Source organism: Polypterus senegalus, chromosome 9 (genome assembly GCF_016835505.1).
Source record: "Polypterus senegalus isolate Bchr_013 chromosome 9, ASM1683550v1, whole genome shotgun sequence".
NCBI lineage: Eukaryota > Metazoa > Chordata > Cladistia > Polypteriformes > Polypteridae > Polypterus > Polypterus senegalus.
In genome coordinates, this window is record NC_053162.1 from 106,137,602 (window position 1) to 106,209,690 (window position 72,089).

The window sequence follows — 72,089 nt, forward strand, 5'->3', positions numbered from 1 at the left end:
TACTGTCAATTTTTGTCATAGGAGAATACATGACTTTGTGCTTGATTTTATGCACTTATTAGTAATCACAATAGTTGAAACATCTGAAATCAATAATTTTGAGGGGTGGCCATACATACATTTTTGGAGCAGCACACTGCCACTTTAATATCTTTACACTTTTGGAACAAAATGTTCTTTTACTGAGACTCAACACTTCCCCACAGTATTGTGCAACTAAGAAGAGATGATTGGAGAAATATGATTGATATGAATTTCCCTATGAACAAGCAAAAAGTTAAGGATGGCAAAGTACAAATCAGTATATAGGAGATGGAATGTTTTTTTTAATTCTAGAAGGAGATATTTTTCTCATATATATAAAAAACTTGAAATTAATGCTTTCAGACTAGAAGGAAAATAGGTCAGTTTTCTGTGTGAAAGATTCTGATGGATGAAACATTAGATACAAATAAACCATATACTGTATTTAATGGTGCTCAGATTTCAGTTTGGTTTAGACCCATCTTTACAGTTCTAGAAATGTAGCTATCCACAGTCAGAATATCAAAGTCTATGTTGCAGTTACATGTTCTGCCTTTATCAGTGTGAACTTGATCTGGGCCTTGTAGGCTGGTTCTTGCCCCATGTAGTCATGATATGCACAGATTCAGAATTCACAAAATGGATGACAGAAAGATGTATGTGATACTGATCACAATAATGCATCCAAGTATCATATGTACCAGTATAGTAAAATCAGTTAAAAAAGTCAGTACTTTCACTGTCAAATTAATGATGTGAGCAACCAAAAAATAATTTTAGTTTTGATTCACTGGAAAACCTTTTTAGTTTGTTGTGATGCTTATACATACTATTAATATGTCTTGGATAATCAGTAAACTAAGCTACTTGTAGGTAAATCTTTTTTAATGTATTGCCTAAGATAAAACAGTTGTCACTAGATATCTTAAAGTAAGGTAACTTTTAAAACCATTATTTTCATTATTGTTAAATGTGCAACAGCTCTACAAATACAAAAATACTCATTCTAATTACACATATGAAACATTGTGAGTCTGTAATTTCATCCTGCTCCATCTCACCTGCTGACTCTAAGCTGAGAAAACTTTTGGTTTGTGGCCACTTTTAATTCCCCGATTGGGGTCACTTCTAACCAAGCCAGGAATCATTTTTTGGGTTGGGGTAGATACTGCAACCATGTCAGTGACCTCTGATGGACCCTGATAATACATCTTTTAAAGGGCTAGCTGTATTACATTGTTGTATACTGTCTTTTCTAAAAGATCTACAGTATATGGTGCATTGCCTCCACTCAGGCATTACCACCTAAAGTCCTGGACAATAATGCCCAGTTGCTGCCAGGTATGCTGGACCCCACTTTTAAAAAGGCAGCACAATCTACCTCCTGACACGTGATAACATGTTGTATTATATGAGCCAAAGATTTCTTTAATCTTCTGTCAGCCATCTTTACTCTACATCTTCTGTTTTGGTGTCTGTGTCTAAAGCCCCTCACAAAAATCCAGCGCAACCTCAGGGCTTTATGGCATGATAAATTGTGCCACCTGGGACAATCATGGTTTTCTCTTTCTCGTAGGGCTATTCTAGGCCTTCTCTTTTCAGTGCTGCCCCTTTTAACCTAGCAACATTCTTCTCATCTATCAATGTAGCAAATACTTTTTCTCCTCATATATATCACATGCTTATTTATTTGTTTCTTATGTCATACAGTATTTTGAGATTCATTTCACCAAGGAGTTTTATATTCAGTATGTGAAAAGCCAATGTCCATGAGAATGTTTTAATGACAGTTCTAAACTGACCTGACTCTCCCGTGCTTCACTGCTAAATAGTAACAATGGCTATGTACATATCATATGCACATTATTCATAGTCATGCACCTACAAAAAGGTGAAGAATAAGGGGCTGCATGTATACTTTACAGAAAAGTCCACAGCTCCGTGACAAGGAGAACATTAGTGTATGTGTTTCAGCTTTTAGATGATAAGACAACTTATGCACATCATACATAACCTTCTAACTCTTCATTACTGTTTCTCATCCCATAAATGTTTAATGAAGTCCGTTTCCATTCTGTAATCACATACATTGATGAGCCTAATAGCTAGTCCTATTATATAATCCAAACATCATGATGTCTACAGTCAAGCATCTGCTTTTACTTACTTGTTACTCAAAAAATAAGGTTTTAGATATATTTTAACAACTCTTTGTACACTGTGCTCTTTTAAGTTTAGAAACCCTACTTTCATCCTTTGATAGTTTGCACTGAAAGTAAACACTGTATAACAAGCAATATGTAAAATGTCCTGACTCTGATTAGGGTGCATTTAATTTGTGCTTCTTCAGTGATGATTAAAATACTAAATCTGATGTGTCATTACAGAATAGATGATGCATGGAATCCCACTCTTGTAAACAGGACACCTACTGAGAGAGTATCAATTCAGAACAAAAGAGACAACTCTGATAATATATCAGTCATGAATAAAAGGAAAAATGTACAAAGATAACACATGTGTATTACACAAAAAAAAGTCTGATTACAGTAAAACCTCCCACAGGGCTATGCTATCTGTATGTCCGACCTCAAAGAACTCAAGTTCAAAAATGTAAAGAAAGTTTTTTTCAAAGCTGTTCTGTTTTCTCATTGATATTTAAAAGTAATGTTAGTAGCATACTGAGAATATAAGTTTCCAGATTTTATGTTGCTAGTACCTTTCCTTAATGGGAAACAAACATAATGGTAGGACATGGCAGTGAGCACCAATTCTTGCAATGTGCATTGTATTCTCTGCCAGGCCACAAGATGGCAGCACCTTTCTCCAGTATCTGTGCTCTGGATTCCTGTAAAGTTACTTGGGGACTGTAGCTGAGGCGAACAGCTCTGTCACACACCTATAGGATGGCTAGAAGGAGCCATGGGAAAGCAGCGTTACTATTCTTCAGAGGCTTTGCTTGACCAAGAAGTGCCTCTAGGGTACAATCCTGGTGTGTCAAAACTTCTCTCAGGATGGGTTTTAAACTAAGCTTCTGTGTTACTCAGCTAGAGGAATTCAGAATTTCAAGATTAGTGTTGGCAATAGCTAACCTGCCCATAGGAGAAAGTGGTCCACAGCAAATTATTGAAAGAAAGGAATCTGTAATTGATGAGTTTGTCTAATAAAGCAAGTATTTATCCATTTGCATTCTAGACTTCGTGGTGTGCAAACCACCCAGAATATATTATACATGCTAACATCTTAACTAACAAACTCGTAATAATAATGTTTCTTGATTATTCTGACCAACAGATATTTATTCAAGAAGCCACCATAATCCCTTATCTGTCTATTTAAGGGCCAGCATACTCATCTATAACCTGACTTCAACACAACAATGGGTCAGTCTTGTGAGGCAATGTACCTAGTTATGAAAAAGGCTTGTTAAATGGTATTGCTAATTTTCTTTTATACCTGGCTTATTTCAAACTAACTCATTCTTCAGGAAACATGATTATGGTTTATTTAGGCAGGCATTGGTGTGGCGTAGTGGTTAAGGCTTTGGACTTTGCTAATTACACCGTAATTACAGCCATGAACACATAACTTGATCTGCCCATACTTCAATTGGAAAACCAAAAAGAAATGTAACCAATTGTTTCTCTGTCTTATCTCTCCACTTCAAGGTTGATTTTACAGATTTACTCAGTTCCAGTAAAACTCCTTTCTACTTCAGTTTACTATCACTACAAAATACTGGGGTGTTGTAGCACAACCTCTTAGCCAAGGAATGTTCACAACGGTATTCAGGTTTCTTTTCCAAAGTGCCTCCAAATCAACAGTTCAAGAGTTAGATGCTCTGATGCTTTAACTCTCCTTCTGCACCATTTCTAATGCTAATCATGTCCTGTGATTTGAAAATAAGTTCTGCCTTGATGCCTTTTCTTCCTCCTCCTAGTTCTGTTAAGTACAGCATGATCAGTCTAATATGGAGAAGCCTGTACTTCAAAGTAAGAGGCTCTAGCATTAATAATGCCTGCTAGTCTTGCAACCTATTGATGAAAGGATTGCCCCTTATGCAGTTATACCAGTTGTTCGTTTCTTATCATATCAACATAACTAAATTTTAATTTCAAAGATTCTAAGCATATTGTATTTTGGTGTATACTGGTTTTGTTCATGAACTATTAAATAAATTCCCCATGTCCATCATCATGGCATTCTGCACTCTACTCACTCACCGTGCAGATTTGTTTCTTATTTAAATTTGGTCCACTTATAAGAATACCCTCTCCCCAAACACAAACATCACAAATAATCTATGCATTTGTATTTGTTTTAAACAACAAATCAGCACAGTTTTATTAACCATTACTTACATGCCATGCCACTGACAGAAGTTCAAGACTAATTCTGCTGATCTAGATAGATTTATTGCTATTAACACTAACTCTGTAGATGATCTCTTTCATTTGGATGGCAATCAAAGGAGATATATGCAGATTTTTGATAGGGTTTGCCAGAAGTCTGTCCCAGTCCAGACAGCAGGAGATTTCTGAAGTTGAATTACAATTTCCATCTTTAGAGAGCATGCACCCTATATTAATTACTAATTACTCAAACTAGATTGTAATTAAACTCTTTGTTACTTCAAAGTGCAGAGGTTGAGGTTCACTACACGTGGACTCGTTGTAATTGTTCCCAGTGCTAAACCTACCAGACTATTGGCACATGTGACACCAAGCTGCTAACAATGTTGCTTACTCGATGCTTGGAACAAGTCATTCACAAATTATATTACCTTAACCAAACTTGATTAATTTGTTTTCACCATTCAGCAGACCCCAGTGACCCTGTGTTAGGATATAGCGGGTTCGAAAATGACTGACTGACATTCAGGATGTAATGATCATTTTAATGTAGTTGGGTTAATTTCACATTTTCCAGTAAAGTCTTTTTTCTTGCAGTTACTTATCCCTTTGCTATGAGAGGACAATTAGATTAGATTATAAAGATTAGCATCATGAACTTCCTTGTTGTCTGCAATTGTAGATAAAATAAAACTTTCTATTGTTTTATCTTTGTACAACTTATTGTTATCTATTTGATAACAAAGTTCAGGCTATTGATTTCTTGCTTTTGTTCTCTAGAATGGAGTTTTTTTCCCTTCACGTTACTTATTCTAGTTACAATTGTGAACAATTATAGACAATACTTCATCTACTGATCTTTTATTCCTAAATACTGTCATGTTTCCTATATGTGGCAGAACAGTTGTACATACTAATTTGGACATTTCTCAACATTTTTGCATTTGTAGAGGAGCCAGGCAGGGTTGACCCTTTCGGCGTTACTTTTTAATGTAATGTCATGTAAATTAAACCTGATTACCCCAACATTATGCACAATATCCCTCTGAACATCTCACTATATGTTAATGATATTTTGCTTTTTCCATACCCCTCAAAATCTCATTCACATTCTTGACCTATTTAATTCCTATAAGGCAGTGTCTCACAACAAAATTAATTGGTTCAAATCTATTTTTCTTCCCTTAAAAATTATATGTCAAGTTATGTTTTCTACCATTTATCACATAATAAGTGATAGGTATTTAGATATCTCACCATCAACATTTTATAATCAGTGTAGGACATTTCCATTTCTATTATTACAGCATTATGGAGGGTTTAAAGGATTTCATCTACTCTTGGCTCTCTCTTCCATTGCCATTTTATTAGTTGTTATCAAAATTAACATTGTCCATTTTAATTTTGTAAGCTCCATGCTCTGCTTATTACCGCAAGTCAAATAATAGTTCAACGTAAAATCCATTACTTGCTGTTTTTTGTGTGAAATAAAAAAGTGTCTATCTGCTTTAATCCATGAAAAGCAAAATGGAGAGTGCCTCTGTCTGATGTACATTATAACATTGAGCATTACCCTCTGCAGATTTGAAGTTGGATATTTCTTTCTGTTAACTCTACTTTCTGGCTTAACATTTTCTCTTCCTTACCTGCTCATTTTCCTCCCTGGAGTGGAAACCACATCTCAACAACATTAGTCCTCTTACTTTGTATGCTATCAGCACATGGCACTGTGTTTAAAGACACCTGAACTCCTGTCCAGTCTGGAACACCTGCACCCCAGTCTTTCACAATGCGGCATATTGAACTGGTAGGTACTTTTTTCCTGTCTTGGGCCTGTCGTGACATTAACACACTCTGAGACTTATTCTGATGACTCAGAGTTCAGGATGTTCCAGTGGCTGCAGTCTAAGTTCTTTATGTCATCCTCCTCTGTTTTTCTTTTACCTACTTTTAAGTTCTGTCCTTATGATGTGTGGTGATTTATTTACTTCTCCTCTTCTCTCCCACCTTATTTCTGATTTCTGTTGTTCCCAATTCCCCCTTTTAAACCCTGTCTCCATTTTGCATTAAGGTGCTTACAAACCTGTGCCACTAAGGTCAGAGAGTAGTGATATGTTGTCTCTCTGCAAGCAAAAAATTGATATTACTCTATGACCTCCCTTGCTCTTCTACATTATCATGGAACACTATTTTTAAAAGAGCATTTATCTCTCTCTCAATCCAAATCGCCAACATACTCAATTTAAAGTTATACAACTGCTGTTGCCATTTCAGCTCTTTAAATGCTCAAGTCTGCTAATATTGGTCCTTCATCTCTGATTTCACCTGTCCTTTATATGGCTATTTGTTTCTCACCCATATCTTTCTCCTTCTGGACCCCCAACACCACTCTCATTGCATCTCTACATAGTAGATGCTTTTCTGTGTAGGCATCATTGCACCCAAGTTGACTCTGACCTCTCACTGGAAATCCCTGGTGTCTCACTCTCTCAGCCTCTGGAAGCCCTCTTTTTATAACCTTTCTTCTTCTGAAACTATCTGCAATGCAACTCAACTGGTCATTATTATTTTTATCATTACCTTTAAAAGAAGTTGTAATTGTTTTTGATCTTTTTTCTGCATTTTAATGGATTCAATAAAAATTGTATCACAAAAAGAGGAAGCTGATGCCTATTCTGGGTATAAGGCAGGAACCAATACTTGACAACACACACACACTGACAGCAGGAAAATATGCAAACTCCATACAGTGACTGCAGTGAGGTACAGAATTAATTAATGACTTTGGAGTTTTTCCAATGCACTACTATGTCTCCCAAAGTGCTGGATTACTCTTTTAACTAAAATAATTATTTAACACCATTGAGTCTGTCTTCTTCAAAATATCACTATAAATAATCTTGTTTATAATGTTAAAAAGTGATTACCTTCTTTCTAGAACACAACATGTTAAAAAATGTATACATTTTAGGATATGTAAATTGCCATGATAATACAGCAAATTATTAAACATTCTTCATCGTTAAAATAGTTAATAAAAAGAAACACTGTTACATAATTCTTTTTTTGTCGCACAAACAGATTAGGAACATGCAAATCACTACCCTGAAGGTTATAACATTGCCATGGTTGTTCTTTATTGTACATTGCTTTTGCATTCCAAAGGTTGCATTTTAGACAGGGAACATCACAAAAATGTTACATAAACTGTATTCATTAGATTAAAAAAAGCAGCAGTTCTTTTCCTAATCCAATATTAGATGCACAACTACTTATTTTTTGCGCTTTAAAAAAGGCTATATACCTTTTGGCAATTTACCAAAATGTATTTCTTTGGTTCATTTAATGACAAAATCAAAAAGAGCTTAACCTCAAAGTTATGTATGCATTCTTCTCCTAGTAAAGTCTCTTATTCTAACAAACAGTGGTTGGACCTTACCAAAGGTGAACTTCAGGCACTGCACATGCTGTGCCATTTAAATGATGTTGCTATCAAATCTGCAGTGGGGAAGTGTTAATAGTCTGGAAGAAGGGCCTTTTTATTGGTGAATGTCTAAAACAACTTTTTATTGTGGCTGCATGTCTTCCCTTCACGCAGGACCCAACAGATGTTTATCAGTACGAGAACATTTGTACCATTTTTCTTCTCATTAGTAGATAGGAACTGCCTCCCATTACTAACTCTCTCATTGTTGTAAAACCAGTTATCTAGGTTTAATCTACTACCCAAAATCTACAAACAGGACAATGCTGTATGCCCTCTTGTTTCTGCATGCATATGTTCCACTACTCATATTTCAGCTTTCCTCAACAGTCTTATGAGACCACTGGTTGAAGGTTTCACTTCATACTTAAAAGATACTATACATGCTCTTCAGTAGTCTGCCAGCTTCAGGTTTCACACTCCTGACTGCCTTATATTTTCCTTGGATATCACTTCTCTGTACACAGTGATTCCTCATAATGAAGGTCTCATTGCTCTCAGACAGACATTTAACAGACTTCCGGATCTGGATCCTGGATCTTCCCACAAACACACTAGTCAGACTGGCAGGACTAGTTCTTATCATCAGTGCCTTTTCTTTTAATAACTTTTTTCACAAGGTCTGGGAGTTGCAGTGGGTACTAGAATGGGACCTAGCTATGTCATCATGTTCATCAAATTTGTGGAAGAGTGGGGCTTAGCTATGCCATCATCTTCAACTTTGTGGAAGAATGTTTCTTTTCTTCATACCTAGTCTTTATACTGGACCTGTCGAAAAGATATATTGTCTCGGTGTAACCTCTTGCCCCTTAAGCCAGCTACAGGATTTTTTTATTAATGATTTTAATAGTTTCCACCACTAATCTAAAAATTTCAGATTTCAGTTGTGACTACCAGGGAGAGATGCAGCTCCCCAAATTCCCTACACAGCAGCAGACACAAGCCCCAATTAAAACAGGGGATTTTATACTTTTAAGTACCTTCACACAGGCTCTTTCTTTTTCTTCCTCTCCTCCAGCCAAGCTTCATCTGCTTCCTCCTGACTCTGGCTTCCCTGTGTGATGGAGGCTACTCCTTTTATTTAAAAAAAAAAAAAAAAAAAAACAAAAGCACTTCCAAGTGTCCCAAAAGTGTAGCTTGGGAGTGCTTCCAGAGTAAGGCTCATAAATTTCTTCAGCACATCCTGGCGGGACCCAACAGGGCTGCCCATAAGAACTACACTTCCCGATATGCCCTATGGGTCTCCAAAACAGTATTGAAGCCCAAAAGGGCTGCAACCTAGGGTATTGGGGGAGATAATGTCTTGAATAAATCAGCTTTCTGTTTACTTCCATGCTATTGGCATCCCTGTCAGGTAAGGATTTCAGTTCTTTTTTTTTTTTTTCCTTTACTCATTTTATTGCAATCCATACAAAGCAATCAAGTTTTTACAAAAAGAAAAATTGAGTTAAGAACAGATCGATCCCCACTCCTGAGAGAGAGAGCAAGTCAAACGGTGTTAAATTTAAGGCTTGTAAACATACTTAAATTAATAAATTCTCTGTGCTTTATGAGCTTATTTTAAAATATTACTGATTAGATCTTGCCATGTTTTGAAAAAAGTCAGTACAGATCCTCTAACTGAGTATTTGATTTTTTCCAATTTCAAATAGTATAACACATCAGTTTCCCACTGACTTAAAAGAGGAGAGTTTGGGTTCTTCCAGTTTATCAGAACAAGTCTGCGTGCCGAAGGTGTAGTGAATGCAATCACAATTTGTTTATCTTTCTCCATTTTAAACCCTCTGGAAGAACCCCAAACACAGCTGTTAATGGGTTAGGAGGGATTGTGAGTCCAAGGCTGTGTGAAAGGTAATTAAATATTTTTGTCCAGAATACAGTAATGTTAATTTGGTGCAAGCCCAGAACATGTGACCCAGTGAGGCTAGGACTTGGTTGCAATGTTCACATGTTTGATCATGCCCTTGAAACATTTTGGAGAGTTTTAGTTGAGACAGATGTGCTCAATATATAATTTTGAGTTGTATAATTGTATGCTTTGCGCATATGGAGCTCGAGTGAATTCTCTGCATTGCTACTTTCCACTCCTTTTCTGATATATTAATTGAGAGATCTTTTTCCCTGTGTCCTCTTGGATCCTTGAAAGGGAGGGATTGTAAAATGATTTTATATATTGTAGAGATGGAGTCTAAGTCCTTGAGATTGAGCAATATTTTTTCCAGCATGGATGAGGGTGCAAGATGAGGAAAATCTGGAAGGTTCTGTTTAACAAAGTTCCTGATTTGAAGATAGTAAAAGAAATGTGCAGCTGGAATGTTAAATTTGGAATGTAATTGTTCATAGGATGCAAAGACGTTGTCTATATAAAGATCTCTAAGCAAGTTAATTCCAAATTTTTTCCAGATATTAAAAACTGCGTATGTTTGTGAAGGTTGAAAGAGGTGGTTCTCTTGCAGAGGGGCCACAGATAGAAGCTTCTCTGTCTTAAAATGCTTTCTACATTGGTTCCAGATTCTAAGTGAGTGGAACACAATTGGGTTACTGTATTTGTATATTGCCGATAACGCGTGTTTATTGGAGCACAGAGCAAGGAATACAAAGAAGTACTGCAGGATTTTACTTCTATTGCGGTCCAAGCCAAGGATTCCAGTTCTGCTCTTCCAGGATGCCAATCTTACTGTGCCATCTCTCACACAGTCTTTCTATTAGCTTTCCAGGGCTTAAAACCTCTGTCTACAAACCAAACGGACTCACATAATTACCTTCTCTCTGGCTCCTTCTATATCCCTGTGTGGACGCTGGCCCGGACACACACAGACGGACATCATATTACACCCAAAACACGTTTATTTACAAATATATACAAGTTTTTGTGCACTCACAAACCCCAGTGCCTCCAGCACCGATTCCCCCAATGTCCAGGCCGCACAGTTCCACTGCCTTTCTCCTGGCCGCCTCTAGTCCTCCCTCCAGCTTCGTCCTCTTCCACCTGACTTCTGCCAATGACTGGAGGGAGGCGGCCCCTTAAATGGGAACCTGGATGGGCTCCATCTGCTTTCCGGCATTCGTCCATAGCCACACCCTAGTGTGGCAGAATTGCCGGAGGCACCCGGAAGCTGTCCGGGTGTCTCCTGTCATCTTCCCCCCAGCACTTCCTGGTGTGGCGGAAGTGCTGGGCTCCCGGGATATTCAGGCACTGGGGCGCCGCCTGGCGGTGGCCATGGGTCCCTACAGGGCTGGGCTTCCAAGCCCTTCACCCGAGGTCCCCAACATAACCAGGATGGACGCCTCCTCACAGTCTGGAGGAGGCACAAGCCCTCCTCCAGTCCTCCTGGGCGTCCGGCCGGGGACCACACCCTGCTATGCTAAAAACTCTCTAACTCTTTTACATTTCCTTGGAATATACTGCCTCTGCAGTGATGAAGTTGACTTATGTAATGAAGAACTCAAAATAAGAAGTTTTACATTGATATTGGATGCTTTTCACATATTGAGGGCAGGACCCTCAATCAAGTCAGGAGTAGACCTCATAACATTCATTCTAAGAGGTACCCCAATAATGAAACGCACATCCCACTGGTCCTTTCTTTCCACCCTAACAATCTATCTCACCCACAGTCAATAATCCCACAAGCAGTATTAAATGTAACTGACAAAATGTTTCAGGATGTTTTTGGCTCCGATGAACCGTTTGCAGGTAAAACCTTTATACTGGGAGGTGACTTTCTTCAAGTTCTACCAGTAGTTAAGAATGGAGGCTGAAAGCAGATTTACAATGCATGCCTAAAGAGTGGGCCTTTATGGTCTTTGTTCCAACAAGTCAAATTACAGAAGAATATGCGAGCAGATCAAGATTTGGTTGATTTCGCTATGTGGCTACTAGACATTGACAACTTTAAAATTCTAAATCTCCCAATAAAAGAAGACTTATTATGTCCAAATCTTAATGAAGAATTTTATCCTGAAGAGTTATCAACAGAAGAAATAAGTACAATCCTAGCAGCGAGAAACAATTAAGTCAATCAAATTAAAGCAAAAATCGTTTATTGGTTACAGGGCAAATTGATTAAATGGGTATCAATAAACTATGCTGAAGCAGTTGGTGGTGATAGCGCAGAAGATGAAAACATCAACTTACAATATCCTGTAGAATATCTACAAGTGTTAACACTATTTGGTCTTCCACTGGCTGAATTACTGTTGAAAGAAGGATGTATTGTAATGTTATTGTGTAATTTATGTATGAGTGATGGGGTTTGCAATGGGACAAGATTAGTTGTATTGAAAATTGGTCTAACAATTATAACATGTAAAATTTTAAAATCGACAAGAAAGGTAATGTAGTACATATTCTGGAGATAACATTAGATACCAAAGGAGATCTTGATAAGCCATTTGTATTAAAATGTTTACAGTTTCCCATTAGAATGGTTTTTGTGATAATTAACAAATCAAAGGGACAAACATTCCAAAAAGTCAGTTTATTTATTAGAGAGAAAGAAACGATATTCACTCACAGGCAGTTATACGTTGTGTTGTCTCGATGTAATTCCAAACATGGAATCAAAATTCAATTCAATTTTGAAGAAAACTTAATTCCAAATATTGTTTTTTACTGAAGTTTTACAGTAAAAGTATAAGTTTCAAAAGTATTTGTGTTTTAATTTCAAAGCCAAACAGAACAAAAACGTATAACTCAACAAATACCTCTAACACAACATGAAACATCATTTTCTTTCAATTTATTATATTTTACTATTATTAACTATGGTTAATTACTCACTGTAACATAAAATAGTTAGGTCTATTATGCATATGTAACAGTTCCCATGAAAATAGCAATCTGTTTAAATTGTACATCCGCTTACCCATACGTGAGCCGCAGAGCCACGAAGTGGCTGGCAGGCAAAGCAAGCAGGGTGCAGAGCCTCATAGCCTTAAATAAGTAAATTATTCTGTGCAGATTTAATTATGGGTTAGTTTACCCTGAGAGAGGTTACTTTTTACAAAGACTGACAGCAAATTGTAGCCACAATACAAGTTAGTCAAACTGAAGGACAGGCACACATACATACTTGTATACCAGTTCACTTCTTCTGCTGTTTGAGGTAAGTTAAAAAATGTTATACTCAAGAAATCTGAACTACAACTAACAGTACTACATCAATCAGTACATTTTATACATCACTTTAATTGAAATCAACTCTCTGTGAAAACTACTGAGCCACCACAAACCACATTGGGCTATGTTTTTAACTATATGACATTGTAAAGTATTATTTAAAAAGGTGTATTTAATTTAGTCTAATAATATATGTAATTGCATTCTATTATCACTGTTATTTTTATAAATGACTAACTTTTACAAAAATATTTAATAAACAAAACTTTGATAACTGACTCTGATGAACTGGCTAAATTAGTGTAAAATTCTCCAACTTTCAAATCAGCCAACTAAATTCCCATACTCACCTGAAAGCTATGCCATATATACATTTTCTAACCTGTTACCAACTGTTTTTGACTTTAGTTCTCTTCTCAGTATTCTTCTGTTGCATTTTCTGCAAGTGCTGCTTTGCTGAGCTACTTTTCCTATCTAAGCAATCACACGTCAGTGTGCTCGGCAACCTTTGTGTTCTGATCTTAAAAAAGACTGAAATAAAGCCAGGAGTCTGAATCGAGGCAAAACAGAAAGCCATACACTGAAATTTTCATTGAAGTACCTTTTAGCTTCATCTACAGTAAAAATCAAGAGAGTAAAGCACCTGCTGGCTGACACAAACATATGCAACTAAAGTAAAAACTCTAGGAAGGACATGCAGAATCAAGGTCAAATATACACACGAAGTCAGGCAGAAAGAATCTAGCGTAGGCAAAAAAGAAGCAGAGGCTGAAAAAAGGGAGGGGAAATGTAAAAATCCCTACCACTAATAAAAAAACAGTATTTCTTAATAATAAAATGATTTTTTTACTAATATTGAAAAAAAAAATGTTATTAAAATTTTAAAATAAGTGCTTTTGATTGGTGTTTTTGTTTCCCATCTCTTCCTTTGTTAAAAGGAAATTACATTTTGAAATTTTGGTTACTGCAGTGTCAAGGTTACTGCAGGTTACTCCATTGTGTCAAGGCTACAAACAAGGAAGAAGACTTCTGATAGGAAATCGAGAAAGCATGTGATATTTAGAGAAGGTGTTGCATGGAATGTGTGGATAATGCCTTGGGACTAGCAAACTAGAGTGGTACTTCTCTTCTTAAAAAAGGGGACAAGAGGGTGAGCTCCCATTATCATGTACTCACGCTCATTAGCCTCCATGGAAAAGCATTTGCTGGAGCAGTTGAACAGAATCTATAAATTTTAAATCCAATAGAACAGTAGAACCATTCATAGTCTTTACAAAGATATTTGAGATGTCACATACATTTGTTAGTCATGTCTACATGCACTTTGTACAGCTGGAAAAAGCTGATGACCATGCAACTTGTAGTAATTTGTGAAAGGTGCCTCAAGACAAATGGGTCCTTTATATCACTATACAATAGTTGTGTTCACATACTGGATATTAAAGGATATGTTAAGTATGTGTCATGTTGAAAATATTTCTTCACAAAAATGGTATATAATAGTTTGACACAAAAAATTGCTTTTCATAGTAAAGCATATTTCATTAATTTTCAAAGATAACCAGCCCATAAATTATAGTAGCTAATGGAATGAAGAGATCAAATATAATGAAAAGTTTAATACTTACAAAATACGTCCATTTTTCAAGCCAAAAATAGTATACATTTTTTTTGTATTTTGAGATTACACACAAATTATAAAACAGGGTATTAATTTAGATTTAAGAAGAAAAAAAGCAAATCATTTTTGTGACATTAAGATTTTTAAAGGAGATCAGCTGTTCGTCTCACTTCGCAAACTACCCTGTTCCCTAGCACAATTTCAACCCAAGGAGCCTGGATCACCTCGAAAATCTATTGGCAAGTGCAGTTATTTACATTGAGTGTTGATGCCCATATGGGAACTGCTGTCTCAGTACTGCAGACAACTAGACGGTGCTAACTGAAAAAGTCACATTTACAATCACATCTTTCACAATACAGGAAGCTTATTTCTTTATTTCATGAAGACCATCTGCTGCCACTACAGTGACAAAGCGTGTGTGTGCTTCAGTGACAGAATATTGAATAGACATGTAGCATGCATTTAAGTGACAAGCACTGAACAGACATTACATGCATCAATTCATCCATCCTTCTTCCTAACCCACTTATCCAGAACAGGGTTACAGTATAGCTGGAGCCTATCCCAGCAAGTTTCAGAAATCAAGGTAATCACTGGACAGGCTGCTACTTTATAACAGGTCAAACACACACAGACACACATGCACATTAGGGCCAATTTAGCAATTCCAATTCACCTAATTTTAATCACCTTGAAGTTAAGTATGTTTACTCCAGATATTTTGGCATAGGCAGAGTGGTAGCACAGAGCTGTCATTCCTGTGCCACAGCACCAGGTTCTACATTGGGACAGAATGTTCTCCCACTGTATTTGTGGATTGATTGGTATTAGTGAGTGTCAGTGAGTTTTCACTCAAAAACAATGTCCTTAGTTCTTTTATTACAATAACTTTAGCAAGAACAACTCACGTATGTCTAATACAATTTCTTAAAAAAGACAAATCTTATAAAATTTGATAACTGGCTTGTGGCTTATTAATCTGCTCTGTTTCAAGCTCTACCCTCTTCTTTTTTTGAGTATTTTATTTACTGAATGCCACAGGTTACCATAAGTCCCACCCATGATGGCTAATGTAAGCAGAGAAGCGAGCAAGAAATGTTTCCTTACCTTGAGAAAATAGTACCAAGAATGGCTCAGAAATGAAGAAGGCACCTTTTCTTAAATCAAAATCTTTGCTACTTCATAATGGATTCAGGGACCCATTAGCACCACTATAAAACTGAAGTGTGGGCTAGTTATTGTTTAAGATTTATAAAATATGTTTCACTTTTGAATACAAATTAATATATACCATGATTATGAAGAAACACCTTTGACTTGAAAAATTCACATTTAAGCTAAGTCTATCTAATGTGGTATTTGTTCTCTACTAAGGATGTGCTTTGTCTTTTATTCCTATTCATGCTTTTTATCAGTAGGATATCATAGCACTGGAGATGCTCCATGAGTATCCAGTTTGGGAACTTAAGGGTTGCATCCATGTTTTTTGTAGATGATACCATCATCTTGGGCTTCATAACACTCTAATTTCCAGCAAATCCTGGAAAGGTTTGTAGCTGAGTGTGATTGTTGGAGATGAGTTGGTACCTGTAAATCTGAGTCAGTGTAAGGAGTGGCATGTTCCCTGCAGGCAAAGGGTGCAAATCTGTCCCAAGTGGAAAAATATAAGTATTTCAGTGTCTTGGTCATAAGTGTGGGTAGAGTTGATTGAGATGTACTGGAGTCTAAAATGCCATAGGCTTAGAGAACCACTTTCTTTTCAGTCTGTAGAAGCTACCAAATGCAGTTTTTGAAATACAACATAAGAAGTAAATTGAAGATCTCAGGTGCTAAAAATTATAGGTAATATGAGCAGGTTGTAGTGAAAGTTGTCTTGTGAATGTTAAGTACTAAATTAAAATAAAAAGGATTTCAGAACTAGTGCTGTCTGTTTACACTGTAATCACTTACCACATTCTCCCCCAAAAGACGCTACACTGCAACTAATAAGGGCAGGTTAATTATTTGAAAATATGTATTCTTTCAGAATTGACTACTAATCTCTTTTATGAATTTCACACTTTAAATTTCATGTTAACAAATTTTATTTTAGAGTAACTGATAATCCCAACAAAATGAAACCGTTTAAATTCACAATATGTGGAGTATGCTGCAGAAAAAAACAGTATGCTGTAAATAAATGTCTGGACAATAACAACATTTTTGAAAATATGATTTATACAGTGATAAAAATGTTTGAAATAATACAACATAAGAAAAATGATTATGGCATTAACTCCCATCTGTAACAGATATAATTATATTTTAGACTTTGATAAAACAAAAAAAAATCACATTACCAGGAGATGATTCCTTTCCCTCTGTTATCCATTTGTGTGTTTCTATCCTTCATTACGTGCAAGAAGTAGTTATTAACTGCTGTTCTAATTTGTAGGGCCAGTAGAGACCTCATTGAAACTGGTCTCTAAGCCTGACACAATCCATAAAATAAGACAATGATGGTAGTTTTAGAAAGAGGCTTCACAGCCTCCTGGGAAGAGAGAGAATATAATAATGAATTACTAATGAAAAATATAATGAGAAATATGCAAATACAGAGAAGCGGAAATATTTTAGCTCTGTTTCCATGGACAATGATTCTTGGTTTTATTTAATCTGCTGCTCTATTTAAAGTCAATTATAATTAATAGGAAAAGCAAAGTAATTATTTAGATACTAACTATTAGTAATGGTCCAACAAGGGTTAGACTTGGGAATGACACTAATACATTTTAAATGATACCAAACTCTAATTTACATCATTTAATAGTTTAGCACAGAGGTACCCACACTTTTTCGGCATGCAAGCTACTTTTAAAATGACCAGGTCGAAATGATCTACCTACATTAAAATTATATATATATATATATATATATATATATATATATATATATATATATATATATATATATATATATACATATTGTGGCAGTAGGGGGCGCTAGTGCTCCCTTGAACCCTCAAGTATAACTCCAGACACCAGGTAAAAGTCCAAGACTTTTTATTTTCTTTCACAGTGCACCAAGCACCCTCCACACTACTCATATATTAAATACAATAAACAATAACAATACTCTTTTAAACCCTCCTCCTCGCCCAGACACTTTGCTCCTCTACCTCCCAGCTCAGCTCATTGTCTGGAGCGAGGCACCGCCCTTTTATAGCCCCTGACCCGGAGGTGTTTCTGTCCCAACAGTCCACAGTTCCTTTTTCCTTCCGGGTCAGGGCAATCAGTCTTTTACTTCAACCCGGGAGCACGTCGTTCCTTCCCGTCACATGACCGTGACGTACCCCCGGGTCATAAGGCACAAAAGAGCCCATATATATATATATATATACTGAGTATACTTTATACATAAAATATATGTTCTCGTACCTTGCTTAACTGAATAACTGAATGGCACAATAACAATTCAATACATTTATGGTCACTACAGTATTTGGATTTAATAATCTTCATGTGGGAAAAGGCTGACTGACATAAATAAGTAGAGCCGAATAATGCAGTCATGTTTGGGTACTTTTCCTCTGTGAGCAATTTCCAAAACTGTTCATGATCCCCATACTTTAGCTGAATGTCATCCTGTAGTGTCAAAATCTCATCCTCCACTGTAGACGAGTTTTAGGTGAAACAGTGTTGCAATTTCTGATGCGAGTGAATCACCCTCAACATCTTCCCTAAATGGATAGCACTTAAATGTAGCGATTGGCTCAAGTAAAGCTGAGTCTTGAAACCGTCTGTCAAAGTCTGACAGACAATTTTCAATCTGCTCTGTGTAGCGTATGCTGTCAAGTTGCGCACATGCCTTCCATTGCGTCTCCAGTTCTGACGCGAGATTTTGGATGTTCCCCAATTCAATGTGCTGAAAAATGATGGTTGTCCGATTAACTGCGATTTTAGTTCCCTCTCCTTTCTCTTTTTAAGATCGCTTTTCGGAAGGATGTCAGTTTCGTAGTTTTTATGAACAGTTCAAAAGTGCCTTTCCACATTTTCCTTCTTTGGAATAACAATGATAGATTGACAGATCGGACAAATGCACTTCGACTGTGACATTGTGAGAGAAAAAAATCCTCTTCCAATTCCACATCCAGCCCATACCCTCCCCAAACAATTTTTTTTTTAAAATCCCTTCTTCAGTCGATATAAATTGGAAGGCTAACTAGATCACAGCCTGTAGAGTTTTGCAGTAGCACACGCATTGATCGTGTGTGCGGGATGACCATTGTGTTAGAAGAAAAGAGATCTCAGACTGGCCACCCTGTATGTCAATCAAGTGGCAAATGTCATAGGGAGGATATATGATAGACTAACATTTTGAATGAATTTTTGATCTACCTGCACTGCCTTTGCGATCTACCGGTCGATCGCGATCGACGAATTGGGCACCCCTGGTCTAGCACTTTTTTTACTATTTCATTGTAAAATTCTTTATTGTGCATACATGCAGTACCTGATAAAAACAAACTCTTTAAAGTTAATAAGGTGCTCAGTAATAACCAGAAAGAACAAAATTTATAATATTCCTTTCTAAAGTAGTTATATTTTATTTGTAATTTAAATATAATCTTCCAACTACAGTTCATTTTACTGTTTAGTCTGGTCATGGTCTTTCAGAAGTCTGCATGTTTTCCCTTTGTGTATGGTGAATTTTTCCTAACAGTTTGGTTTTCACACTCAGAAGTTCTGCAAGATAGGATGAAAGTATGAGTATGAATATATGTTTATGTGTTCTCTGCTGGCTTCAACCTGATGCTGCTCAGAATAGGCTGTGTCCTCATGTGACCTTAAAACTTGACTAAGAAGATCTTGCAAATTAATTTTCTTTCTTTTTTTTATCCTAGTGAAAATCTTGTCCTTCTGTTTTGTTCCTATTCAACTAAGGAGTTGCAGAATGCTATCAAAAACTGGCAAAACTGGTCATAAAGCTGGGAACACATTTGGTTGGCACTCCACTCTGGCGTGAGAAACCCATACACACCCACTTAGACTGAATACCATTGCACCAGTTGTAGTTCATGTCAAAAGAAACTTGTTATCCTTGAGAAAACCCATGCAAATACTGGAGTAAAGCACTGTTATGCTTTTGACCCATTAGAAGTTTTTTTTTAGTTCATGAAACTTTAATATTTTGAATTTTCAAGCTTTATTTCTGTGTGTCTTTACATTTTATTTCCTTGCTTGAGAAATATTTTAATTATTAGTGCGTCACACCACCATCTTAGAATCCTTGGAGGCAGATAATGGGTTGCTAAGAGACCTTGCCTGGTTGCTAAGGACTGCCTCCCAAGATGCACTACAGTTCGCATCACTAAGACTCTCATAAAGTCCAGCACTGCATCAGTGGGCCTTTGTCTGAGATTACTGGTTGGTTCCTGTGGACATGTGTAGTTTAGTGATTTAGTTTGTAGCAAGCTAGTCATAAATTTCTCATCTTGATTTGGTTCTCTGTCTTAATGTTTTAGTACCAGCTCAATCACATTACTCTTGTTTAAAAAAAAACTACAATATAGTTTAGTACAAATAGTTTAGCCCTCTGGTTTTCATAGCAAATTAGTCTGTTGTTGTTAAAATCTGTTTTGTTTTTAGTTTCCTTGTAAAAACAAATGTTCATCTCCTAAGACATTTTACTAGTTGTCTTTTTTTGTCAGCTGAATATCTGAAGGTGTTGAGCTTGTGATAAAAAAAAGCTGGCAGTTAGCATCTGTACTGCAGTCCAGCTGAGCTGCTTTGGGTTTTGTAGCTAGCATAATAAGTGCAAACGCAACCCCTTGCTGACTGGGAGCTTGACCCTTACCCCTGGAATTGTATTTTTTATATGACTGATTAGCTCAAATAAACATACAGTATCACTAATCCTGTCCAAAACAAATATTATACTGGAGTGAAGCTTTTACTTGAGAGGAGACTGCAAAACAGATGGCAATATAGACAACCTATAAAAGATTAAGGCTGGCTTCTTACACTCATCAGTTGGTGTTTGTCATTGAATAAAAAAATTAGACCTCTATGTATGCATTTTGCATTATTAATAAAAGTAATTGGAACAAAAGGATAAATGAAGTGGTGGATTGATAGATGGATAAGGAGGCATTTAATCAAATAAAATGAATGAATTATGTTAGATAAGATTAAGTAAACAATGATTATACACTACAACTTTTATATATTAGAAATAAAAATGAATAAGCAGAAATGAGCTTAAACTGCATTTTGCATAACTAAGTGTAAAAAGTAAAGGCCGCCTTCAGCCATCCCAGCGATTACAGTCATATGAAAAAGTTTAGGAACTCCTCTTAATTCTTTGGATTTTTGTTTATCATTGGCTGAGCTGTCAAAGTAGCAACTTCCTTTTAATATATGACATGCCTTATGGAAACAGTAGTAATTCAGCAGTGACATTAAGTTTATTGGATTAACACAAAATATGCAATATGCATCATAACAAAATTAGACAGGTACATAAATTTGGACACCCCAACTGAGATATTACATCAATACTTAGTTGAGCCTTCTTTTTGCAAATATAACAACCTCTAGACTCCTCTTATAGGCTTTGATGAGTGTCTAGATTCTGGATGGAAGTATTTTTGACCATTTTTCCATGCACAATATCTCCAGTTCAGTTAAATTTGATGGCTGCCGAGCATGGACAGCCTGCTTCAAACCATCCCATAGATTTTCGATGATATTCAAATCAGGGGACTGTGACAGCCATTCCAGAACATTGTATTTCTCCTTCTGCATGAATGCCTTTGTAGATTTCCAACTGTGTTTTTGGTCATTGTCTTGCTGGAATATCCTACCCCTGCAGAACTTCAACTTTGCGACTGATGCTTGAACAATATCCTGACGAATTTGTTGATATTGGGTTGAATTCATCTGACCCCCGACTTTAACAAGGGCCCCAGTCCCTGAACTAGCCACACAGCCCCACAGAATGATGAAACCTCCACCAAATTTGACAGTAGATAGCGTTGTTCTTCTTCCGCCATGCAAAGCACTTTTTGTTATGACCAAATAACTAATTTTTGTCTCATCATTTCACAGCACTTTGTTCCAAAATGAATCTGGCTTGTCTAAATGAGCATTTGCATACAACAAGCAACTCTGTTTGTGGTGTGAGTGCTGAAAGGGCTTCTTTCACCCTGCCATACAGATATTCTTTGTGCAAATTGTGCTGAATTGTAGAACAATCTACAGATACACCATCTGCTGCAGGATGGTCTTGCAGGTCTTTGGAGGTGATCTGTGGATTGTCTGTAACCATTCTCACAATCCTGCGCATATGGCGCTCCTATATTTTTCTTGGCCTGCCAGACCTGGGTTTAACAGCAACTGTGCATGTGGCCTTCTGTTTCCTGATTACATTCCTTACAGTTGAAACTGTCAGTTTAAACCTCTGAGACAGCTTTTTGTAGCCTTCCCCTAAACCATGATACTGAACAATCTTTATTTTCAGAGTTGCTTTGAGGATCCCATGCTGTCACTCTTCAGAGGAGAGTCAAAGGGAAGCACAACTTGCAATTGACCACCTTAAATACCCTTTCTCATGATTGGACACACCTGTTTATGAAATCCAAGGCTTAATGAGCTAATCCAACCAATTTGGTGTTGCAAGTAATCAGTATTGAGCAGTTACATGCATTCAAATCAGCAAAATTACAAGGGTACACAAATTTCTGCACAGCCAGTTTTTCACATTTGATTTAATTTCATACAAATAAATACTGCTTCACTAAAAATCTTTGTTCAGAAAACACCCCAGTACTCAGATGTTCCTAGCAAATGAAAGACATACCACTGTTATCTTTTTTGTTGAAAGTAGAGTAAATTATTATGCAGGTTGAGAGGGGTTCCCAAACTTTTTCATATGACTGTATAAGCAGTGATTCAGGCAATCCATTCAGTGGATAAAAAATATAAATAATGAGCATTTTTGGCACTGATGAGGTGTAAAGTCACTTCTAGATGGTGATTACATGGAGTATTTTTCATTATTTTGTCTATTGTTCAAAACTCTTATGAATATGAATACTCACAATCTACTTTAGCCAGCTTTCATTACCCAATGGAATGTGCTTTATTAGTCCTCCACACCTGTTTCCCACACAAACCCCTGCTATACCCTCCGCTTTTTACCTACTCTGCCTAAAATGTATAGACTTTTACAAATGTTATAAATTAGATTAGAAGTCCTGCCTTCTATATGTCGACTTAGTAACAGATACTGCAAGGTATTCAATCAAGTCACTTCCAGTCATTTATGTTAAAATAACTGGAAAAATAGTTAAAGTTTTTTGACATAGAGTAGTTGAGAGGTGCCCACAATAACAAATGCTTAAAGAATATAATTATATGTTATTTAATTTTCCTCAAAACATTAATTCATCACTTCCACGCATTTAATAAGCAGTGCCATGCTGAACTTAATCAAGCACAAAATATTCATTCCTACATCCATTTTATAAAACAGACCTCTCTCATTTGTGGGTTGTTGGCAATTACAGTCAAATCTTGACAGGGACATACAATAGATGGCAGAGTAATACGTAATATCATATTTTGCATTTCTTACAATGCTAACGGTTTAAATGCAAATACTGACTCCTGCCAAGCTTTGTAAGCTGCAGAAATGCATCTTTCAATTTGCTTTAATAATAACAACAAGCTGCTTGATGGAGTAGAGATCAGGTCCCTACCTTTTCCTCCCACACTGCTAAATATGCAGATGTTATTGATTGGTGGCTTTAAACATTACTGCTGCATGAGTTAATGTGAGTGTTCCCAGAATAGACTGACATCTCATACAGCAAAGCATTTTACCTTTCAAACTGATAGTTAGCTGAAATCAAATACAGTTAATAAATTAAATGTCAGATTTTGTAAACATTATCACTCAGAATCCTGACTATGCCCTACCAGTCATAACAAGAAGTTCATTGTTTTTATTTTGTTTTTCCTTTTTGAAAAATGAGTGCCAGTAACATTTCATGATTCTTTTTTCATGTCGCTGTCAGTATCCAAACCAAGCACCCTTCTTTATTGCCTAGAAATGCTCATCTTTAATCTGTAAATCTATCTTTTGCCTTTTTGATGTACTGTTCTGAGGCAGTGCATACATTAGAGTACTTAAGCTATTGATGTTTGCAATGTGACCTGCTTGCTTTGCGGTTAGCACTTGTGCTCAGTTTTACGCTCTAAATGTAGGATATTTGAAAGGAAAACAAACAAGAAAAGTTTGAACCCTCAATGGAGATTCAGGAGCAGACAAACAAATTAACAACTCAAGTTTATTTATTTAAGTTTTTTCTTCATATAAAAAGGCTAAAACGTACAGTATAACTTAAAGAAAAAGCATTTGTGGTAACTTCATTGTTACCTGCAATTAAGAAAAAGTATTTTGTCAGGTTAAAAAACTAGTAATTTCACAATGTGCTTGGCTTATTATTTTATAACATCTTTCTTAAAATTGACACACACTTCCCTGCTTTAAAACCAACATCAATGAGTGACAAGTAAAGGATGAGAGTATGATTTTTGTGAAAATACAGAAAAGCAGAATCATTTATATTACTCACTTCACTCGTCAACCCCCGGGTTTGGTTTACTGGACATACAATTTAAAGAGATTGTTACTTTCATGGGAATTGTTGCATTGCATTATTTTCAATTTTACTTTAAAACTTTAGTAAAAAAAATATTTGGAATTAACTTTTCTTCAGATCGCATTGAATTTTGATTCCGTGTTTGGACTTACATCGTGACAACGCAATGTATAACTGCCTGTGAGTGAATATAATATACAATAAGTGATCACTTGATAGTGAAGTACAGTGATGGTCATGGCTGCATTTAGAAATTTGTAAAAACCTAGTACTCAATTAATATAGACAAGCATTGATAATTGTTTATTTAATTAATTACCAGGTCAAATCTACTTATATTGGCAACACAAAATGTAAATTTGTTAAGTAGACTGTGTGATTCACTGCTTAATCAGTTACGGTTGTAAGAGGCAATGACCAGGATACATTTTTCTCCCATTGTTCCATAGATTCTTTAACTTCTATAAAACTGTAAAGAGAACAGCACCATGAAACAAAACGGCAGCAACTGATCATCAAGATTGAGTATACACACCTATTGGAATTCATGCTATCCCATAACATTAAGATTAAGGCTCCAGTAAAGAAAGTAAATATGCAACTAAACATTTCAGATTTAAAGGTAATGCATAAAGGTAATTCAAACCAACCATGTACATAAAAAGTTACAAACATCATTGTTTTGTTTTTTCAGAAATGAAATTATTTCAGCTTTGGTGGCTGGCAAAACAGCTTTGCTACTTTCTATATTAAAAAGGCATTGAAAATATATATTTCTGGCTCCATCTGAACTTAATCTTAAATAATAAAAGCTTAAATACCAGCAAAAAGAGAAAAACATATATATATATATATATCGATATATATAATTCACTAAGGGCACGCAAGACAGCGAGCGCAAGCAAGACAGAGAGCGCACTCAAGACAGAGAGCCACGCCCACCAACTCACAGAGCCCCGTCCGCCAACTCTAAGACCATGAGATAAGCTCGACATAGCCCCGCCTGCCAACTCTAACTTAAGGGCAAGCAAGACAGAGAGTGCACGCAAGACACAGAGCCACGCCCACCAAAGCCTGTTCGCCAACTCTAAGGGCAAGCAAGACAGAGAGTGCACGCAAGACAGAGCCACGCCCGCCAACTCATAGAGCCCCACCCACCAACTCTAAGACCATGGGACACGCATGACAGAGTCTCGACCGCCATCTCTAATCCTACTTCCACCTCCACCGTCGCTCTCGATCAAACAGCAATAATTAGCAAACAAACAAAGATAGCTGGCAGTAGCAGTGCAAAATTCACAATTGTTATGCCAGTTTGAAAAGATAAGTTTTGAGGGTAGTTTTAAAATGTGTTATTGAATTGATCTGATGTATATGAGAGAGAAGAGAATTCCCGAGTTGAGGAGCACTATGAGAGACGCTCGAGCTCCCATAGCACAGAGTTTGATGTGTGGTACCGAAAGTACAGCTGCAGATGAGAATCAGAGTGAGCGAGATGAGTGTCAGTCTGTAGAAGATCAGTGAGGTTGTGGAGAGCTTTAAATGTTAAGAGCAGTATTTTGTATTGTATTCTGTAGTTAACAGGGAGCCAGTGAAGTTGAGAGAGAATAGGTGTAATATGTTCAGTGGATTTAGAACAGCAGGTTATTATCCTGGCAGCAGAATTTTGAATAAATTGTAAGTGATGGATACATTTTTGTGGGATGACAGATAGAATACCATTGCAGTAATCTATACGTGAGGTGACTCGGGCACTAACCAATACTTTAGTACTGTGTTGCGTAAGAACAGGACAAAGTCTAGAAATGTTTCGGAGATGGGAGAAAGCAGTCCGAGAAATGTTACTTATACGGGAGGAATTATTTAATAATAATTGATCTGACGTTATTGGTTTTTCATCAGAAAACCCGGTTTCCACGTCTACCTGTATTAGTTTAAATGGCACTCTTACCACTCGCAATAGGGCGGACGCACTGACTTATCGTGTCGACTGGGCAACACAGTGAAAGCAGCATCTATCTTTATGTTTTCCGTAGCCTGCCACAGGAAGGTACTGTCTCGACCATGGCATTGGTTTTGCTCCTTGCCATTTTCGTTATACTGCGACGGTGGTTTCCTAAGCCTTTGTTATACTGAATTCCTTTCTCACCGTTTTGCGTTCCTATTCTTACACCACCGTATGCTATGGCGGGCTTCGGCTAGTATTATATAATGAAATAACTTTTTATGAAAATTATATCTTAAAGCAACATTTTCAAAAGAGTACATATATTTTGAGTACTTTGGGTACACATGTATGGTTTATTCTTTTCAGTCATGAATGGAGGTTTGCATATTGCAAAAAGGCATTTTATATTATTTCCTCAAAACTTTGCATATTGTAATCTTTTTAGTTAGCCAATAAAAGGTGTCATTTTGCTTGAATTTTCACTACATTCATAATGGCTAACACAGTACAACACCCTAGTCTTATATAACAAAAAATGTAAGATATGCAGACCTATGGCCAGATTAAGACCCCCATGGACATCAGGGTGTCAAAACACAAAAGACAAACCTCCACATCAGGCCCAGGCACATGCACATACTTATACATTATGAACATCATGTATGTCAGCAACAGACAATGAAGAAAAAAAAAAACACCTCCTAAAATTTATACTGGGTCACCTTAACCTTCCTTTTTTGTTCATTTATGCATCACATCATCACATCTACAGGAAATCAACTTTCATCTAATAGCACAGATAGTATATATCAACTAAACATTTTTAAAAAGCTTATGTCAATTTGTGGCAAAAAGGTAATATGTAGCTAAGCATTTTGGTTTCACGCATTAGCATCAAATAAAATAAAAGACTGTATAACAAAAGGCTTCCTTTGTTCACCTTTGGCATTATCTGCTGCTTCTTATCTCCTGTAGTGGTCACGTTGTAGTTCATATCTATGTCTGTGTTTTGCGACTACAGATTACTAATGAAGCTGCTAGAAACAGTGATATTAGCTGTTACCTCACTATCGTAAGGTCCTATCCGGACAGTAGTTCCAGCCATATGCATGTGGTTCAAATCATCATTTACTTTATTATTATTTTTGTTTTTAAAATTGCAACTGTTGTGAATAGTTTTCTGCAAAACAGTGTCTTTTCTTCCCTTGCTTTCATTTTTTCCTTTCACTGCACCATGGGCCTCTTGCTTTGAATCACCATCCATTTTGTCTTGTTCTCTTTTGCAACATGAAAGCACATCAAATGTATGATTTCATTAAAATGTCCTTTCAGAAATCTGCTTTGATAGTGCAGTCACAATTTTTTTTTTTAAAAGCTTTTTATTCAGGTGTGATTGGATAGATTTATAATCATGAAGATCGAAAAAGTGTAAGGAGGGGTGCTGGACAGCCAGTTGCAGTGTCTGTGCCATTTGTGAAAAATTAGACTTTTCCTGTTATTAGGCATTTTTTTCCTGGCATATCCTAAGGCCGCTTTTTGAGCAGTACCCCAGGGTGCACACCCAACTTACCTTGACTGTAGTTCCAGGAATGTGCACACCATTCAGTCGTTCATTTTATATGTACTGAAGTGGACATTTATTTTATGGCATTTTATTGGTTGTGAGTAAAATGATATTTTCTGATTTTTTTAACTTTCCACTGTTTTCTTCTGTACTTTATAATATAAACTCATCATCTTATTAATGTCCCTTAAGAAATCAAAGCTATCACTGTCTCTATCTATCCTGCATTGTTCTTTATTAGTTTATATATCTACCTTGCTACTGCACAATTGATACCCTGTGTGCTACATTTATATATTAAAGTAAAGAACAAGGCACATGGAGCAGTAGCTTCAAGCACTGCAACATAAGTTTGAATTTCCAGAAGCGTACCTCGAGTCTGGAGGTCGACAGAGGTGAACAGATAATTATGATGACAGCCTGCACTCTACAAAACACTGCCACTATGTATCTAAGAGTGCCAGTACTCAACAAACATTTGACCAGTACTGGTACCCCATAACAGTGAGTGCTAACCTACTGCAAGCTTTGTATAATTGCAGTATTCTAGCGGGAATGAACATGCACACTGCAAAATCCACATGCACAAATCTGTGCGTACGCAAACTTCCACGTTCTTCTGCTACATAAATTCCGGTCAGCGTGAAAAATAACTCACGTGCATGCACTTGCTGTCCCGCCCCAACTCCTTCCAGAATTATGCCTCTTTGAATATGCAAATCAACATAAATAGCCCTTAAGCTCAGACTTCTGTGAAAAGACAATGGGAAAAGCATGAGGGGAAATAGAAGAATTTCAGCGAATACTAAGTGGAGGCAAGGAAAAATGTACTATTTGTTGGTTTAAACAGTGATATAATCAACAAAAGGAAGTTGATCGAGTGACAGAGTGTCAGAGAAACTCAAAAGCTCAAGTTTACAAAGTCGCACAGTGCCCAAAATAAAAAAGAAGTTGTCAGATATCAAAGTCGCCGTGAAAAGGTGAGTCATAGCCCACTGTCTGAGTGTCATATGAAAGCTTATTAAGGTACAGACAAAAAAAATAGGTACACAATGGGAAAAAAGCATGAAATGTCAACTTTAATCTCAAGATTTCCACTTTAATCACGTAGTTTATTTTGTCATTAAAGTAGAACCTCATAAACTTTATCTTAAAATCGTTTTATTTACTAGTTTCTCAAATCCCATCGTAACTAAAGTAGCATGTTAAATGCTTTGTTTTGTATTTGATCTTCTATGTGCTCTATGTGCGTGAATCACTACGAGCTTCTGGACTTTCTTTTCCTCCAACAGGAAACAGAATCCATTATATTTATGATATTACAGCTCTCTGAATAATTAAAATACTGAGATGTATACGTGATATAATTTTCATGATGATAGGAGTTAAAGCATGTTAATAAACATGGGAACACGGTGGCACAGTGATTGTTCATGTCTCACTCAAGATGCTTGCTGTGCCATTCGCGACCTTCGATGAAATACTTTTTTGTAGAAGTACTGTCTCTTTCAAACGTACTAACCTCCAATTCCTATCCTTCCTTTTCTTTCTCCAAATACCCAATCTCCACACAATCAGCTCTGTAATAGACGTTAAGCCATCTGTAAGCTTAGAGCGCCGATTTTTCAGAACTTTTAAGGAACATTGAAATATCTTCATAGTACGTGTTTAATTATTCTATCCATCTACCCTTCCAGTGTCGAGCCAGGAACAATCTGTGAACGGAGCGCAAGCTCATAGCTAGCGCTGCGGCACAGTGTCCTGGCATGTTTAATTATTAACAATATACATTATTTAAATGAAGTTAAAGTTTTATCTGTATAATATAATAAACATATTTTGCTGCATTTCATCTTAAAAATGATATCGTCATCATATGTAAATACGTGTTTTATAAAGTGGCTCAGGTTGTGCAATATTATAGCTGTAGTGCAAGTTTACAGTGAGGAAATTGTACTTATAAGTACAAACAGTTCTACAAGGAGCACTTGATGGACTGATTGAGTACGTTTATAGTTTATGGGATGAAACTGTTTCTGAACTGCAATGTCCGTACAGGAAAGGCTTTGAAACGTTTGCCATAAGAGCAGTTCAATAGAGAGCATGGCTGAGGCAGCGTGTGCTTGATGCTGTATACCGATAATTCTCTTTCTCAGCTTCTGCAGATCTTTGATTCCCCACTCAGATACAGTGTGTGGTGGATTGCCGGCATTTTACTCCGGCCCTCACCCCCTGGCCGCTAGGAGGAGCTCTCCCGAGAGCATATACGGGCCCCGAATTCCAGCAGGGCCTTATGGACTATGTAGTTTTTATACACAGCCCTGCTGGATACCTTGGGGGCCACTGGGAGTCGCTGTCGTGAGGCCAATAGACTCATTTGGACATCATGACCCGGAAGTTCGTCACAGGAAGAGCGACGGGCTTCCGGGGTGAAGAAATGTACTGTTTACCCTGACCCGGAAGGAATAAGGAATTGTGGAACTGTTGGGCAGAAAGACTTCCGGGTCAGGGGGAATAAAAGGACTCTGGGAACTCCCAGACAACGAGCTGAGCTGGGTGGTAGGAGGGCAACGCGTCTGGGAGTGGAGGATTGTTGATTTATTATTGTTATTGTGATTGATAAATTTAGTGGAGTGGAGGGCGTTTGGTGCACATTATTATAATAAATATAATTATTGTGGCAATTTTACCAGGTGTTTGGCGTGGTACCTGAGGGTTCAAGGGAGCACTACTGCCCCCTACTGCGACACTGGCGTAGTCGGCAGGATTCTCTGGCCGTCCGTTGGCAGGGGACCTGCATTTAAAACAAATTTTGTGTATGCAGACGACCCTAAGAAGGTCCCGCTTGAACGTCCGAAGGTAGAAACGCTACCCTCTACAAAGAGCGCTGCAACAGAAAGCCTGTCTAGACCTCGGTACGCAATGGGGAAAAAATCTGGGAGGAAGAATGAGGATCGCCCAAAGGAACAGCCCCTAGATGATGCCACGAGTACGTGGACCTACCTGACGGGAAGCGAGGAAGACCGGATAATGATTGAAGCCGAAAGGGCCCGTGCGTTAAGGCAGCAGGAAGGCCGCCAGACATCGGACACGCTGGACTGCCTAAATGGACTAGGAAAACGTCCTATAAATAGAAAGGTACGTGCCGGAGAAACGCCCGATATGCCGGGATATTATTATTCATATTTTGCAGGAGCCGGTCTCTTCGTTTCTGACGACGAGTCAGAGATGTACTTTCCACCTAGGCAAGATGGCCGCGATGACGAAGAGGCTAGCCCATCTAGGTATCGAAAACGGGGGATCCCATTCGACAAAGAGAGTCATGTGACCTATCCCGGAGCAGGCTGGGATCACCTGAAGGATGATGGTCGATCATATGACCATGAAGGTCGCCTTCTATTCGTCGAAAGTGGGCACGTGATTTCCCCAGACGGATTATGGGAAGGAGAAGGTCGGCAGCAGTACGGAGGTGAGGTCAGCGTTCCCTCGATGGAATCGAGCTCCCTGAAGGGGAAGGGGGAGGTAGGCGAAGCAGCGCCAGCTGTATTTAAAAGTAATGAGGGACGGGACGTGACTGAACGATCCGCCGACAAAATAGTAAAGGCGGATCGCAGTCGGCCAGTAGCGCCACCCCGGCCATCTAAATGAAACTCCAAATCCCAAGAGCCTTTGCAAGACCCAGCCGAGCACGTGCCAGGAGCGGACGTGCTGATTGGCTCCCGGCCGGTAGGAAAGGAAAAAGTGGAAGTAAAATTACCTACGGCCGAATTAAATGATAAAATAGAATTGCGGGATCTCGAGAAATTGCTCGAGCCCATATGTGCTTTATTACAGACATTAATAAACATTAAAAATCAAGTGGAAGAGTTGGGAACGACGGCCGAAGCACCGCTAAAAAGGATATGGGATTATCTACAGCGTTTTGGTCGGGAGGCTCCAGTCATGATCGATGCGGGAATACAGGTGAGTCCGGCCCGTATCGTACAGTATAAAGGGACACAGTGCGAACCGGCACCGCGGTTAATAAGTAGCGGGTGTCAAAGCACAGTGTGCCCGACAAGAGAGTGGGGCGTGATGACAGACGGGGCGTGGGAAGCACCGATCGTACCGGTACAGCTGAACAGTGCTGTTACCTGGAGCGATGCGGCGCTGATGACACCGCTCCAAAAAAACACAAATCAATGGGCGTACAGACAGCAAAGTGGCTCTCTCTTTATGATAGAGAGTCCCCAGCTGTATCCAAGCCCCAGAGTAAACAGGAGATCCCCAAAGTAAAGCGCGGGTCTCCTGACAAGATGGGGAAAAGAATCGAGAGCTGCGAGGCAGCTGTAAAACCCTCCTTAGCGGGGGAAAGGGTGGAGCTGACAGAATTCCCGAGATGTTTCAGGTCTCGGGAAGAGAGACAACTAGGAGGACGTCGGCAGTGCTACAACTGTCGGCAACCAGGACACGTGTGGCGAGATTGTTCCCGGAGGACAGGGGAGCGGTGGGATAGAAGATACACCGTTCCCCCAAGGTTCGCCGGGAGGTTTAAACAATACGGCCAAGGTCCGGATGACGCGTCCTCCTGGAGGAAGACGTCCCTCGCGGGGATCAACGCTCCGCCCCAGTTGTCGTCGCTAAGGGGGGGGGAATGTGGTGGATTGCCGGCATTTTACTCCGGCCCTCACCCCCTGGCCGCTAGGAGGAGCTCTCCCGAGAGCATATACGGGCCCCGAATTCCAGCAGGGCCTTATGGACTATGTAGTTTTTATACACAGCCCTGCTGGATACCTTGGGGGCCACTGGGAGTCGCTGTTGGGAGGCCAATAGACTCATTTGGACATCATGACCCAGAAGTTCGTCACAGGAAGAGCGACGGGCTTCCGGGGTGAAGAAAAGTACTGTTTACCCTGACCCGGAAGGAATAAGGACTTGTGGAACTGTTGGGCAGAAAGACTTCCGGGTCAGGGGGAATAAAAGGACTCTGGGAACTCCCAGACAACGAGCTGAGCTGGGTGGTAGGAGGGCAACGCGTCTGGGAGTGGAGGATTGTTGATTTATTATTGTTATTGTGATTGATGAATATAGTGGAGTGGAGGGTGCTTGGTGCACATTATTATAATAAATATAATTATTGTGGCAATTTTACCAGGTGTTTGGCGTGGTACCTGAGGGTTCAAGGGAGCACTACTGCCCCCTACTGCGACAAGTGATATAAATACTCTGAGTGGTGCAGTGAGAATAATATGGAAAAAGATGATCCGCTGTGGCAAACCCTAAAGGGAGCAGCTGAAAGAAGAAGAAGAAGAAGGTGCAGTGAGAGTAACAATGCTAAAGCAGCTATTGTATTTAGAATAGTTTGACCGTTTCGTGGACCATTATATTGTTACTGGTTAATTACAAAAACATGCATTAATCTAATAAACAATATGCGGTTAATTTCAGTGTATTTATAAAGCCACGTCAGGGATATGGATCTGAAAAAGAAAGTGTAACCAAACAGGATGGGTGCCGCCAGTCTGCAAAACTGAGCGGAGAACTTGCGTACACCAGGGTATAAGGTACCGTGGAAATGTGCGTGGCTTTACGGCAAGTTTAAGTTTTATACATCGCGATTTGAAAGTGGAAACGTTCGTACGTTAAGATGAATATTCTTCCTAAGCTCCTTTTTTTATTTCAAAACATTCCAATATACATTAATAAATCATTCTTTAGGAAATTAGATTCAACAATAACCTCATTTATTTGGAAAGAGCGACCCTACAAAGACAAAAGGCAGAAGGCGGCATGGTTCTGCCTAACTTCCAGTTTTATTACTGGGCAGCAAATATACAGGCGATAAGAACCTGGACACAAATAGAAGAACATACACAGACTTGGTCCGCAATAGAAGTAAAATCCTGCAGTATAAACACACGTTATCTGCAATATACAAATAACCCAATTGTGCTGCACTCACTTAGAATCTGTAACCAATGTAGAAAGCATTTTAAGACGGAGCAGCTTCTATCTGTGGCACCTCTGCAAGAGAACCACCACTTTCAACCTTCACAAACATATGCAGTTTTTAATATCTGGAAAAAAATTGGAATTAACTTGCTTAGAGATCTTTATATAGACAACGTCTTTGCATCCTATGAACAATTACATTCCAAATTTAACATTCCAGCTACACATTTCTTTTACTATCGAATAGAATTCACTTGAGCTCCATATGCGCAAAGCACACAATTATACAACTCAAAATTATATATCGAGTACATCTGTCTCGACTAAAACTATCCAAAATGTTTCCAGGGTATGATTCAACATGTGAATGTTGCAACCAATTCCCAGCCTCACTGGGTCACATGTTTTGGGCCTGCACCAAATTAACTTGATTGCTTTGTATGGATTACAATAAAATTAATAAAAAGGAAAAAAAAAAAAAACGTTCGTACGCAACATTTTTTTGCGTACGCACCGTTTATATATGAGCCCCCAGATCACATAAAGAAAATTAACTGTTCAAAGAAGAATGGATTTTGATTATCTGTACTTTAACTCAATGCAGAGTTCAACAGCTGAACATGCGTACATCTTGATTGCAGTTTCACATTTTCTAGGTTTAAAAGACAAGATTACACTACACAGGAAAAATTGTTTTTACGCATTCCTCTAAATATTTGTTTGTATTTTCATTGTCAATGCTTGTATCTGTCATGGGTGATCACTTTCTTAAGTCATAAAATGATAGTTGCTTATCATTGATTAACAATCAAATGGTGCTGTCTGTTTTTCCTCATTGGCAGCATTTTATTTACAGGAGATAATGGGCAAGCGTTCATTATGTTGAATGGGTGGATCCTAAGTCTCAATGCTAATCAGTGGTCAGTGATATCACACCCATACGTTGATGATTAAGCTTACAATCTGTTGCATTAAAATGAAAAAGGACAAATAAATAATCAATGCATTTACTGTCCTTCCTTACTTGCAAGGCAAGAGATTATAAAAAATGTCAACTCTGGAGAAAATCAACTTTAGTTCTTTTGTTTGAAATATATGATTATGTCTTCAGTGCTCACTTTTTTAAGAAAATGGAAAAAGATGTTATTTCTCTGAATACATTTTGAGTGTAGCATACAAAGGATACATGAGCCCTTTTAATTACATGTATATATATATATATATATATATATATATATATATATATATATATATATATATATATATATATATATATATATATATATATATATATGATGCTATATCACAATATGAATATATATCCATATAGAAGAGAACATTGATATTTTCACTTTGCTGCATGAGTAGATTAGATTCTTTCTAATGACTTTTTTACTGTGCATTACCTCACCAGAAATAGCTGGACAACAGGTCCACGGCTTTAATCTCTGAAACACAGCACAATTTCGGTGGGTCTTAATATGACCTTAAATTCTAAACAAAGTCATATGTTTAAGACATGCCTGCTTTGAATGCCCGGTAGTAAATGATGAAGTAATGCTTGTCACTTCAGCAGATGTTGCTTCTGTCATGCTCATTTACACACTCCTAATGTAACATCTACGCATTTACATTTTATCTATTTTTGGGTGTCTTCACAAGCTCAAAAGGTAAAAGATGTTGTCCTCTTTTAACAATCCATCTGAGCCATGTAAAGTTTAGCCCTTAAGGGGAATTGTGTTTCACTGTGCTAAGACACCATTCATTCCCTTTCTCTGCTTTCTTAATCACTGGCCTTCCACAGATAAACCACGGTTGGGCTGATATAATTGATTTTCCCTAGTCATTTTGTCTTGACAAGAAAGAAGATGTGTTTTCATATGTCTGAAACTGAAGGGTCCTTGATGACATTTATTCAATAAAACAGCACTTCTCTTTTTTTACAGCATCCAAACTTTTTTCTGTATAATTTATGAGAAGCTTTACAGTTCATAATAAATTGGTTCCAGTCAACTACAAGGAAAGATGTTTGTGAGGTATTATACCCACACCAACAACAGCTTAAAGAAAGCTAAAAGCAGACAGTTCCATGCAGAGATTAATCCTTTTAACTAGACATCTGAAGGAATCAGTTTACAAGAATTTAGCAAGATCACTCACAAAGTCAGTGAGCTTTAAAAATAAACAGCATGTACCTTTGTGATAACAGAGTAAATTAGACAGAGGTCAGAAGGCTGCAGTTCATTACCAATCACCTTGGATTTCTTTAGTCAACTTTGCTACCAGTATGAACTGAGAAAATAAAACAATTTTTTGTAAGAGAAGTGAAACAGTACTCACTTCAGGTCTCTGTTATACAATTGAATTTAAGTCTTTTTCAGATAAAAGAATAGCAGTTTAGCTTGCAGATATGATTTCTTTATGACAATATAGTAACTTTTAGGCTTGTGAATGTCTAATGTTACACTGCAGTCATGAATGGCAAGGGGGACAAATAATAATAATAATAATAATATAATAATAATGATGTTAGGTGACCCGGGTTTGCATCCCGGATCCTCCCTGTGTGGAGTCTGCATGTTCTCCCTGTGTCTGCGTGGGTTTCCTCCGGGTGCTCCAGTTTCCTCCCACAGTCCAAAGACATGCAGATTAGGTGCATTGGTGATTCTAAATTGTCCCTAGTGTGTGCTTGATGTGTGTGTGTTTGTGTGTGAGCCCTGAGGTGGGCTGCCACCCTGCCCGGGGTTTGTTTTCTGCCTTGCGCACTGTGTTGGCTGGGATTGGCTCCAGCAGACCCCCGTGACCCTGTAGTTAGGATATAGCGGATTGGATAATGGATGGATGGATAACGATGATGATGATCATGATGATAATAATAATAATAAATTATTTATAGGGCACATTTTCTATATGGATTTCACTTTTAAAATTATGTCACAACAATAGGCAGTCATGATATTTTTGATATTATTCAGAATAAAAAAGTGTAAAGTTAACCAAAAAGTCTGAGACATTACATTTCAATATTGGACACCCTTTGAAACAATAGTTGAAGAGACAACAGCTACTTCTTGTGGTCCTTAAATAGTAAAAATGAACAGTAAACAATAATAAGTTAAGCAGTTCCCACATTGTTTTCTCTGAGCTAATTATTGTGCAATTCTCTTAGACAAGCCCATCCATACACTTTTGGTCACACCTCCTGACAGAAGGGACTTGGTAGTCCCCTGATGCTGCTCAAACTCTTCTGCTTTGAAATTTAAACAGGATTCTTCCACTTTGTCAGTGCCTAATTACTGTGTCTGTCGAATGTAATTGTCTGAAGTACCAAGATTCTTGCATCTGTGACTTTGTGGCTTTATGCCTTTTTTGTGTATTTTACTTTATACACCTGTGCACTCAAATCATTTTGGACAATTTCTTTGCTAATTGATGAATAAGTTCTGGTAATAACAAATTTGCTGCATCCCCCTTTTCCCTTCTTTTTAATATAAGTTCCTTATACAATACTGCCAGCTGTTATAACCCTACTAAACATGTGTGAGTCCTCCATACTAATTAAAATAATTACCAAAGTAACAGCCTAATAAGAAGTAAAGAACAAGGGCATCATGTATAAATGGTGCGTACATACAAAAATGTTATGTATGAGCGTTTCCACGCTCAAATTGCGATGTATGAAACCTTAACTTGCCGTAAAGCCACATACATTTCCACGGTAGCTGGTGTATGCAAGTTCTGCGCTCGCTTTTGCAGACTGGCGGCACTCAGCATCAAAGCAGTGCTACTGTTCCAATGTGGTTTCTCTTTCTTTTTTAGATCCACATCCCTGACGCAGCTTTATAAATACACTGAAAAAAACACATATTGTTTATTAATTTAATGCATCTGATTGTAATTAACCTGTAAAAATATAATGGTCCACAGAATGGTCAACGTATTCTAAATACAATAGCTGCTTTAGTGTTGTTACTCTCACTGCACCGTCCTCTTCTTCTTTCAGCTGCTCCCATTAGGGTTTGCCACAGCAGATCATCTTTTTCCATATTACTCTGACTGCACCACATTTATATCACTGTATCTGAGTGGGGAATCAAAGATCTATAGAAGCTAAGAAAAAGAATTATCGGTATACAGCATCAAGCACACGCTGCCTCAGCCATGCTCTCTATTGAACTGCTCTCAGACGGCAAACGTTTTAAAGCCTTTCCTGTACGGGCATCGCAGTTCAGAAACAATTTCATCCCATGGACTATAAACGTACTCAATCAGTCCATCAAGTGCTCCTTGTAGAACTGTTTGTACTTATAAGTACAATTACCTCACTGTAAACTTGCACAACCTGAGCCACTTTATAAAGGGCGTATTTACATATGATGAAGATATCATTTTTAAGATCACAGATTGTTCCTTGCTCGACACTGGAAGGATAGATGGATAGAATAATTAAACATGTACTACGGAGATATTTCAATGTTCTTTTAAATTTTTGAAGAATCGGCGTTCTAAGCTTACAGATGTCTTAACGTCTATTACAGAGCTGATTGTGTGGCGATTGGGTATTTGGACAAAAAGAAAAGTAAGGACAGGAATTGGTGGTTAGTACGTTTGAAAGAGACAGTACTGCAGCAATAAATTATTTCATTGAAGGTAGCACACAGCGCAGCAAGCATCTTGTGTGAGGCATGAACAATCACTGTGCCACCGTGTTCCCATGTTTAATAACATGCTTTAACTCCTATCATCATGAAAATGATATCACGTATACATCTCAGTATTTTAATTATTAAGAGAACTGTAATATTACGAATGTAATGGATTCTGTGTCCTGTCGGAGGATGAGAAAGCCAGTTTAAGAAGCACGTAGTAATTCACACAAATAGAGCACATAGAATATCAAATACAAAACAAAGCATTTGACGTGCTACTTTAGTTACGATGGGATTTGAGAAACTAGTAAATTAAATGATTTTAAGATTAAGTTTATGATGTTGTACTTTAATGAAAAAATAAACTACGTGATTAAAGTGGAAATTTAGAGATTAAAGTTGACATTTCGTGCTTTTTTCCCCACTGTGTGCCTATTTTTTTTTTCTCTGTACCCTAATAAGCTTTCATATGACCCTCAGACGGTGGGCTACGACTCACATTTTCACGCCGACTTTGATATTTGACAACTTCTTTTTTATTCCGGGCACTGTGCGACTTTGTGAACTTGAGCTTTCGAGTTTCTCCGACACTCTATGTCACTCGATCAACTCCCTTTTGATTTTTATATCACTGTTTAAACCAACAAATAGTAAGTTTTTCCTTGCCTCCACTTGGTATTTGCTGAAATTCTTCTATTTCCCCTCATGCTTTTGCCTTTGCCTTTTCACAGAACACTGAGCTTAAGGGCTATTTATATTGATTTGCATATTCAAAAAGGCGTAATTCTGGGAGGAGACAGTTACTTTTCACACTGACCAGGATTTATGTAGCAGAAGAAGGTGGAAGTTGGTATTTGCACAGATTTATGAATCTGGATTTTTTTGTGTGTAAGCACATTTCCGCTTTTGTCCGTATGCCATGTTAGAGTGTAAATTCTACGCACTGTGTTATTCATGAGGCCCCAGGAGCCTCATGTATAAATGGTGCATACACAAAAAAATATTACATATTCCCATTTCCATGCTCACATTGAGAATTATAAAAACTAAACTTGGTGTAAAGCTATGCACATTTTCACAGCAGCCTCAGACCATATATACACACATTTCTGCTTGGTTTTGTAAATGGCCGCACCCAGGATCAAAGCAGTGCTACTGTGTCTGTGCTCTTTACCTTTGTTTTTTAGATTCACATCCATGATGTAGGCTTTACCAAATACACAGCAATTAATTGCATATCATTTACAAATTTAAGGCACTTGATTGCAATCATTCTTTAACAATATAATGGTGCATGGAATTTACAAACTATTCCAACTACTGCTTTACCATTGTTAGAAGACATAACAAATGGAAGAATTAGAAGAGAGTACATATTTAGAGATCATGCTGATTTCTTGTCCCATGATGATGACTGGGTTCTAAGTTATTTAGATTTCCAAGAGCTGTCCCCTTGGTGCTCTGTGCTGAACTGCGGCTGGTTTTGCAAACTTTGAGGAATTGTGCTTTACCTGTTGATTTGCAAATTCTGTCCACCCATAGGTTTTTAGCCACAGGAGCTTTTCAATGTGAAATGGCAGACCGATTAGGTATTTCTCAGTCATCACTGAGTCACATCATACCAGCTGTATGGAATGGTATTATCTGCTTGCCATCTAGATATACAGGATTTTCTTACCCTGTGGTTGAACAGGCAAACATCTCCGCACAATTCACAGCAACATGTGGTTTTCCCAATCAGATAATCAGAGCAGTTGAGTGCATGGACATTGCTATATAGGCACCTTTAGACAATTAATTTGTTTGTAAGCATTTGCACTCTGTTAATGTGTTGCTGTATAATGCACAGAAAGTGTGTTGAATTGTGCAATCATGTAGCATGTAATCCCCATTGGGATTAATAAAGTATCTATCTAAAAGAAATTAAAAAATGTGAATTTTCCCTTGGGATTAATGAAGTATCTATCTATCTATCTATCTATCTATCTATCTATCTATCTATCTATCTATCTATCTATCTATCTATCTATCTATCTATCTATCTATCTATCTATCTATTTACCTAATGTGGCACAAAATTGAGGCTTGCTGTACCTTAAGAGATGCAGTATGATGAACCTGACCCACCTAAATGATCGGCCAAATTGGACAGTGCTACAATTTCATTTGAATGTAATTAGCAGAATGTAAAAACAGGTGACCAGATGCAGCATTTATTTTTTAATTAATTCATTTAATTTGTTGTCAATATCACATACTACAGCATTTATATTCATTAATTCCTTTGTCCACATCTGTCCACATCTCTTACAGCATACACTATTTAATTTTGTGACTCCAGTACAGTGTCTGTCAGAACACGGCCAGTCATCTGGCAGTTTCTGAGGCAGAGGTGTGTGCACAGCCAGCACCCGAAAATGTGCTCTCCACATCAGCACCATCATTGCATGGATTCCTGTCCCTGGCACCTTTTATAATATTGCCTGAAACAGAATAAACAGTAATACAGATCTACTGCCCACTGGGTTGTCTTATTAAACATGTAAATTATTTATACTTTCAGGCACTGTGTGACTTTCTGAATTTGAACTTTTGAGTGCCTCTGCCACGCCTTGTCTCCATTAATTTCCTTTTGTTGCTTATTCCACTACTTAAGCCACCAAACAGTACGTACCACTTCACTGAGCAGGACTCCCATTTCACATTTGCTGAAATTCTTCTTTTTTACACACACTTTTGCCATTGTCTTTAAAAAAATATTAAATGGAAGGGGCTATTTATATTGATTTCAATATTCAAATAGGAAACATTCTGGGGGGAGTTGGGATGGGGTTGTAGGCGCATGCATGTGTGTTAAAATTCATGTTGATTGGAATTTATAAAGGGGAAGTGAGTAGAACTTTGCCTATGCTAAGTATGTTATGCTATGTACGATATGCTATCCTATGTTTTATGCATCTGAATTTTTTTTGTGCATGTGCACATTTCTAGTTTTGTCCATACACCATGTTTTAGTGTAAATTCTATGCACAGCGTTACACATGAGGTCCCTTGTGTAGGCGGGAATGAGCATAAAATGGTATGACAATGGCCTGTGATGAAATTATATTATAGCAGAATTTCTGGAGTTTTTTCCTTAATGTAGGTTCCTTTTGTGCTTTGCAACACCCCAGCCTACTCTCCTCATCCACCAGGTGTTTTGGGGTAGGGGTGCATGCACGATAATGTTGCTAAAGGAGGGGTTGCTTTCTTAACTTTGCACTAGTTGCCTGAAAAATGTTCTTTATATTCTTTTTCTACTTTATATACAACAGAGTATATAGAAAGACACTAAAGTTTCCCTTGGTAATGTTAGATTTAATATAGCATGCATTATTTAGCACAGCAATTGTTATTCCAAATGAAGACACTTGATTGTGCTTTGGTGATTTATATTCATCTTATCTCATTTTAACAAATGAAACTTGTGAGATCATTTGCTTGAAAATGACATAATTTAATTACAGAAAAGACTTTAAGGGCAGCTTTGTAGTTTTTATAGATATGGATAAGGGATTTTAACATTTGGGATATTTTAGTCCAGCCTCTCCCCCTGGGTAATAACCCACTGCATTAGTAATTTAAGGCAGCACCATATTTTGAAGGTGCTTATTGAATCACACAGTTATATGTATCCTGGCAACACTATGTGCAAATCAGGAACCAACCTTAGACCTAATGTCAGTTAATTGCTGGGCTAATCTGTATAGTTGTATCTTTAAATTACTCAAAACTACCCAGGAAACCTTAGTATGCAATAGTTTCCAAGGTAATGTAGATAACTTGACAGTGCAATTGAGCTACAGGATGTCATGGTCATTACACTCTTCTGTGTTGTTGTGAGCAGTCTATATCAAGATTCAAATAGTTCCTTCTTTTTAAAGAGTAAGAATTTCATATTTAAGTAAGCAGCAAAATGGCAAAAAAAGGAAAGGAAAATCCAGCAATTTATTGATTTTATTTTCTCTAATAATGTATGCAAATAAATATGTGCAAAATAACTACAGACTGATTTATTTACCACACTGTTATCCACTTGTTACTATTCTGTTATGACTTACCTTTTTTTCAGTTTCCATCTTGTCACATGCCAAATCATGCTTTTTCACTTAAAGACTCTGATACTGTATATAAAGCCTTACCATTACATCCTGCAAAATACTTTTAATTGCCTAAAATACTTCTTAAAATGAAAGTGACAAGTGTAAGCTGGCACTTTATCATTAATGCCACACTGACAAACATTACATGATGTTTCAATCACATATCCAAGCATAAAAGTCCACCCTTTCATTAACATGAAAAAGCATAAAATAACCCCAACATCTGAGAGATATCTTCACTCCCTAAATTGCAATGGAAATGTCAGGGAGAGTGGTGATTTCCTCCTCAATAATTTTGAAATCCTGAAGTTCAAAACCAGAGACCTTAAAGCTACTCATTTGTACCTGCAACTTCATTGCTAAAAATATTGTGAATATCAATGATAAATAATTAAACCAATTACATGCTGACTTTAGCCATGGCAAATAAAAAAAGCAAAAATCACACTGCACTTTTAAATATGTCTAAGATTAAAACGGGGATGATGCATTCTCTTACTCAATAAATGGGATTCACTAAAGTGTTTCCAGTTTAGCAGTATTATCTTCTCAACCTAGGTCACAGAGTCTGACTGAGACTCATAATTAGGCCAACAGGGAGTTCTCTGTGTTAGACAGAAAATGGTTGTGAAGCAAGTAAATGCAGAAAGTATAAACCAAACATTTAGAAAAGGGCACAGATTTGACCTATGGGCCTAATCCATGCCATATTATTACAGATTTACACCAAAAGAGGTGACTCTTCAGAAAGAGAAGTGCATGTCACAAAAATATTAATACATTTATTCTAGATAGCATCATTAAGAAAGAAGAAAATGAAATGGCAAATTGGCCTTAGCACAAACTAGGAATAAACTACAACAGATGGCAATCTCACAGACTGCAAAAATGTGGAGCAAGTGAAGAAGGCACTATTGAAATGATTTTGCACTGACTCTCAAATTATGTCACAATTAAAATTCTAGTCCCACTTGCTATGTAAATCACATTAGAATACATGCATTTCAAATAAGAAAAGAAGGTCAAGGATATCAGGGAGTGAGACACATAAACAGATGTTTGAAACTTACTCTTTGCTTGGATAGCTGAAAACTCTCAATAATGCAGAAATTTTCAGTCAGTACTGGCTTTTTATGGAAACACACCTACCACCATATTTCAAGATTTCAACACATTCTGTTATGAAATATACAAAAAACATAATTGAAATTACATAATCTGATTTAATAAGAAAAAAATCACTGTCACTTGGGTAACAGAACTAATTTGAATATTTAATATATGAAAGTGCTGCTACAGCAAAGAAGAATGGCAACTATAAAGAAACAGCACTGGAAAATATTTGATAGGAAATCAATCATTGTAGCACTGCTTGCTCCTACACAATGTATCGTTTTGTGTCTTTTTATGCTAGTTTATGTTTTGTAGTTATGGCTACAATGTTTGACTTGAAGCTATGACTATAAAGTCTGACTTTGAACATTTGTCTCATCCACACTCACATTTCCAAAAGGATGTCCATAACAGTTACTATTATGGTTTTTTAAAAAATGCATTGTTGAATGTAATATAAACACACTCAAACCAGCTACACAACCACTGCAACCATACCACCTAGGGATGGCACTGTTTTGTACAATGATTAGTGCTAAACATATTGCTGTGGATGGAGTGTTAGTCCTGACAAAACATCCTAGTGTCACATTTAACATCGGCATAATAGAATGTTGCTGCACACTCTCATTTTATGAAGCATTAGAGAGACTAAAATGTCTGCTAATTCTGGGTTTCTGGTGTCCTAGAGTAATAATGAAGGTTTCAATAGCAACCTGCTAGTAGCATTCAATTCTCCATTTAATAAGCCCCAATGAAAGAATTGCCTACTGTACTTCTTCTTTTAGAAAAAAAAATTTTCCCACAGATTTCCTAGTAATGTTCCTTGTTATCCTATTTGCCCAACCACATTCAGCATATCAGTCCATCTATCTGCCACCCATTTGACAGTCCAATTAATCCAAATTTCAATGTTGAACTGGAGCTGGTCCTGGTAGTACCAGATATATTGAGATAGGCTGTTTGTAGGACCAAGAAATATGGTCAGAAGTGCACGTGTTTGTATGTAACAAACTTAAAAAAATATAAAATAACAGGTGAAAGCTTTGTCATGAAAGGATAAAATGCACACTTACTAAGCAAAGGTATGATAATGAATTAAAACCAAGAACAAAAGGACTTTTCACATGGTGAAGAGTAAAAGACTATTAAACATTTCTCATTTTAGACTTTACAGTTTCAGTTGTATACTAGGTATCTGTAGTAACCAGGCATCTTAAATGATAAGCAATGCTAGAGACAATGAGCACATGGAAATTGTGGCCATGCACCTAAAGATTGGTGTACCAAATATAGAGGAATGACAGCTGTGGATTTTCATATCCCTATCCTGTTCTTGACAAGGGTTATCAATAATAAAACTTTGAAATTAGTACCTCAAAAGTAACTTAGTCAATTTCTATTAATTATTGTTAAGAACCCAGGAGTCACAGTGGACTTGTCACTGTCTATGTTCAGACAGTGTACAGAAGCAATTAAAAAGACTAATAGAATGCTAGGTTATATAGCACAATGTGTGGAGCACTAATAAAAAGAGGTATACAGGTAGTGCATTTGTGATGCCATAACTGGACCACTGCATGTGATTTTGGTCTCTATATTGAAAAAATTGCATTAGCAGCCATACTGAAAGACCAGATAAGATAGGCTAGGTTGATTCCAGAACTGGATGAGCCATTAGAAAAGGTTGAAGTAGTTGAGCGTTTCAGTTTAATTAAACAAAGAATAAGAGGTGGTATGACTGATTTCTTTAAAATTATGAAGGAGGATTTTTATAGTGAATATCGGTTGTTATTTTAAAGTGAGTTCTTCAACAAGAACACAAGGACATAGATTGAAGCTTGTTAACAGCAGATGTGAAAAAGTTTTTTGTAAATAAACAGAGAATAATAATAATAATAATAATAATAGTACATTTTATTTATATTGCACCTTTCCCGTACTCAAGGCGCTTCACAGAGTCTTAGAAAAAACAGCAGGATATATGTAACATTGGATACAAATGTTTTCCTGAATAGAACAATGAAAAAGATAACAAAGCATTACATAGAATAATGGACAATAAAACCAGAGTAAAATACTGCATTTAATACTGAAAGAAAAACCTAAAAAATAACCTAATTTGTTATAACAGTAATAGACACACAAATTATCCTGAGCACCTGGACAGAGAGGTAAACTGAAAGAAAGGGCAGAATGTTAAGTTAAAAGCCTTCCTAAATAGATGAGTTTTAAGCTGTTTTTTAAAAGAATGAATGAAGTCAGCTGATCTAATTAATTTCGGGATGTCATTCCAAAGTCTGGGTGCTATGGAGCTGAAGGCCCTGTTACCCATAGAGTGCAGGTTAGTATGAGGCACAACAAGATTACCAGAATCAGTGGACCTTAGTAGGTGAACAGGAGCATAGTGATTTAGAAGATCACTGATGTAGTCCATTTAAAGTTTTGTAGGTTATTGATAGAATTTTATATTCAATCCTGTAAGACACAGGGAGCCAGTGGATGGGTGTGATGTGCTCACTGTTGCTGGTTCATGTAAGGACTCTTGCAGCAGAGTTTTGAATCAACTGGAGATGTGGTATAAGATTAGAAGAGGCACCTGCCAGCAGCAAGTTAAATTAATCGATGCGGGATGTGATAAAACCATTGGACAAGTTTCTCAGCATTAGAAAAGGAGAGGAATGAGCAAACATGGGATATGTTATGGAAGGAAAGTAAGAAAGTTTCTTAATTAGGTTTATGTGGGCGGAATAAGAAAGGGTGGAATAAAAAATTACACCAAGGTTCCTTGCATCAGAAGAATGTCCGATGAGATCAGCATCAATAGTGACTGAAAAGGAGCTCATTTTCTTAAGTAGCACTTTAGTGCCAATTTGCAGGAGTTCAGTTTTGTTGCAATTTAATTTTAAAGAGTTCTGCTCCATCCACGTTTTAACTTCACTGAGGCAAGTTATGAGCTGAGAAAAATCTGAGGAAGTTGCACTTTTGACATAAATTTCTGTTTCAGATTAAATTCTTTGCATTTATAAAGCACTTTTCTCACTACTCAAAGCGCTCAGCAATTGCAGGTTACGGGCCTTGCTCAAGAGCAGAGTCCCTATTGGCATTTACAGGATTCGAACCGGCAACCTTCCGATTGCCAGTGCAGATCCCTAGCCTCAGAGCGACCACTCCACCACTGAAATAGAATTGAGCGTCATCTGCAAAAAAATACTAACCCAGTCCATAGCTACGAATAGTATGGCCATGGGGAAGCATATAAATACAGAAGAGAAGAGGGCCGAGGACAGAGCCCTGAGGAACTGGTGCTGGTGCTTAGCTGGATCTGCTGTTGCCAAGACTAACAAACTCTTGACTATCAGTCACATAGGACTTGAACCATTGGAGAGCAGTGCCAGAGATACCCATTCTGGACAGTAGAATGTCATGTCTGACAGTGTCAAATGCTGCACCGAGGTCTAACAGAATTAATATTCTGGGTTATCCAGAGTCTGCTGCCATAAGCAAATCATTGGTTAGCCTAGGAAGAGCAATTTCACAGCTGTTCTGCGCCCAGAAATCAGACTGACAGGGTTCCATCAAATTATTAGAGGTTAAGTAATTGGTGAGCTGGGAGGCTACAACATGCTCATGAACTTTTGACAGAAAAGGTAAGTGGGAAATAGGCCGAAAAGTTTTAAGATCGTCATCATCAAGACCAGACTTATTTAACATGGGGGTTACAGAAGCGATTTTAAAAGTGGCTGGCACAAAACCAGTGTCGATGGAGGTATTGATTATTGCTGTAACAGTCAGGATTATGGAATGAAGGCAGGATTTAAGAAGTGGTGGGGATGGGGTCCAGTACACAAGTAGCTGGTCTCATCTTTCAAAGCAGGTCTTTAACAATGCTGATGTGACTGGTGAAAATTTAGAAAAGGAGCTGGATGAAGTGGGAAGACAGGGAAGAATATAAATGGATGATGTATTTATACTAGTTGAATTATTTAGATCTTTAATTTTATTGTGGAAAAAGTGGAGGAATTTTTCACAGACTTCAGTAGAGGAGGTAATTGGGCCAAATGCAGGTTGAAGTAATTTATTAACTACAGAGAACAAAACCCTTGGGTTATCATGACCTCTTTCTATTATTCTGCCATAATGTGTGTTTTTGGCTGCAGTTAATGTATTCCTGTAAGCCCTTTGATGGTCAGAGAAAGGCCTGGATGTGAACAGTGAGGCCAGTCTTACATGACATTCTCTCAAGGCATCGGCCAGGTGCTTTCATAAACCGTAGCTCTGAATTATACCATGGACCTCCTGATGTTTTAAAATGAGCTGTTTTATCAAGTGCTGAATTAAGGACTGAGTTATAGTGGTCAACAAGACTATCTAGTGTTGATGGAATAGGTGAAGACAGAAAAAGATCAGAAATGGATCTGGCAAGAACAGAGGGACAGATATTTTTAAGGTTTCGGAAAGAAATTTGACATTTACAGGTAAGAGGAGGGAGAGGTAATTAGACAGTGAAAAGCACTGCTTTATAGTCAGATAGTCCCAAATCACTGCTATACGTTTTGCTGACAGATAATCCAGATGTGCAGATCATGTCCAGTATATGACCACCAGAGTGGGTGGGAAAATCAACATGCTGCACCACGTCAAAACAGTCCAGTAAGTATAGGAATTAATTTCTCAGTTTACATGTAGTAATATCAAAATGGATGTTGAAATCGCCAAGAAGAATGACTCTCTGGGAAAGTGAACTTAAGTGGGTTAATAATTCAATCAGATCAGATAAAAAAGACGCATTGTATATCGGGGGACGATAGACAACAATAAGTTAGACAGGACCAGATTTTGTTATCACCTTAAGAGCCAGACACTCAAAAGACAATGGACCGTCAATGGGGATTCTTTTGATGTTTAACTTCGATCTAGCAATTACTGCAACTCCTCCTCCTTGTCTTGAGCTGCAAAGCTCCGTGAAGTGAATGTATCCGGGTGGAGTCACCTCCGTGACAGATGTAAAGACATTTAATTTTTGCCAAGTTTCTGCTATGCATAGCAAGTCATAGCACCATTGCATTGCCATTAAGAGATCTTAAGTTAAACAATGCAATATTAGCTGATGTGGGTTCGTTGTGCACAGATCCATGACCAGAGTTTATTTTAACATACAGTGATACCTCGCTATATCGCGCTTCAACTTTCGTGGCTTCACTCCATCGCGGATTTTATATGTAAGCATATCTAAATATATATCACTGATTTTTCGCTGGTTTGTGGATTTCTGCGGACAATGGGTCTTTTAATTTATGGTACATGCTTCCTCAGTTGGTTTGCCCAGTTGATTTCATACAAGGGACGCTATTCCTCAATGATATACAATATGTTTCCCGCGCAATGCTTTGCATACTTTAAAGCCCGAACAGCACTTATTGATTTTTAATTGTTTGCTTTTCTCTCTCTCTCTCTCTCTGACATTCTCTGCTTCTGATGGAGTGGGGGTGAGCAAAGAGGCTGTTTGCACACTGGCCTAGAGGATATGGATGCTCCTCTAAAAAATGCTGAAAGACTACCTTCACATTGCTCCTTTTCCTGTGGCTGCTTTGTCTGGCGGTGCTTCGTATACTTAAAAGCCCAAACAGCACCTATATATTTTTGATTGTTTGCTTTTCTCTCTCTATCTCTCTTTCTCTTTGACATTCTCTGCTCCTGAAGTACACTCCTTTGAAGAGGAAGATATGTTTGCATTCTTTTAATTGTGAGACAGAACTGTCATCTCTGTCATGTCATGGAGCACAGTTTAAACTTTTGAAAAAGAGACAAATGTTTGTTTGCAGTGTTTTAAAGTCCCTGTCTCTACAACCTCCTGTGTTTCTGTGCAAATCTGTGACCCAAGCGTGACAATATAAAAATAACAATATAAACGTATGGTTTTTACTTTGCGGATTTTCACCTTTCGCGGGGGTTTCTGGGATGCAACCCCTGCGATTGAGGAGGGATCACTGTATTACAGATTTGGCACACTGACACATATTCCTGAGCAAACGCTGCCGGTGAGCTTTTCATTCGCCGCCCGGCTGTGGCAGCAACCTGACCTGCGATGTAAATATTTCGGGTGCTGCACAATACCATTGTTTAGGACATTCAAGTCTGACCATTTGCTCTGGACAAACTGTTTAATATGAAGGAGTTTGTCACAAGAGTATTTTAACATAGCAGAGAGTAATACTTATCTGACAGTAGCAGAGAAGAGGCACAGCACAGCAGAGAAGGTGAGATGGGAGGATGGGGTGGTGCAGATAAGGCAGCAAGCAGCAGAAAAAGCATAGCAGGAGATATAACAAAATGCACAAAAAGATACAAAAATCGGAGGTTCCAACATACAGCCACATACATATAACGCTGGGTATTACAAACATAGACTCAAGGAAAAATTACCAAGTAGTATGGCATGCAGTTGGACGTTAGGGATTAAAAAACTTAACTCAAACTTAAACTCAATTGGGAAAAAGTATGACAATAGAAATGAAGAGGTTTTGGGATGCTCTATTGTTCTAATTATGGTTTGGAAAGAATGCTGTCCTACTTAAAACTAGCATACAACATCCTGCACTAATAACAAAATGTTGTTTAGTAGAGGCCAAAACAGACAGTTTTAACTACTGTATATTTATTTTATAAGTGTTCTTGCACCAGTATTGTACAATGCCTTCAAAGGACTTGAGTTCTTTTCTACAATAGCTGTAATAGCACTCATTATTTCACATCATTGGAGAAGTATCCTATTTTGAGGGGTAACTTTTATTTTATTGCTTGTGCAATGGCCTGAAAGTAAAAAAGAAAATATGCTTGATAAACAAGCACAAGATTCAGTGAACCAAACTAAAATGTCCCATAATGGTTAAAGATTTGTTTAACTTTCTTTTGTTAACATTCTTAAAATCAAGAGCAATTATTGTACAATTGAAGTCATTAGCCTGAACTGCCACTGTGCTGAAAGTTAGTTTGATTAATAGTTAACTGCATATTTCAATTTCACTTTTTAATTAAATTAAAATAAATAAAACCTGTTATGTATAAAGAAGCAGAAGGTGTCACTGGTCAACTGTTTATATTTGACTAATTGAGATTATTTTTCTCCCTAAATAATAAAAACCATCATTTAAAAACTGCATTTTGTGTTTACTTGTGTTATATTTGACTAATGGTTAAATGTGTTTGATGATCAGAAACATTTTGTGTGACAAACATACAAAAGAATAAGGAATCAGGAAGGGGGCAAATAGTTTTTCACACCACTGTATATCAGTGATCTGAAAATTAACATGCTGTCCATCCACAAGTGAGCACATTACTGAATCCAATTAGAGTTGCAAGGACTGTTCTCAACTTCGGAAGCAACAGGTTCAGTATCATAATGACCATGAATGGAGCTTTGATCCATTGCAGTCCACATTCACCAAAACTAGGCACATGTAAATAGTCACTAATTCATTTAGCCTATGTGCCATTGAAATGAAAACTGAACTCTTTATAGAGAAAAACAAATCAGACACAGGGAGAATCTGACAATCCACACTGACAGCAACTTGTCAAATAATCGTATTGAAGACTTGAGAGCAAAAGTTGCAGTACTAATCAATTTGTTACTGTGCTGACTTGTTAAAATTTCTCTTGCACTCTCTCTCTCCCACTCTTTCTATTTTTTTAGCAATGAATGCAGTTCCTTGTAAAAGACGCTTTCAAAATTAAGTTATCATGACTGCGCACACCCTGCTGAGCCACACAACTCAACATTATACACAAGAGGATATTGAAAGTGTAAAATAATGAATGTTTGACATTAACAATAAACAAATGTAACTCAACAACAACGGAAAATGACAACGACAGCTACTATCAATAGTAAAACTAAAAGACTTACTCACACCCTCAATAAACATTCTGTTTGAAAAAAAATGAAATTATAAATATGTTCATGTTCCACCATTTGATCTTCAGATGTTTCTCCTGTTAGTCATTGATAGTTTAAACAGATGGAGCCAAGGATGATAACACAAAAGCTCATTGTACAAGCCCAGGATGTAGCCACTTGACATTTGCTCACTATTATTTAATGGCATGAGATTAAAAATAAAACCTGAAAGGCCCATTTCTGCTTTGGATATACTGTATTACTATTATTCTTTTTCACTGGTTTATACCATAAATATAGGTTTAGGGGACTTCTTCTATTTCATCTTTTCCCATTTCTATGTGAAGTCGATTAGTTTGGTCAACCTTCTCCATACAGCTTGGTCTCGCACCTCCTTCCCAGTCAGACCCCTTTCCTTCATATCTTCTTTTACATTTTCCATCCATCTCTCCTTTGGCCTCCCTTTCATTTCCCCTGTACTTCCCTTTTACCCATGTATTCATCGTCTCTGCTCATCACATGCCCATAACACTTCAACATACTTTCTTGTACTTTCTTAGATTTTTCTTCCATTTTAATTGTACCTCTGACTGTCTCATTTCCTTTATTGCAACTCCATAAATCCATCTCAACATTCTCATCCCTGACACATCTAACTGCTTCTCATTTACTGCCCATGCCTCAGTTCATACATCCTTGCTGGTTTTACTATATTCTTAAAAAACTTATCTTTAAACTTATCTTTTATCTTTGATCCCACAATACTCTTGATACTTTCTTCCAATAGTTCCACCCACACTACACTCTGTGGGTTATCTCTGCATCTAATTTTTCATCTTGGGCTTCCACTAATCCTAGATATTTAAATATATCCACTCTTTTCGATAGCCCTTCCTGCAGGCTAATGTATGAATCCTGATTCTAGTTAAACTCATTCTGTCTTCCTATTTATCTTCAATTCTCTCTTTTTACCAAAGCCCTTCTCCATTCTTCTAACTTCCTCTCCATTTCCTCTTTTCTTGTGCTACACAAGACAATGTCATCAGCAAAAAGCATGCACATGAGGACTAGTCTTTTCTTCCATAGCTTAACACATTCATAACCAGATCAAAGTGGTAAGCACTTAAAGAAGATCCCTGATGCAGAACTACTCTAACTGGGATCTTGTCTGTTACCCCAACATTGATTTTAACCTGAGTCCTCCCTCTCTCATACATATCCCTGATATACTCACATACAGTGGGATGCAAAAGTTTGGGCAACTTTGTTAATAGTCATTATTTTCCTGTATAAATCGTTGGTTGCTACGATAAAAAAATGTCAGTTAAATATATCATATAGGAGACACACACAGTGATATTTGAGAAGTGAAATGAAGTTTATTGGATTTACAGAAAGTGTGCAATAATTGTTCAAACAAAATCAGGCAGGTGCATAAATTTGGGCACCGTTGTCATTTTATTGATTCCAAAACTTTTAGAACTAATTATTGGAACTCAAATTGGCTTGGTAAGCTCAGTGACCCCTGACCTACATACACAGGTGAATCCTATAATGAGAAAGAGTATTTAAGGGGGTCAATTGTAAGTTTCCCTCCTCCTTTAATTTTCTCTGAAGAGTAGCAACATGGGGGTCACAAAACAACTCTCAAATGACCTGAAAACAAAGATTGTTCACCATCATGGTTTAGGGGAAGGGTACAGAAGCTGTCCTAGAGATTTAAGTTGTCTGTTTCCACAGTTAGGAACATATTGAGGAAATGGAAGACCACAGGCTCAGTTCAAGTTAAGGCTCGAAGTGGCAAACCAAGAAAGATTTCGGATAGACAGAAGCGACGAATGGTGAGAAGAGTCAGAGTCAACCCACAGACCAGCACCAAAGACCTACAACATCATCTTGCAGCAGATGGAGTCACTGTGCATCGTTCAACTATTCGGCGCACTTTACACAAGGAGATGCTATATGCGAGAGTGATGCAGAGGAAGCCTTTTCTCCGCCCACAGCACAAACAGAGTCGCTTGAGGTATGCTCAAGCACATTGGGACAAGCCAGCTTCATTTTGGAATAAGGTGCTGTGGACTGATGAAACTAAAATTTAGTTATTTGGGCATAACAAGGGGCATGGAGGAAAAAGAACACAGCATTCCAAGAAAAACACATGCTACCTACAGTAAAATATGGTGGTGGTTCCATCATGCTGTGGGGCTGTGTGGCCAGTGCAGGGACTGGGAATCTTGTCAAAGTTGAGGGACGCATGGATTCCACTCAGTATCAGCAGATTCTGGAGACCAATGTCCAGGAATCAGTGACAAAGCTGAAGCTGCGCCGGGGCTGGATCTTTCAACAAGACAACGACCCGAAACACTGCTCAAAATCCACTAAGGCATTCATGCAGAGGAACAAGTACAACGTTCTGGAATGGCCATCTCAGTCCCCAGACCTGAATATAATTGAAAATCGGTGGTGTGAGTTAAAGAGAGCTGTCCATGCTCGGAAGCCATCAAACCTGAATGAACTTGAGATGTTTTGTAAAGAGGAATGGTCCAAAATACCTTCAACCACAATCCAGAATCTCATTGGAACCTACAAGAAGCGTTTAGAGGCTGTAATTTCTGCAAAATGCGGATCTACTAAATATTGATTTCATTTCTTTTTTGTGGTGCCCAAGTTTATGCACCTGCCTGATTTTGTTTGAACAATTATTGCACACTTTCTGTAAATCCAATAAACTTCATTTCACTGTGTGTCTTCTATATGATATATTAACTGACATTTTTTATCATAACAACCAACGATTTATACAGGAAACTAATGACTATTAACAAGGTTGCCCAAACTTTTGCATCCCACTGTACTTTTCAGGTACTCCTTTCTCTCTTGTGCATCACCAAACCTCTTGATGTGACACTCTATCGTAAGCCTTTTACAAATCAATGCTTCTCTATCAGCTTTCTCAATGCAAAGACTGCATCATTTGTTCCTCTTCCTGGCATAAAACCAATCTGTTCCTCCCCTGTGATGGTCTCTTCCCTAAGCCTTCTCTCTATAACCCTTTCCCAAATTTTCATTGTGTGTGACATCAGCTTTATTCCTCTATAGTTACCACAATCCTGAATATCACCTTTTTCCCACAAATGGGTACAATCACACTGTCCCTCCACTTTTCTGGTATTCTCTCCTGTTCTTCTGTATTAGATCTAACTTAGAGATTTACTTAATTAAAATTAAATGAATTAAATAAGATTATTTACATTAGAAATTTAGGGAACTAGATATTCAATAAAATATTATTCATTTTGCTTTAGTAAATCATACTCCCCCACTTTGCTCACCACAAAATATAACATTTTAGTTATTTACTTCACCCAGTTTTGCATGTTTTAGCTGCTGGCCTCTCAAAATAAACAGCATGAATTATACTATTGTTGCCTGATATTACTGCAAGCTAAGAAAGAAATGTCACAATGTGAATGTGGAGCCAAATGAAAATTGGCTGACAGCTTATGTTTAAAAAGACCAGAGATGTGAAGGTAACCATTGTTCTATATCACTGTTTCCCTAACTCAATCCTGAGGACCCATTGTAGTTGCAGGTTTTTGTCCCAACCAGATTCAGAATTGGTGATGATAATTGATAATAATTAATCTCATTTAAATAGATTTTTTTTTCTCTTCTTTTTTTCTGCATTCAGAAAAGCACAACAGTAGTAGTACAATTATAAGACATTAATATTTCAGTTTTTGCTATAGCTTTAAATGTTTAACGTTCTTGTTGTTTTCTTGTTATTTTGCCCTATTTCTGTATAGTTTTGCTTCCTTAATTGTATCCTAACAATGATATTTAAAAACAGGCAGAACAGACACCCAGCCAAACAGTACTTAATGGTGAAAGGCTGCAACTACTTCAGTGTCAGTCTTGTCAATCAATAAATAACCAGAACACTTGGAAAAGCAAAATGAAAATATGGATGAAAATACTGTTAAAAAGTAAACAAAAATATATAAACCCCACATAAGTGCTTAATATATTAAAAAAAAAAATACCAAACTTAATTATATAATTTCTACTTTGACCCAAAACATAAAAACTGGCAAATGATGGCTGACTTAATTGGGCTAGGAATCCAATTAAAAAAAGAATTCTTTTTGGAAAAAAAACTTACAGCCATAATAGGTCCCCAGGATGAAGTTTGGGAACCACTGCTCTATGTGATCTTAGCCATCATTATTCTGTACATTAAAACCAAGCCCAACAAATGGCCCTGTAGTGGGTGCAAAATAAGGAGAGTACACTAGGAGACAACAACTAACTGCCTAACCAGAAGAGTCTAACAATGTTTCATAGTATAATGCTGATATCCAAGGTGGTAATTTGTTTAAAAATAATAATCAGTTAGTATACACAATAATCTGGTTATTCTAAGATACAGTAAACAAAAGAACATAGAAACCAGTTTTTATTTGATCCACAGTGCATACCTTGATCATTTAAAGTTAGGCTCCTGGTTATATGTTTTCACAGCTACATACAAAATGAAAGCAGTTTGTACAGGGGCCAATGCAATAAGAAAACCACAGCTCCAGCAAATAAAAAAAAAAACACTTGATAGGTGTTAGCATCAAGAGCTACTGTAAATAAAGTTGGACACTTATTGGAAAACATGCTGAAGGCCAACCCAGGAGAAAAAATGCCCAAGATGAGAGCCTTGGTAATGCGACTGACTCAGCCTTAGCTTCTAAAAAGCAGTAGGTTTACTTTTGTAGTATTCCCTTATCACTGTGAAACAACTATACTGTTGCCACTGCTTCGAAATGAAGCATGAAAAACTTCAATTGCTCATTCTTTGGAAGAATAAAATTTGTCTTTTTATTACTAGAATTTACTTTACTTTAAAACTCTGTATTATGTGATATAAAAATCCATTACCCAACCCGCTATATCCTAACTACAGGGTCACGGGGGTCTGCTGGAGCCAATGCCATCCAACACGGGGTGCAAGGCAGGAAGCAAACCCCGGGCAGGGCACAAGCCCACTGCAGGACTGATATAGAAATTTGTTTGGTAAATATGATAATTCTTTACATTTATATATTGCTTTTTTCACTAATCAAAGTTCTCTAATTATGTTATTCCCTCAGTTCTTGTGTGCATTACTTTTCACAACACGATGCCTGATTCTAGACTGGAATGTAACTTTGCACAGACACAGGCAGATGGAGGCAGATATTATTGTATACAGCAGGAGAAAACAAGGTTCCTTTTTGTTAAGCGCAGGTGCATCTTTGTAAGGTGGCAGTAAACTCAGATACATTAGTGGGGTGGCATTAAACTTCATTAGGCTGTACATGCATATGATAGTCATCAGGAGGGACATAAAATATTTGCAGAGATCTCCGTACATTACACTAAATCACGCAGGTGTGGAAGTGGCTGTGCACCAAGTGAATCTCATCTATCTAGTTGCACAGTCCCTCTTGTACATTTGTGGTTAATTGTTCATTTTGGTTAACATGTGGTTAATTGCCTGCTCGGCAGTCAGCCTTCCATGGGCATGGAGGTGTTGGCCAAGCATAGGAGAATTAATGTGGCATAGCTGTTTTAGATGGATTAGAGTTTACAGGCAGAAGAATCACACGTGGATGCCAGAGCATGAAAGATAGCTAACTAAAAAAGGGTACAAAATAAGCCTAAGGAAATAGCATTGGTGTGATAAAAATGACAAGATTAAAAGCAACAATAAAGCAAACAAATAGAATAAAAGCACAAAGTTAAGGATATGAAATTAACAAAACAACATAGTTAAATACTGAAGTACCTAAAAAGTAGAGAAGCATTCAGGAAACTCGGAGAGATGTGAAAGGACTCTTTCTGTTTAAGCATTTAATACTGAGTCGAAGGAGGTTAGGAGATTGATTTCCTGTCTTAAAGTTTAGGTTTTAGTGTCAATTTAGGATATGCAAATTAGAGTTGAATACTGAATATGAGGAAACTCAAGAAACATAAATAAAGGTAATTGTTTAAACCCATAGAATGGATAAGAAAGGAGGGATTTAAGTAGAAATTACAAAGCAAGTAAGTAAGAAGTTAATATGGGTTGGTCTCATCCGATGCGAGAGATGGACGTCTGAAGTGGTGCTATTTTTCATATTATTTGCTAATTATTCTGAGATATCCTGTATTTATTCAACCCGAGAGGGACCACTACAGTATATGTGAACACATATAAACATGGCCAACAAGAAGGGGGGGTCCAAAAGAATCGAAGACTAAAGCTACATCCAAGCTACGATCAGCAAGCCCTAGCTCGAGATACGGCCTCTCAGAGACAGACCTGGATCAGATGGGCGAAAGTACAGACTCCTCGGGACCACGGTCCGCTACATCGTCGCCGGCTGAGAGTGAAAAGGGGAGCGAAGATGCGATCGTGAGTGCAGATGTGGATAGCTCGCCGATTGGAGAGGATTACCTGAAACTGGAAAAGGCCGGGAGGCCCGCGGCTTCAGTTACGCAATTATGCGGGACTGGAGCAGCGGGACACCGGCTTCAGCAGAGTCTGCTGCTTCATCTACGGTACAAGAAGGCACAATTGAGCTATCTGAACTGAAAGTGTTGCTCGCTGAGCTCACGCAAGATATAAAGAAAAGCGAGAAGGCTAATGAGAAAGCAACGGCAAAGGCACATGAGAGACTGAAACAGGAGATGAAACAGGCCAATGAATGGCTGCGACAGGAAATCCAACAGGCAAATGAAAGGCTGCGTCAAGAGGTACAACTTGAACTTCGACAGGTGCTGGGTAAAATTGAAGAGCGCATTGAGAAAAACTCAGTTAAACTGAGCACGCTTGCTGATCAATTGGAGCATCTTAATGAGACATTCACGAATCGGATCGAAATGGCCGAACATTCAGCTGCCAGTGCCGAGGAAAGAGCAGTAAATGTCAGTTCGGAATGTAAAAAACTCGGAGAAAAACTTGGAGACAGACTGGCTGCTTTAGAAGATGGGAGTAGAAGGTATAATGTCAGAATTGAAGGCCTGCGGAGAATCGAGAAAGTTCAAACCCTGTGAAATTCGCAACTGAACTTTTTTCTAAAATAATCGGGGGCGACTTTAAAGCAGAATCTGAGATAGCAGCGGCTTACCGCATACGCGGATCAAACACCGTCAGACCCGACCAAGATCTTTTATAGTTCGTTTTGAACGATTATCATTTAAGTTAGAGGTGATGGCACTCCTCAGAAAAAAGGAAGATATTATATATGAAAATAGCCACATTCGTGTCTTCCCTGACTTCTCTCCAGCAACAGCTATTAAACGGCAGCCTTCTATAATATTAAACAGCGGCTACGGCAAGCCAGTGTCAAATACGGCCTCCTGTATCCGCAAAACTGAAAGTGGAATGGCAGGGTCATTTCTATGTCTTCGCTAGCAAGGAGGAAGCAGAAAATGAATTAAGAAAGCTGATCCCGGGACTATTCTGATACATAATTGTGAGTCATGGCGGTAAATGATAAAGCTAGGATTAATAATCTACTGTCTGATCTATTTGTTTTAAAATACGGGTTTTTTATCAGCATATATTCTCATATTCTTATTATTACTTACTTATTACTTATTATTACTTAGTATTACTAGGGCGCTAAATGTTTATGTTTTATTGTGCTTAATTACGTTTTCCTCCTCTTTTTTTTTTTTTTCTTTTCTAATTATTTCATGTGTACCCTAAATGAGACTGTTCAATATCATACCCTTGGTTTACTGTTATTGCTATTACTGCATTAAGACTTGTTATGCTTATTTTGGACACATCTTTAACACCATCACCTGGGTTTATTATCTGGGGGTATCATCTTAATGCACTAAAATTGCTGAAGATTATATATATATATATATTAAGTGCAAAATTCTTTTTTTTTTTTCCTCTTTTAAAGACTATATTGGTAACAGATATCTCTATCTTTTAACCTAAAGCGCCACTGCATGGGGGCTTGATGTGCTTTGGACGTGCTCTGTCTCTGGGTATGTCAGAGGACTGGGACTGTGAAGTGGGTTTTAGCCTCACCTGGGAGGCAAAAAGGGAGGGTGGGGGGTTAAGGGGGGAAGAGAAAGAGAGCAGGCTTGATCTATACCTAATCTATCATCTCAATCTTTATAATTATAACTATCAACGTAATAATAAGCTGCATGGCAACAACTCTTGGGGGAATAGGAAATTAAGACCTAAACTATTTCACTTCCAGTTAAGACTATAAAATGACATCAAAAACTCAGAATCAGTGTCTCCATGATGGGACAGTTAACTTCGTAAGCTGGAATGTTAAAGGCCTGAATCACGAATTAAAGAGAAAGAAAGTACTTTCTCACCTAACAGGTCTAAATGCTAAAATAGTATTTTTACAGGAAACCCACTTACTAAGTAAGGATCAGTTCCGGCTGCAAAAGACTGGACTGGCATAATGTTCCATTCTAGTTTTACAAAGAAAACTAGAGGGGTGGGAATTCTCATACATAGAACAGTACCATTTGTAGCATCAGATGTAGTATTGGATCCTGAAGGGAGATATGTGATGGTCATGGGAGACTTATCTAACTGTAAAATGATTTTGATAAATGTTTATGCACCTAATGTTGATGATAAGGAATTTATACAAAATTTATTTGCATCCATTCCCAATCTGAACACTCATAAACTTATAATGGCTGGGGACTTTAATTGTGTTTTAAATCCACTTTTAGATAAGACTTCCTCCACAGGGGGAACGGCAACTAACACCGCAAAGATAATTACAAAGTTTATAACTGATCACAACTTATCAGATCCCTGGAGGTTTTTAAACCCAAATTCAAGAACATATTCTTTCTACTCACCAGTACATCATTGCTACTCAAGGATTGATTACTTCTTTATAGATAATAACTTCTTGCCTAAGATTAAATCTTGTAAATACGATGCTATTGTTATTTCAGACCATGCTCCATGATCTTGGAGCTGAAATTACTAAGCCCCATACACTCACCCGCAGATGGCCTCAACCGCTTCTATTAGCTGACGAGAATTGTACTGAATTTATATCCAAACAAATCAATTCTTTCTAGAGACAAATGCATCCCCTGAGATCTCTGCAGGAATACTCTGGGAAACTCTTAAGGCCTTCTTAAGAGGACAGATTATCTCATATCTTTCCCACAGAAATAAATCCGAGCGAAGAAAGTAGCAGAGATAAAAAGCGAAATTACTAAAATAGATGAAGAACATGCCAGACTACCAAGCGAGACTCTACATAAGAGGAGGCAGGCTCTACATTCAGAATTAAACCTCTTGACAACTAAAGAAACTGAACATCTAATTTACAAATCCAGACATCATTATTATGAACATGGAGAGAAAGCTAATAAGCTTTTAGCGCAACAAATTCACAAGCAAGATGTGCATAGCGCAATCTCGTAATCACTAACACGAACGGAGATAAAATCATCGAACACAAAAATATAATGCACACTTTCAGAGACTACTATAAATCCCTATATACTACTGAGTTTAAAGAAGACAATATACAATCTAATGCATTTCTGGATACATTACAGATACCACAAATTGACGCTTTTAGTGTGGAGGAACTTGATAAACCTCTGGCATTATCAGAACTACTAGATGCTATAAAGTCACTCCAAGGTGGAAAAGCAGCAGGCCCTGACAGGGTCAGCATCATACAGACCAATTTCACTTCTGAATAACGACGTTAAAATACTCTCTAAAATCATAGCTAGAAGGATGGAGAAAGTGCTCCCCTCAGTAATATCACAAGACCAAACTGGATTTATTAGGGGCCGACACTTATCTTCAAATCTTGACGCCTGTTTAATGTAATATACTCACCAACTAAATCAAACACCCCAGAAATATTATTATCATTGGATGCAGAAAAAGCATTCGACATGATTGAATGGAAATACCTTTTTACTATTTTGGAGAAGTTTGGGTTTGGCCCGAACATTTGTGCATGGATTAAATTACTGTATACTAACCCAGAAGCTTCAGTTTGCATCAATAACATTTGCTCAGACTACTTTAAACTAGAACGTGGCACAAGACAAGGATGCCCTTTGTCACCGCTGCTGTTTGCAATTGCCATTGAACCACTGGCAATACATTGTCGAAATACTGATCAGATAAAGGGGATTAGCAGAGAAGGACTGGAACAGAAAATCTCATTATATGCAGATGACATGGTACTGTATATATCGGACCCAGAAAATTCTGTGCCTGCAGTCTTAGCAGCACTCACAGAATTTCAAAAGCTCTCTGGTCTCAGAATTAATCTGAATAAAAGTGTACTCTTTCCGGTGAATTCTCAAGCATATAATATTAGATTAGACACCCTACCTTTTATCATTGCAGAACAGTTTAAATACCTAGGGGTAAACATCACAAGTAAACATAAAGCTCTATATCAACAAAATTTCGTCGTCTGCATGGAAAAAATTAAACAAGACTTGCATAGATGGTCAACCCTTCATCTCACACTAGCTGGAAGAATTAACACTGTTAAGATGAATATTCTTCCTAAGCTCCTTTTTTTATTTCAAAACATACCAATATACATTAATAAATCGTTCTTTAAGCAATTAGATTCAACAATAACCTCATTTATTTGGAATTCTAAACATCCACGCATCAAAGAGCGACCCTACAAAGACAAAAGGCAGAAGGCGGCATGGCTCTACCTAACTTCCAGTTTTATTACTGGGGGCAAATATACAGTCGATAAGAACCTGGACACAAATAGAAGAACATACACAGGCATGGACCGCAATAGAAGTAAAATCCTGCAGTACTTCTTTGTATTCCTTGCTCTGTGCTCCAATAAACACACGTTATCGGCAATACACTAATAACCCAATTGTGCTCCACTCACTTAGAATCTGGAACCAATGTAGAAAGCATTTTAAGACGGAGAAGCTTCTTTCTGTGGCACCCTGCAAGAGAACCACCTCTTTCAACCTTCACAAACATATGCAGTTTTTAATATCTGGAAAAAATTTGGAATTAACTTGCTTAGAGATCTTTATATAGACAACGTCTTTGCATCCTATGAACAATTACATTCCAAATTTAACATTCCAGCTACAAATTTCTTTCACTATCTTCAAATCAGGAACTTTGTTAAACAGAACCTTCCAGATTTTCCTCATCTTGCACCCTCATCCACGCTGGAAAAATATTGCTCAATTTTGAGGAATTAGACTCCATCTCTACAATATATAAAATCATTTTACAATCCCTTCCTTTCAAAGATCCAAGAGGACACTGGGAAAATGACCTCTCAATTAATATATCAGAAAAGGAGTGGAAAGTAGCAATGCAGAGAATTCACTCGAGCTCCATATGCAAAGCATACAATTATACAACTCAAAATTATATATCGAGCACATCTGTCTCGACTAAAACTCTCAAAATGTTTCCAGGGCATGATCCAACCTGCTAACGTTGCAACCAAGCCCCAGCCTCACTGGGTCACATGTTCTGGGCCTGCACCAAATTAACATTATTCTGGACAAAAATTTTTAATTACCTCTCAGACAGCCTTGGACTCACAATCCCTCCTAACCCAATAACAGCTGTGTTTGGGGTTCTTCCAGAGGGCTTAAAGTGGAGAAAGACAAACAAATTGTGATTGCATTCACTACACTGTTGGCACGCAGACTTATTCTGATAAACTGGAAGAACCCAAACTCTCCTCTTTTAAGTCAGTGGGAAACTGATGTTTTATACTATTTAAAATTGGAAAAAATCAAATACTCAGTTAGAGGATCTGTACAGACTTTTTTCAAAACATGGCAGGATCTAATCAGTAATATTTTAAAATAAGTTTATAAAGCACAGAGAATTGATTAATTTAGGTATTTTTACAAGCCTTAAATTTTACACCGTTTGGCTTGCTCTCTCTCTCAGGGTGGGGATCGATCTGTTCTTAATATAATTCTTTTTTGTAAAAACTTGATTGCTATGTATTGATTGTAATAAAATTAATAAATAAAAAAAAAAAAAAAGAAGTTAATATGGATAAAAAGGAACCTTTATGATACTGGGCCGGATTTTTGATTTCTAAAGAAAAAAAATTACCTGTGGACAGCGAGGACAAGAAATGGAGTGAGGGAGTGGCACTCAGAGGTACAGTTGGTACCTGAGTTACTGAAACTTCATAATTTCAGTATAGACTATAATCCTTTCAGAAGCCTATCATGTAGAAAGACAGAGCGGTTGGGAGCATGCACTGATAGCATGTTGCTGCACCCACCACATGACAAACTACTTTGACTGGGACCTGAGTGCAGCGGGTGACACCACAGCACCACACTGGAACAATGATGCAGTCTTACAGTGGCTTGGCCAGAGTGCCAATCCTGCCCCCAATCCCCAAATTTTCCTTGCAAGGCTGGATACAGATTAATGACATACCCAGGACAAAGCAATTGCAGGCCTTGCTCAAGGGACCAATGGAGTAGAGTCACTTCTAATGTTTACAGGATTTGAACCGGCAACCTTCCAATTGCTGGGGCAGATACCTAGCCTCAAAACCACCATGGAAAGGGCCATTTTAAATACAGAATAGACCCTAAGGATGCAGTGGATCATGTTACCTAGAAAGGGTTCTTGATCAACAAGGTTAATAGTCTTTTTAGGGCATATACTGGTTCTGAAAATAAATTTGTAGTAAACAAAAATACTGCGATGGGCTGTCGCCCTGCCCAGGGTTTGTTTCCTGCCTTGTGCCCTGTGTTGGCTGGGATTGGCTCCAGCAGACCCCCGTAACCCTGTAGTTAGGATATAGCGGGTTGGATAATGGATGGATAAACAAAAATAAAACACCAGGACAGGGTAAGAACAGCAGATGCTTTTCACAGTTAATTACATATGGAATAGGCCAAAAGAATGGTTTACAGGCAAGAAAGTGGTGTGAACAGATAAAGGACAAAAACAGAAAGTGGGAATAGAGGTAAGGGTATATGACTGTCATGTCATGCTTGGTTGTGTCACTAGTATTTTATCACCTCTTGTGATTGTATTTTTTGAGCAATCTCATCACAAATGACCTTTATAGTGATGAATCCCTTCTAATTTGGGGAATTCAGGAAGAGAACTGTCTCTTATATTTTTAATTTTAACTGTATAAACACTGCATTTCTAGCTAAAGACTAGGCTCGACCTTAGGCAAATTTCCCAGAGGAATTTTCTACTAGGGGGGTACATATTTTTAAAGTCTTCCTAAGTCTCACCATTGAGACTAACATAACCACTTAGCAGTGTTGTTCTGAAATTTGTATCACCATTGACGCAGAATAGACAGATATTGTAGAACTGCAAATAATTATTGTGCCCATTTGAAAATTACTGACCGGAGAACTTCTAATTTTGCAGCTATACAGAGTTCAAACAGCTATACAGAATTACACAAATGCGAAATTTTCAATAGTATGTGTCAGTTTTTAAACTACTGGTTATAGAAAAAGTCTGCATCTAAAAGAACAACTTTGGTGAATAGTTAGGATGCTTTTTGAGAAGGGCCTGGGGCCTCATGCATAACGTTGTGTGTAGAATTCGCACTATAACATGATGTAAGCACAAAAGCCAAAATGTGCTTACGCACAGAAAAATCTAGATTCAGGAATCTGTGTGTACTCCAACTTCCACGTTCTTCCACTCCATAAATCCCGGTCAGTGTGAAAAGTAACGCATGTGCACGCGCCTGCTGTCCCATCCCAATTCCTCCCAGAATTAAGCCTCTTTGAATATGCAAATCAATATAAATAGCCCTTAAGCTCAGTGTTCTGTGAAAAGACAATGGGAAAAGCACGGGGGAAAATATAAGAATTTCAGCGAATACCAAGTGGAGGCAAAGAAAAACATACTATCTGTTTATGTAAACAGTGGTATAAACAACAAAAGGAAGCTGACCGACTGACATAGCGTGTTGGAGAAACTCGAAAGCTCAAGTTCACAAAGTCACACAGTGCCCAAAATAAAAAAGAAGTTGTCACATATCAAAGTCACTGTGAAAAGGCGAGTTGTAGCCCTCCGTCTGAGTGTTATATGAAAGCTTATTAGGGTACAGAGAAAAAAAAGGCACACAGTAGGAAAAAAGCATGAAATGTCAACTTCAATCTCGAAATTTCCACTTTAATCACGTAGTTTATTTTGTCATTAAAATAGAACATGATAAACTTCATCTTAAAATCGTTTAATTAACCAGTTTCTCAAATCACATCGTAATTAAAGTAGCACGTTTTGTATTTGATCTTTTGCTCGATGTGTGTGAATCACTACGAGCTTCCAATTTCTCTTTCTCCGACAGGACACAGAATCCATTACATTTGTGATATTACAGATCTCTGAATAATTAAAATACTGAGATGTATACGTGATATCTTTTTCATGATGATAGGAGTTAAAGCATGTTATTACACAGTGGAACACGGTGCGTGATTGTGCGCGACCTTCGATGAAATTATTGTAGCAGTACTGTCACTTTCAAACATACTAACCTCCAATTCCTGTGCTTACTTTTCTTTCTCCAAATACCCAATTGCCACACAATCAGCTCTGTAATAGACGTTAAGCCATCTGTAAGCTTACAACGACAATTCTTGAAAACTTTTAAGGAACATTGAAATATCTTTGTAGTACATGTTTAACACTAGAATTACCAGAGCCTACGAAAAAACTTGTAAATCCGTCCCACCTTAAATCGCTTCTTAAAATCGTTCACAGCTCTCCACCAGCGTCTTTTATCATCTAAATGTGCTGATAAAAATCAGGCTGCAAGCAGCTGTCTATTCCATCCCCCCACCGACTTAGAACGTGCACAAACTTCTCCCAGCTCATGCCTTGATTGATTTTCTGGGAGTGAAGTGGAGTTTTAGAGTGAAAATAATAGATTGTTATTTGGAGCACACGCATTTTATGTCTGTTCCGTTTCTACAGTAATCTGTGTAAAAACATTGTTAAAACAGAAACGTTTTTTATATTTTAGTAGTAAATGACAAAATGTAGGCATAAACTATATAATGTATGAAGCCTGAAGTTCAAATATCAAAGAAACATTTTCACAAAAAGTACAAATATAACAAAACAATTGCGCTTAAATTCAAAAATATAACTGCAGAAACAAAAAGCTGCCATAACATGCTACATTGACACCCGTTTATTATGATTGCCTCCGTGGTGCAATAGAATCAGCTGCCGACTGGGAATCAAAAGGTCGCGAGTTCGAGCCTGCACCTCTTCGTTTTTGAGAAGTAAACTGCTCTTAGTCTTACTAGAATAAAAACATACATTTGATTTCAGTCTGTAACAGCCGGTGTAATTTATGATACTTGTAAAGGTTAGCTTTTTTTTTTTTTTAGTCAGTTTTATTATCTCAGCCGCGTTCACGAGCCCAAACACACCCCACCCACGCATCTGAAACTGCTGTTTTCACATAGACGCACTGTAACAGAGGTAAACTCAACTCCCTTCTACATCGGAGCAAGAATGCACATACCATTGCTTGCATACTAAAGTGTCAGCAGGCACATTTCATGGTATTACACACATTTTTGAGCATGCCCTCTGCCAACTACTTGTGACTTTAGGCTTTAGGAAGTAAGTAAATAAATAAAGGTAAATCGTGTCATAAAATGATTTCTTCAAAACATCGAATGTTATTTATTTGGCACGGACATGTCTACATGCACTTTTTGTGGCATTACACATGTATTTTTTGAGCATGTCCGTGCCAAATAAATAACATTCGACATTTTGAAGAAATCATTTTATGACACAATTTACCTTTATTTATTTACTTCCTTCCTAAAGCACGTCTATGTGAAAATAGCAGTGTCAGATCTGGGGGTGGGGTGTGTTTGTTCTCGTGAACGCGGCTGAGATAATAAAACTGACTAAAAAAAAAAAACAAAGCTAACCTTTACAAGTATCATAAATTACACCGGCTGTTACAGACAGAAATCAAATGTATGTTTTTATTCTAAAATAGTAAGACTAAGAGAAGTTTACTTCTCAAAACAGAGTGCTGCAGGATCAAACTCACGACCTTATGGTTCCCAGTCAGTAGCTGATTCTATTGCACCATGGAGGCAGTCATAATAAATGGGTATCAATGTCGCATGTTAAGGCGGCTTTTTGTTTCTGCAGTTATATTTTTGAATAAAAGCGCAATTGTTGTGTTAGATTTGTATCTGTTCTGAAAGTATTTCTTTGATACTTCAGGCTTCATACATTATATAGTTTATGCCTACATTTTGTCATCTACTACTAGAATATAAAAAAGTTTCTGTTTTAACAATGTGTTTACACAGATTACTGTAGAAACGGAACAGACATGAAATGCGTGTGTTCCAAACAACAATCTATTATTTCCACTCTAAAACTCCACTTCACTCCCAGAAAATCAATCAAGGCATGAGCTGGGAGAAGTTTGTGCACGTTCTATGTCGGTGGGGGGATGGAATAGCCGGCTGCTCTGCAGCCTGATTTTTATCAGCACATTTAGATGACAAAAGACGCTGGTGGAGAGCTGTGAACGATTTTAAGAAGCGATTTAAGGTGGGACGGATTTACGAGTTTTTTCGTAGGCTCTGGTAATTCTAGTGTTAATTATTCAATCCATCTATCATTCCAGCGTCAGCCCCAGTAAGAATACAGCACAAGGTAGGATCAATCCGTGAACTAGCTAGTGCTGCGGAACTGTGTCCTCACATGTTTAATTATTAACAATACAGATTAGTTAAATGAAGTTAAAGTTTTATCTATATAATATAATCAACATATTTTGCTGCATTTCATCTTAAAAATGATATTGTCATCATATGTAAATATGCGCTTTATAAAGTGGCGCAGGTTGTGCAATATTATAACTGTAGTGCAACTTTATAGTGAGATGATTGTACTTATAAGTACAAACAGGTCTACAAGGAGCAATTGATTCAGTGCGTTTACAGTTCTTGGGATGAAACTGTTTCTGAACCACGAGGTTCGTACAGGAAAGGCTTTGAAACGTTTTGCTGAAATGTGGCTAAACGCCAAGCGTGTGCTTGATGCTGTATACCGATAATTCTCTTTCCGATCAGCTGCTGCTGTGATTCCCCACTCAGATACAGTGATATAAATACTCTGAGTGGTGCAGTGAGAGTAATATGGAAAAAGATGATCCGCTGTGGCGACCCTTAAAGGGAGCAGCTGAAAGAAGAAAAAAGAGGTTGCAGTGAGAGTAACAACACTAAAGCAGTTATGGTATTTGGAATACCATGGCTATTCCCTTAATTACAGTCAGATGCATTACACTAATAAACAATATGCGGTGTGGGAGATGGCCGGCTGTTTATCCCGGCCAATACCCCTAGGCCGCCAGATGGATCCCTCCCAGTAGCATGGAATTGTCCCAAAGACCAGCAGTAAATCCTGGACAATGGAGTTTCTATTCCCAACCCTGCTGGATACCGTGGGGCCCACCAGAGGACGCTGCAGGGAGGCTCAAGGACTTGCATGTGCACTATAACCCGGAAGTACGTCTTAGTCACAGCGACAGAGGAAATGATGTGCTTCTGGGATGAAGAAGGAGAGTTTTATCTGACCCGGAAGTGCTAAGACGTCACATGGACAGGGGTTTAGGAGTATTCCCGGGTAATGGACTATAAAAGACTATAAGAAACCCCAGACGAGTGAGCTGAGCTGGGTGGAAGTGTGGCAACATGTCTGGGAGTGTGGAGGATTGATTATTATAGTATTGTCAATTTATTTATGAGTATTGTGGAGAGGAGGGTGCTTAGTGCACATTATTATAATAAAAACAATAATAATTGGACTTTTATCTGGTGTTTGGCATGGTACCTGAGGGTTCTAGGGAGCTTTAGTGCGTCCTACTGTTACAGTGGTTAGTTTCAGTGTATTTATAAAGCCTCGGCAGGAATGTGGATCTAAGAGATAAAGAGTAACCACACAGGAACAGTAGCACTGCTTTGACGCTGGGTGCCGCCAATCTGAAAAACCGAACGGAGAACTTGCATACGACAGGGTATAAGGTACCGTGGAAAAGTGTGTGGCTTTACGCCAAGTTTAGGTTTTATACATCGCGATTTGAACGTGGAAACATTCTTACGCAACATTTCTGTGCGTACGCACTGTTTATACATGAGGTCCCTGATCCTTTTAAGAAAGATCACTTCACCAGATGGGGTCATTTGTTTTATCCCAAAAACAAATATGGCAATAAAACTGCCTAGCGAATTATTAGCTACACTGTCCAGGCAAGAGGATTTTTAATTCAAAAGCATGTTCTCATTTGAAGACTCTACTCTTTTTTGTAGAAATGGTTTATATAAAATTATTCTGGTCAAAATAAATGTGTTTTGGATAACTGTGAGCATATGATTGGATAAATAATATGTGGATTAAGCAACATGAATAATTTGAGATTTTTCATGGATATTTTGATATTATTTGCTGTTGTTCAGTCTGGGGCTCTGTTGAAGTCCATTGTATCAGAAAATATTTTATGTCCATTCTCCAGGAAAATATAAGAATATATTTTTTTTCAGGACCATAACTACTAACAACATGTAGCATATAAAATATAATAATTTGTGAGTGGAGTATTCCTTTAAATCATTTAAGCTACTGTAACCTATCTATTCTGGACTTTTGTTCCTCAGTCTAGCGTTGTGCACCATACCTTTGCAAAAACCTTTAATACTCTGTCTTTAGTGCTTCATTGTTATAAAGTTTCTTTGACCCTTCTATATTATGAGTTTCATAGCTGGTTTCTTGATAACAAAATGGCAAAAGTCTCACTCATGTGCTCTTACTAAGCTCTTTTGAGCATTTCTTGATGGCTTGTGAGAACATTGGCGATAAGCAGAAATCTCTCACCAGTGAAAGAAAACCTTGCCTCAAATCCTCCCTTAAAGTCCTGGACATCTAAAGTTTTGAAGAAAGCAGCTGTTTAAAACAGGGATGCGATGAAATACAATGAAAATTAACGTATAAAATGAATTATGCATGAAATGCAAAAGAAAATTAAAATCCAGTCTATAGACGCAAATTTTAAAGGCACCAAAAAAAAAAAATAACACTGCGTGATTAAATTTTCGACGATGGCATTGTGCAAAAATTACAAATAAGTCATTATGGCAAACTGATTAGTTGGTATCAGGGAAAAAAACAGACCGATTACAGCAATCCTGTCACATAATTTTGGAGAATATTGTAGGACATCTTGTGTAGCTCTTGGCCAGTTTCTAATAACATTTAATTCTCAGATGATTTTCAAATTAACAGAAGGAAATCCATCCATTTTTTAAACCAGAGTACCTAGAACATAGTCTCAGGAAAATCTCAGCAAGCATCAGGCCCAAGGCAGCAAAAATCTCTGGACATGTTGTCAGTCCATCTCAAGGAAGAAAATCCTTGTCTACAAACATAGAATCAAGGTTCGTCAGTGAGACATTTAATGCCAATATGCGTGTCTTCAATCAGACTAATCATATTGTGTTTGAAAAAACCAGTTGTACATAGCACAATTGCCAGTAATAAATTAATTGTTACAGTGTTAAAGTAACAATTTGTTTACCCATATTACACTATTCTACTGTCCACAAAAACGTCTTGGATGGATGGCCACATTATACAGTACTGTAAAAAGTTCAATTGGCCTGATACAGGTCAGATGCACAGAACACAGACTTGAGCAGAAGGTCCTCTCAGCAGTTTATTATTGCAGCCACATATTCACCTTACAGCCAAAAAAGCTCTAGTTTTTAATGCCCATCTCCTCTATTCTTCCACATTCCTCACACATCTTTTCATAATAGAAAGCACCAGTTAAGTCTAGATGCAACCTTTAAACATTCAAATATTAAATTTGCAAGTGTATAATCACTGTAAGAGCCAATCTTAGAAAGTTAAAGTTTTGAGTTAAACTCTGTCTGAAATGTCTTTCATAGTCATAGCTTATGGTATAGTCTTTTTCCCCTATAAGTTAGCAAGAGATAGACCTTCTTACTATAACTGAGTAACAGTGTGGTAATAAGCTCAGTTTGTTTAGAACTGGCCCCAGTAAAGCGGGACTTGAAAAGCCCCATTTTAAGCTTAGAAATGGGATAAGCATACAGTTTTCTGACCATTTTGAAATGGTTCAGAAATGTTAAGTAAATAGTAACGATTTGAGATGTAACAAGATTAAGCTTAGAATTGAACTTTTCTTAACATTAATTTTATCCTTTTTGCCATTTTAATTTTCCTTTTTTGTGTGAACTGTTTTACTTTAAAACTTAACTAAACTTTTAAAAACGAAGATATTTTGTCTGTGGAATCATTTCTGCGCGTCAGGCTTTTGTTGAATCACATTTTTTGAGTTGAAGCTGCAGAACTTTGGTAATTTTGGGAAAAACGCAGCTACAATCACTACATTAATGAATTAAATTAAATGTTTATCTGTAAAATGTGATTGTACACTATGGTGCTTTAGCTGTTGATATTGCTGGTAAATGAGAAGTTTACTGATGAAGGGCTCATTTCTAGCCCATCTCATAACAT